The sequence below is a fragment of the Strigops habroptila genome, chromosome 10, assembly GCF_004027225.2.
Source record: "Strigops habroptila isolate Jane chromosome 10, bStrHab1.2.pri, whole genome shotgun sequence".
Taxonomy (NCBI): Eukaryota; Metazoa; Chordata; class Aves; order Psittaciformes; family Psittacidae; genus Strigops; species Strigops habroptila.
This window is the reverse complement of record NC_046359.1, coordinates 36,519,821-36,591,909: the sequence shown is the minus strand read 5'-3', so window position 1 is coordinate 36,591,909 and position 72,089 is coordinate 36,519,821.

Genomic DNA, 72,089 nt, shown 5'->3' with positions numbered 1-72,089 from the left:
CATACATTGAAACTGAACCAAAAGTAGTAGTTTCCCATGCTTGGGAGGGGAACTTGATGTTTTTTATATATGTACATATAAAAAATAAATTTATAGCTAGATTAATTAAAATAATAGTGTAAGTTATTAATAATTTTATATGAATATATTTTTATAGGTGCATTTACATATACATAAATATGGAATTAAAATTAGCTACTCATCAACAGCAATATTTGCCCAGCCTGAACATTTAACTAAGAGCCTGAAAAAGGCCCTGATGTGTTCTTATATCACATCAGAGACCTCATCAGATATGAGGCAGACAGTGGAAAATTCATCTCCAAGAAACTACAGGAAGAAACATCCATCATCTTCCACGCTGGAGCCAGGCAAAGCCCCAGCATAAGTCAGGGATGTCAAAGCTTTTCTCATTTTCCTTTGTCAAACATTAGATTGTACAAATCATCTCTGAACCAAGATCCCTACAGTTTTTACTCATGCAAAATAAGGCATTTTGGTGGAAGAGCCAGTAAAAAAAAAAAACAAACCTTAAGGAAAGACCCAACTTACACTACTCTTGACCTAAGATATCATTGCTCTCGCCAACCCCTCCCTGCTCCTCACACTTGGCTCCATCATTTCTCTCCATCCCTACCAGACCTTTTTCCCTTTTACATGTGTAATTTGCAATTAGTTCAACTCCTGAACAAAAGCCATTGAGAAACAGAAGAGTTTTGCTTTGGAGTCTGAAATAAAACACTTGAACTTTCCCAAGAGAAACTTCACTCAAACAGCTTGCCACATTTGACTAGCAAAGTCATCTGCCTGACCTGAAATTGCTTCTCACTCCCCCCAGTTTGCTTGGGTTGGGGCTTTTTTACCTCTTGCTCTCCCAGCCCCTTGTTGGTCTTGTTTGTTTGGTTTCTTCTTTCTTTTTATAACTGTTCACACTAAAATGCCACCCAGCCATATTTCAGTCTCTGTCTCTGGAAGGACAGCAACACTCGGCTCAGGGCAAGTGTATAGTCACTATAGATGTATTTCCATAGTGGGGGAAACCCATTCCAGTTATGGAAAACCTCATCCCAGTTCACACACCCACTGCTGAAGCCTGTCAGATACAAGACGTGTCAGTGCTGATGCCTGTTTCTGACAGTTTTCGTCTGAACTGCACTAGAAGTGGAGCTGAGGAACCAGGCATGGAGCCTAAACATATCCCTATGGGCCTGCGAGAGCGATCACCCCATCCCCAGGCTCACCTGGCCTCAGCCAGCCCCTTATACATACAGGCAAAATACATAAACAGCTTGAAAATAGAAAGAGGAGACACCTTTCTTCCTACCTGATCTATGAACTGCATCTGAAAGGAGGACATGGATGACTCCACCTGGCATCTTTAACACCTTCCCCATCACCTCTTTATCCTAGCTTTTACAACATGAGCCCTGTTGAAGTGGCAGGACTGGGTGATAATCATTTGGGAAGTGACAGAAAACATTAAAACAGAAAGAGCAAGAAAACAGAATTCAGGAGGTCTAGGTCTACTCTCCACATGCAGCTTTGGCTGCTCTGTGACCATGGAAAAAGCTGGCTCCCTGTGTCCATGCTCCAGCCTCCCCATCTCCCTAAGGGCATGGAAATTATTCTCCACATCTCAGGGGTCTTCTTTCACAATAGCTGAAGAAAAAGACTAGACTGAAGTATTTTTCCATAGCAAAGAGATTTCATATTTAAGAAACTATTATTTTTTTTTTCCCTATTGGATTTGCCAATTAACCAAACCCATGCCTTCCTCCTGTGTGCAGACACAAAGGTAGCACAGACCAGGTTGGTTTTTGTTGTTTTGTTTTTAATGTCTGGGGGGGGGGGGTGGGGTGGTTAAAGCACCTTATCTTTGAGGCTTTGCAGGAGCCCAGACACTAGATCACACCTTGCTGCTTCTGCAGTTCTGTGTAACCCCAACCCTAAATGTTAAACCAGAATGGAAACCAGCCCGCATGTTCTCACATGGGGCTGCAGGAAACACCTACACTAATGTCATACAACGCTGTTGTCAGCAGAATGAGCATCGATAATAGCAGCTGCTAATTTCATGCCTCGCTTTCTAATTTCAGAGGCCAAACATGGTATGGGTGCAGCACAGCCATAATTCCCAGCACAGCAGCCAGCTTATTCTCTAGCTGCCTGGGCCAGTGACTAAGGTGGGTGCTGGTTTATCTGGGCAGAGCATTTGGCTCCACAGCACAAGGCTGAACAAAAAGGAATAAATATTGTGGACTAAATTAGCACTGGTTTATCTCCACTGACAGCAAAAGGCAACAAATGAATTTGGCAACATGCAACAGATGAAAGATATGAATGCCAAGGCAGACAGTAAAGACTCATGTACTTTGTCTGAGAGCTCTTATGTTTATGGATCTAAAAAGCATGCCAAGTTCTTTCTCTAGAAGTACATATCTTTAACATAAAATATGCCTTAAAGCATAAAACTGCATCACAAGGTCATAAGCATTTTGTGTGTAGAAATATCTTGGAGCATTGTCATATGGCATTACTATACTTCTATCAATAGCACCTTTTACACCTTGCTCCAGGCACCAGATATGGTTTTGTTGGAGGTGAGATACTGTATGTGCACATCACAGCTCCAACATCTGGAAAGCTATGCTACAAAATGAAGCTGCCAGGTTGGTGCTTCTCCTTCACATGCAGTCTGCAGATAGTTCTCCAGCAGCTGCAGCTATGATGGCTGGTTTTTCCTTTAGCATTTTGCTTGGAGAAGGGATGGTGTTCCTCCTGGTATCCTGAAGCTGTGATCCTCAAACACAAGCAACAATGCTGCTGTAGTACAGTTGCATGCATGGGGCCCAAGCTCACAGTTGTTCTGCTACTTCTACAGAAATCAAAGTTAACTCAGTGAAGTCAAAGCACCCTCCACTCTTGTAAAGCAAACCAGTGTTGGCCAGAATAATGCTTTGAAGAGAATCCCTATGCAAAGGGTGGATTCGGTTTTTACTCCCAAGCCCTGACAAACTCAACTACCTCAGCAAGCCATTTCTTTCAACCCCTTGGTTATTTCTCTCCTGGAGGGCATCATTCTCTTCCTGACCAGCCTCACACAGCAGCAGTTTGTCACTCCCAGGTGCTTGCAGGGGTGCTGTGAGGCTGCCGTGGTGGAAGGATGTGAAAGGCCAAAAGAGGAGTTTGCTCGAGAAGCCCTCCTTTCAAGGGCTTGAAAAGATCTGTGGAGGCGATGATGGGTGGCAGGAGGAGAGGGGCAATACTTCTGCACCTAAGGAATTCATTTGGAGCAGAAGGGATGGGTGCATATGATGGCCTACTGCTGGACCATCATACTTTTGCAATAGAGACACCCCTTCCCAAATCACTGCCACTCACCCAGCTTACCAAGACAGACAGAAGAGCTACTCTTCCCAGGGAGTGACACCAGCCAACAAAGATTTCTCCTCTTTTTGGCACCTTCCTCAGGAAAACACTTAAGACAACCAATACACATGGTCTTGTCACACAGAACTCTGCAGCTCCTAGCTCTGCCCTGGTGCCCTTCTCACCACCAAATTCTTCTTGTCACCATTTGGAGAGAGGCAGGAGGGTGTGAAGCAGCTAAGGAGGGGGCAGAGCGCAGACAACAGCATTCAAACGGCTATGTCAGCAGAAGAGGCTGTGAACAGACCGGGTTAAAACTGTGACGGTGGCCTTTAGAACAAAGCACTTGTGGTTAGACAAAACATGCGTCACAAGCACAGCCAAGAGTCGGGCACATCCTTTTTCACCTCCAGTCTGTCACACACTGCTCTCTGCTCAGCGGCACCCAGATCAATTCCTTTCTATGGGGATTGACAGGCAGGTTGGGAAACGCCATGCCAGGTAAGTGCTGTTTGGCTGGATCCTGCCTCCTCCCAGTGCTGCTCCGGACAAGCACAGCTTTGTCCTGCCACACTGGTGGGGTTTTGGCTTCTGGTTCTCCCCCTGCATCCCACTGCAGAGGAGTAAGTGGCTGTGTGGTGCTGAGCTCCAGCCAGGGTTAAAGCACAACAAACTGTGAGCAAAACAGTTACCTACCAGCGAGGGCAAGAGTGCTCATCCTTCCTCCTATGTCCTGTATCACACTGGGATGCACAAAATACTCTGCGCCCAACTAGTGTTGGAGCTGCTTCAAAAGCTTTTTTGAGCTGATGCATTCATACTGGCCAGCATGGAAGGCAATCTCTCCCACTGTCATGAGCGAGGGGGTCTCCTAAGCAATAACACATAGAGCCACCCTTCCTTGCCTCAAAATATGCCTTTAAGACAATGTAAACACATATTTTAAAGCAATGAGATAAACCTGGAACTGTGTATTTAAAGCCCTGCAAGACTCAGAGGAAGGACACACCTTTCCTTTCTCTGGTCAACAGGCCTCTCCAAGAAAGCCTTGCCTGCAGCAGGCTGCCCCGGCATCGAGCCCCAGCATCCCTTCACTGACTGCAGACACTATGGAGGGGGAATAACTGGGAAAAGCAGCCTCACAGCATAGACATTGTGCTTGGGCCATCACTATTAATGTCCTGTAAGAAGGGAAGGGGATGAAGGGGTGATGTACCAGCAGAGGGAAATGCATTTGGTGATCCATTTCTTGTAGCTGATATCAAAGCCAGGAAGAGGACAGTGAGTCCAGTTTTGCTGCAGCCCTGAAACACTCTGTGGTTTGCCCAGCCCATGGACAGGGATCTGCACAACTAGATTTGATTAGGTGCTCCTGGCATTGGCCTTGGCTGCTTGTCTGAGCTCCCCTATCATAAGAGCAGTAAAAGAAACAGGAATTGTGCAATGCCAGTGCCAAATGATGGAGTAGCAACTGAAAGGGAAAGAACTCCCCCTAAAACTAATAGTATTCAGACATGCCATACCATTTCCTATCATTTCACTGAAACCTTTCTCCATGAGGAGAAACAATATTGTGAGACAGGGGTTATATCTGTGGTGTAGAGCTAAAGGCTCCTACAAGGAATTGACTGCTGCCTACAAGGTATTTTCACAGCCAAACCCCATGAAATAAGAGGCCCTCCTACCAGTTCAAAGTCACCACTGGATACAAATGTTTCAATTCCTTCTAAGCCACCGTGGGATTTTTCAGCCTGAGAGCAGAAAAATCAAGTCCTTTTGGGCTTTCTTTTCACCAGTAATAAATATCCCCTTGAATCCACATCGAGTCTCACAAAGCAGCAGTGCCTTTTGCTGATGCAGAAGTTGCTTGTTTCTCCCCACTCCACACACCTCTTGGTCTGATTTTCTTCACCCCTCAACTTGGTCTCCAAATATCTGGAGGGATCAGGGAAGGCAAATGCACTTCCCCAAGGAACCTCCCCATGTGCTGCCTCAGCCAACAAACTGCCTGGGGAAACATTAACCTGAAGTTTGCTATCTGCATTGCAGAAGATAAACACCTTGGCAAAGCAGGTCAAGCAATATCCAAGGACAAATCTCTGCTTCAAGGGAGGTGACTGAAAGCAGGACCAAGGGGAGTGTAAGTGGATTAAAGAAACCCCACAAAGGCACTGGAAGCAGAAATAAAGATGCTAACTGTATTAGGATCACACAAAAGAAGCCTGAACCACAAATACAGTCAAATACATCCACACTGCAGGGGGACACCACTGTCAGGGCTGGCTGCTGCCTCCATGAAGTTTTCCATAAGTGTTATGGGGGGACTTTAACCAACCAGGACACATACAGAGGGCAGAACTGCAAGTGTTCAATATAAGTCTCTTCCTTTACAACAGTGATGACTTGTTGCTCACGTGAAGAGCAGCACCCTACCATACCATCAACTAATGCTAAGCAACATGCCACTTTCTAACTTGCTCTTTGGGGTATTTTCAAGAGCCTTCTGGTGGGTGTCACAAGGAAATGCCCCGCTCCATTCACCCTATGCTACAAAGGGACCCCCATAGGGAACTCAGCACATAACAGACTCATCATTCAATAGGTGGTTCAAGACAAATACCATAATGCACATCCTGAAAGAGACATTTCTAACCACCCTCACTGCAGAGTGTTTCAGAGCTGGGCTCTAGCTGTGACAATTATGGGTTTGAGCTTCAAATGTTATAGCCACTGACAGAGCTGCTTCAGTAAGCCTGGAGCTTTTGCCACCTCTGAGTTACCAAAAGCACAGGTTATGAAGGAGCATAACCACAAACAGCTTCCAGAATAGGAGACAAAAGCTGTGACTCAGGAGACAAACCTCACAGGAAGAGAAAAAGCAGGTACAACAATGGGACTGAAGATGTTTTCTCCCAGGTTTATGCTGGGACCTCAAACACAGTTGATAACTATCGCCTTGCTGCAAAAAAACCTGCAATCCCCACTCAAATAAATGAATAGAAAACACCTATTCATTCAATGTATATCTTTGACACCTAATACAGTTAACTAGTAAACCTTAAGGTATTAATTGCATTAAGTTTTACTAGATGTGCATGTTCCTCAGAAACAGAGCTAAGTGGGGAGAGGAAGAGAGAGTAATCATTACCTGCCCTGCACAGTCCCACATGCTCGCTTATTGTTTCCACTGTGGTTTGGGTTTGCTCTCTAGCAGTCTCTGCATGAAGCAGAGTGACAGAAATGACTTACCAGCGAGCAAGACCTTCTTACTCTTTTATGAATGATCTCTCTCCTTCCTCTTAACCTCTTTGCATAGCGGGGAGCGCAGGTTGCTAAACACGCCGCCCGCTGTGGTTTGTCACTGGCTGCTGTCAGCCTTTCCTAATGGCATGTTTTTCCACCCAGCAGAGCTACCACCGCCTTGTCATTTCTAGTAGGGCTTTAGCATCTCATTACACAACACACAGAGGCACTAATTGAAACTCAAAGGACAGAGAGCCCCAGCATTAACTTGGTAGCGGAGGATGGATCCATCACCCAGCCCTTTCCCCTCAAGGCTGGTTTGAAGCTGTGATGAGGCTTTTGGTTGTGATTGAAGGTCAGGCTGTGCTTACAGCTGTTCTTCACTGTACCAGGAAGGACAACCTGAGGCCAGGGATGTCTGGGCAGCTAATGGCCTGTGGAGGAGTGATGGACTGCTGACAGGCACCCAGGTTTATGGCTCAATAGTGCTGATGCCAGGCCTCGATGGAGGGGGCTCCTCAGCAGGTAGATGGGAGGGAGGTCCAGGGACAACAACAATGTATGACAGGAAAGGTTGTTTCACAGAAAGGCTCTATAATCTCTGTTTATTTGCTTCAGTATTTTACAATCTAATTTGATTCCTCTTGGCTGAGGGCTAACTCATCCCCGCCAAGCTATGCCAGGGAACAGCATGGCTATTTCTAACCATGGTCTCCATTAGCACCATCCTTTATTTCACCACCTGCCACCATCTGAAATTGGGATTGCATGAGGTTTATGGTGGCCTGTTTCCTTGCTGATGAAACCCACACTGATGAAACCCACACTGAGAAAACAAACTTCAACGGGAGGAGGAGGATATTTTATCTGAAGCCAGAACTTGACACACACAAACCCTTTTCTCCAGGGCTATCTCTCACCTACATGCCCTGTCTTTTCTCAGAGTCCTGCATGAAGGGTAGCCAGCTTTCCAAAAGGCTACAAGATGCTCATTGTCCAAATCCACCTGTGGGCTTCATATGATCTTGATCAACTCTGCCTCTGCCATAACCCAAAGGGCATCGCCCAAGATTACTACCCTTAAAGAAGAGCAGCAGCCTCCTGAGGCTGGATCATCACATGTGGCACTGAAGCCATTTGAATTCAACACCGCAAACCCTGTGTTCTCTATTTGAATAAGTTTTCCTGCCAAACTACTCTTAAAAAGCCAGGGCTACCAGACCTTAATTGCCCTCTTGTTTATGCTTTTTCCAGACTGTGCAGTATGACAGATTCTGATGTACTTTGAGATGTTCTTTATCATCTCTTTTCTGATTAAATGAGGGGAAAGAAGTTAGAATTCAAGTAAATCCATTCTGAAAACAAAACACATCAGTACTTGGGTATATTTTATTCCAGTTCTGTGAAAATGCAACAAAATCCTGCAAAGTAACTTTTCAGCACTACAGAATCAGAAGTAGCCTATGCCGAGACAGTTTGCTTAGTGGGCCCTTTCCATAAGGGGTATAATAGTATTATCTGGGGGGAAGCCTTGACAAAAACGTGTATAATTTGCCAGCAATTAAAATGACAACTGCAAATAAAGCACTCAGAAAATCTGATTTCTCCATTCTCAAGACCCAGATACACCCCCTAAACCAACAGTCTAACACTTTCCTCAGATAAAGCTACTAAAACAGAAATCCTCATCTCCACTTAAATGAAGGGTTTACAAACTCCAAAGTTTTACTGGAGACGAGTTTATTCTGCTAGATTTCAGTGGACATCTACTTTCAAAGCAGGAAAAACAAGACCAGAAACACTCTGCAAATGTTAACATGTTCTCAGTTCCCCAGTTTCTCTTTTGGGAAGAGAAGCAAGAACTACATGATGAATTGACCTGTTCTGGTCTGCATTTCCCTCTCCTCCAGACATAAGGACTTTAAGATGCAAAACACTCTCAAAACCTGTGTTGTTGCAATTAGAAGTTTGACCATAAGGTCACAAGCTTGTAATTCATAACAACAGATTTTTGGCAGAAATCTACTGAACTGGCTGAAGCCCCATTCAGTGTCAGTACAAACGGTACCACCCTGTCAAAACAAAGGGCAGTCAGATTTAAAAACACAGCAGCATTTTCTCTCCGTGGCCTATAAACATCCTGCTAGCATGAACCAAACTTTGGATGGAAAACCATCCAAAGTAAATGGCAGAAGAGAGGTGATGTTGTTACAGACTAACTGCCTGCAATAATCCAGCTGTGCTGTCAGCTCATGGCATTTACCTCAAGCCTACAAGTTTTCAGCCTTCACTGACAGATTTTGATCTCCAAGGACAGATTAGGCTAAAATTCATCCCCTAGATAGGCAGACAGATTGGAAAACAAGATAAAATGTCCTCAATTTCCACAGCAGCTCATCCAATTACTTTCTTATCTCTTTGTGCCCGGTGTCCACATAGTTAGCCGAATTTGGCTTCCGGGTACTGACCCCTGTTCTACCTTTTCCTCATAGCTTTCTCCCCGGTCACCAGCCATTCCTGCCCTCAGTCTTCCTCTCTACCTCTGCTCCTCTCAGCAGGGCTGAGTCCTGATTTCACCACGAGAAGGCATCCTCTCTAACCCCAACCCTGGGTTTGTGACCCTTATCTGGATTCTTGCAAGTTAGTTTGGTGGGGTTTTTGTTAAACCCACACAGATCCATCAACACATTGCCCGCCTGTAATGTCTCCTCCTCAGCTCTCCAGTCCTTCACCTTTTATGCACAGGGATGATGCACAGCAGCCTTCCCCCTCCCTGGTGAAGGGTTTGGTTCCAGAAACCCACTCATAGACAATTCCCACTAGATGTCTGGAGGGATGGAGTGTTACAAGCACCATTGCATTCGCTTAAAAATAAAGAAATCTAACATATCTAACATGAAGTGTTCCCCCATGTCAAGAGCAAAAATCCCCCCATTAAGGCTTCCTTAGAGCACTCCTCAACGGGGACTAACGGGATCCAAGATCTGACAAGAGCTTCAAGGCACCCTAACATACATTCCAGTTAACTTAAAGCAGATTTCTTGGCAGAGCCTTCCTCCTTTTCACACACACTTCACAGGGGCCAACAGCAGCAGATCCAGCTCCTCGCTACAGAGGCCAATGTATTTCTGCTGGGACTTAAGCAGCGTGTGAGATCTCAAAGGTACGAATGACCCTCAGGTATCACCTCCCATTGGCACTCAATAGCACCTCAATGTCATTTTTATTGTTGTTATTTCCCATATTTTCAATTCCTCTGTATTTGCATTGAGTCAATCTCAAACACATTTTACATTGCCCACAGTCAGCTTTGAATCCATTAAATATTTATAACAAGTGAGATGCTGCCAGAAATACTAGGCCCCTCCAGCTTCCATAGGAAAAGCTACATTGGAGGGAGGAAGCAATACTTAGCCTTCACTGAACCAAAGGCAAAGCAAGCTGAACGCTTACCAGAGCCCAGAAAAGCCACCAATGACAGGACACAGTCCCAGGAAACACTATGTTTAGGCACCAGAGAAAAAGGCCCAAACAGCAGACTTAATCCACTCCACTGACAGCTTGAAGGATTTTCTGAATAATATCATTATCACTTAAATAAGGATTGGATCATGGAGGAACCACAAACTCAGGACCCTCAGAGCAGCCTCACTGCCATCAGGGCCTCTCCAGCTCTTACAGGTAGCAGCAAAAGCCTCTGGTTAGCAAGAACAGCTTTTTAAAGCTATTTTTAGCATCCCTCTCTAACAAACTTCAAAATCAAGTGATGACCCATCCCAGGAAAACCTGGCAGCTTTGTCAATCCAGACACATACTGACTTGTCTATACTGAAAGTGACTTTGGTTTGTTACTAAAAGAAGACAGAAGCATTATAGAGCAAGGAAAGCAAACCAAAATCTGTTTGGCAGAAGTAAGTGACCACAGGTCATACAAAGCACACTAAAACGCATTAGTTTGGCACACTGTTGAAAGAAAACAAAGGTGCAGATTTGGCTGCACCTGCCCCAGTAGTTTACACTAAACATCTGAAATACAGGCTCAGCAGGTGAACTTGACAGATGTAATTTTATGTCCCAGCTTTGCAAGACATTAGCCACGCTCCCAGTTAAACATAACAGCAACAAGCCTTAAGCTTTTAAAGCTTTAAGCCTTTAAAAACAAGTAGAAAATGGTTTGTAATAGGGACTTATACCTCAAAGCCACCACACGCAATAACTGCTTCCGCATTATGCTGCCTGTTCCAGCTTTGCTCACCAGGGCCAAATGGACTACAGGAAAGAAATCCCCCCAACAACACTTACTGATGGCATTTAAGGACCTCTTCAGCTGCAGACACAAGGGTAAAACACGCTCAAAATGAGCAGAGCTTGGGCTGAGATAACCACTGCAGAGGACAAAGGCATTTCATTGGGTTTTCCCTCCCAGGATAAAACAGTCCGGATGCATCAACATGTTTCCAAACTTCAGGATCACAACCAAGCCCACAACATGCAGAATCTTACTTGGTACCAGCAGGAAGCTCTAGCTGGATCAGGCTGCTTGCTGTCCTTAGTCGTAAGACGCAGCACTGAGATGCTGGCAAGAGCCAGGGCTGAGCAACCCAATATTTTCCAGCACTACTGACCTAAACCACCTTGGCTTGTCACAGCTGTGACAGGGATTGGTGACGAGCCTTTATTGCCCTGCAACCCCATGTGGCTAATGATTAGTGGGTTCAGGTGGCTGCCATTAAGCTGTAGATGGTGCCACTGCCTTCCAGCTCTTGCTTGGTTGTATGAACTCAAAACCACTGAGGGAATGACCCACTCTATAATGCTGTCTAATAAATTTTGTTACAGCCTGTCTCACTGCATAAAAGAGATGTGGCCAACACAAGCAGTGGGGTTCTGCTCTACAAGAACTCAGTGTTCGAGCAGAGAAGGGGAAAAAAGGCTTAAAAAAACCAAAAGCCACCACTGCTGGTTAGAGAAGCCTGAACACAAGTATATAAAGCAGGGCCTAGGGGCTTGTACCATGATCACAGAATCATTTAGGGTTGGAAGGGACCTCTGGAGATCATCCAGTCCAAGCCCCTGCCAAGGCAGGGCCACCTACAGCTGATTACACAGGAACATGTCCATGCTGGGTTTGGAATGTCTCCAGAGAGGGAGACTCCACAAGCCCCCTGGGCAGCCTGTTCCAGTGCTCTGCCACCCTCAGTGTAAAGTTCTTCTTCATGTTGAGGTGAAACTTGTTGTGTTTCAGTTTATGGCCATTGCTCCTCATCCTGTCGCTGGGCACCACTGAAAAGAGTCTGGCACCATCCTCCTGGCACTCACCTTTGAGATATTGATCTGCATTGAGGAGATCCCCTCTCAGTCTGCTCTTCTCTAGACTCAACAGGCCCAGCTCCCACAATGTCCCCTTATAAGAGAGATGCTCCTGACCCTTGATCATCCTTGTGGCCTCCACTGGACCACGATGAAATTAGCTGCTCTCCCTGCCCACAGTCTCATTGCTTTTCATGTATGGCTACCTCCAGATAGCCAACACTCTGCCCTAGAAAGTAAAAGTAAGATTACCTGTCATGCTACCAGTGTAGAAAGCACAACTCGATGACATTTCTGCAGTTAGCACTATTCCTGCCTAGCAAGGCTGGCCAGCATCTTGCCCTGCACTGGCACAGCCAGCAGTGACCCTGCTCTAACACTGGCTGGTGCATGGTGAGTCCCTGCAGCCTCTCATGCTGATTACTCTGCTTCGCAAAGCTGCTTTCACGCTGTTTCACAGGGGAAAGCAAGCAGTTGGGCAGCCTGGACAAGCCACTGCAGTACTAGAGGCAGGCGAGGGGGGAATGCTGCAGGTGCCTCTCGAGATTCCACCCAATCCCTCACCGGGGACCCTTAATCGTGTCAGAGGCAATTTGTTGTCAATTTTCCACAGCGCTTAAGTACCACGAGAGAATTGGTTTATCACGGGAAACACTTCCTCTCCAAAGCCAGTTAATTACTGCCGTATGTGTTGGGTAGGAGTAAAATGTGTGCAGCGGTGATTTATACAGGGAGGGAAGCTAGAGAAAGGGATAAACCATTCAGGGACCAGTCCAGCTCATCTCCATCACAACATGCAACTGCTCCTTATAGATCCTGGTAATGGTACATTCCATTTGGTTTCTCCCACTATAAGGGACTATAGACCATAAAACTGCACTTGAGCGTAACATTAATGTTCATTCCTCTTCCCATTCTTCCATTAAGGAGCAGCACATGTGCAGAGAGGAAGCTCAGCCCCATTGCCACATCTCAGACCACAGGGATTAACTTTCTCTCTCTGCACTGTGGATTCACTGCATGAATTCGGACATCTTGCAGGTGGCTTGATTTCCAGAATCAACTGTTTCCAATAAACAGGTCACTAACATCTGGCAGCAAATATACTGATCTATAATCACTAAACAAGAACATTTACACACTGTCTCTTGCAGCACAGTTACGATGCTTCAACTACTGTTGGCAAGACTTTTGCAATCCCTGCAGAAAAAGCAACACCATCATTACAACCTGAGATGCCCCTTCTTCATGTCAATGTTGGGTATACAATGCTGCTTGTCACAATAGAATGTGATCAAATCTTTCCAGCTTCAGGCTCAATTTCTTCTCCAAACCAGAAAGAGAGAAAAACATTCACACCAGAAGAACCAGATGAGTTTCCTAACCACCAGGCTAGTGGATATTCTGGGTGGTCTCTTGCACTCTTTCATGAAAAGTACTTAAAACCGAGCGTTAAAAGCAGATGTTATAACTTTGGAATATGTTGAGAAAAGAGCACCTCATTTCCCAACATGCTCTGCCTGGGCTTCAAGTCCAACAGGAGCCCTTGAGAGCTGCTGAGGCTCAGCATTTGTACAATCAAGCTTCAGCCTGGATACCTAAGAAAAGCCCCAAACTGGACATGACATGAAAATCAGGGCTAGATAGGCATCCTCTCACAGCACAAGAGACATCTGGTACAACTTGTTTTCTTGTATTGCTCTTAGTTTTCTTACATAGCCCATTCTAACAAATGATTTTGTACTGACTTAGGGGGGTTCATCAGCCACTGCAGAGTCGCGCTGGTACAACTTCTTCTCGTACAGCATCACTTCAAACCTGAACAAATAACTTGAGAATTAGTGTCATTTCTGTAAAGAGCCAGTTGTAGAATTGTCTGCAGAAGAATGAACTTTCTACATGCTAGTATGGTAAAATTTACCCTCTGGTAAATAATAAAGTGATTGAAAATGACACAGCCATGGGTGGTCTGGCTGCCCCACGGTCTCATGTGGTCAACAGATCCAGCCTTTAGTAAGAACGACACTGGCTACGACATCCTAGAGGAATTCAAATGTGCACAAAGTGTTTTATAAAGGCCCAAACAGTGTTAGAAATGAGTGCAAGGCTTGTCTTCACTCTCCAGCTTCTCCATTAATATCCCCAGTACATTGTTAATCTGGCATTTTATCCTGCCTGGAGGCTGAGGGATATCTGGAATATTCTTGACTCCTCCCTGTTCAAAATAGACATCAGAGGCTCTCAGTTACCACCCTGAAATCTGCAGAGGAATTTCTTTAATGAGCTTAAGTAAATAATAACTTAAGTAAATGAAATACTAATTTCAGTAAATGAAAATTTAATGTATGGCAAATCTAGAGCACTCTGCCATGAAAAGAAAGAAGGAAATGAAACAAAACTTAACCATTCAGTATCAAAATAAGAAAAACCAAGAACATTGTCAGTAATCGATGATTTGGAAGGTTTCTAAGTAAGAGATTCCAGGGCTGGGCATGGATTTGCTTCCATCGTTACAGAAATCACACGGAGAAACAGTGCCTCTTTCGACATCAGTATCTTGAACCAGTTATTGTGTCCACTGCAGATTCTTTCAATCACGTTTTTCCTTCACACAGGCTAAAAAACACCATGTTTTTCATATCCTACTTCACGATCCTTCCTCCTTCTTGGAGCAGCTCGCCATTCCTTGCTCTTGAAGCTAAGCAAGCAGTTGCTCTGCAATGTCCTGTCTCTCAGTAATGGTGTTATAAATAAGGAAAAAAAACCCTGAGGCAAAAGATGGTATTAGTTGCTCTCATATCTTTACTGGCACAATAATAGGCTGCACTGGAAGCCTGACTCTACTTGATTTTGCTATCTGTCACTGCTGTGGCAGGTTACAATTATGTTCTCCCTTTCCTTCTCTGTCCCTTTGCCCTACGTATTCCTTCCACCTGTGCTCCTGTCATCACACCCTCCTACTGAAGTCTGGTATAATGCTGACTTTAAATTCACTCTTTTCTTCACCTTGTCTTCTCTCTTACTGTATCATATAATAAAATACCATGTGATAAGGGACTTAGAGAGAGGAGATGGCCAGAAGAAAGGGAGCTGTCTGGGCAAGTCTGGCAGGATGAGGCCGAGCAGATGTGTGGTAGAAGGGAAAGATGGGCAAAGCGGCCCCATTTCGACATCTACAGAGCCCTTTTCCCTCTGTCAGAGCATCACAAAGACACCCACTGGCCAAAGGTCTGAACAGAAAGCAAGCCTCTGCAGCATGCCTTGGGTAAGCAAGGATGTATGAGGAAATCTGGTGTGACCTGACAAGTGAAACCCACCTAGAAGATTTTATGATGGCAAATGAAGCAGCAATGGCATGATGTGGCAAGGGGAGAGGAAGGAAGGACAGCACCACTGAAGGATGAGACAGGAGCCATGGGGAAGCTGAACACACTGAGGTGACTTAACATAGTGACTTAACATAATGGCTTAACATAACAGTGCTTCCAGAGGGCAGTTAAGCATTGTAAGAAGAAATAGCCTATTAGGAAATAGCCTGCTTCGAAACCTCTCATATCCTCCACTTATGGGTTATACCCATCTGCACTCCTTATGCAGCTTCTATTGTTTTAACTTGGAGATAGGTGATAAAGAGGCTTTTAGAGCTGGAGATGAGCAGCAGCCAAGTTCAGGGTGCTGTTTGCCTGCTGGACCCTGATAACAGCACACTAAGCCTCTGAGGCACAGCTGCAGCCATCAGCTTGGCTGACATGGCAGTCAAGGTCTGTGTGTGCAGCAGGACTCGTGGCATTGAGCTCCTTGGTTGTTTTTAGTGTCATTGGGACTTTCAGGGCAAGGAAGGTGGGTGTTTTGTGCACACGGGTTTGTTCCCCACAGCTGAAAACAGGGATCTGTGGGAGGAAACAAAGGAGGAGGCTTCAGTTCTGCTTCTGAGGAGGGTCTCAGCTTTCAGAGCTGCCAAGCGGCAAACCAAACTCCCACATCCCTACAACCTGAACGCATGCAAAACTGGTTTTGAAATGGAAGGCTGGAGAGGAAGGAGAAAGAGGCTGGATTAACATCACTCCACTGAGCCCAGCGGAGAAGAGCAGGAGCGGGTACTGCTATACTCTGTGACCTGTATTTTCAATGTCCTTTTATTTATTAACAGCCTGCCAAAAATAAACCCTCAGATGGCTTTGCTGCAGAGCAGCAACATGGGCCCTTTGAAATTTGCCTGCATTTTGGATGCACCAGTACAGCGCTCAGGACACAGACACATGGACAGGAGGTGGGCAAGTCAGTAACCACCATGGTGTGATCCATGCCTGCAATCTCCACATGAGATAACTGGGGGAAGAGGAGATACTGTGGGCACGGATTTTAACCCACAGAAGAGAGTAATTGTGTGGATTAAACACAGCCTCTGCAAGACTGATGTTCCTTGCATGTACATCTTTTATTTCTCTCAAGGTAGACTCACTCAACCCTCCTCCCTAAGACACATCAGCCAACACCCCTCTATTTAATTTCTGAAGTACAGAATGGCAGTATAGCAAGGCTCCTGAAATGGATAACAGCAGCCTGCACTCATCCGGATTTGCTCTGAATACAGAGCGAAAAGAAGTGGATAACCAGAGCAATTCATGGAGTACCAGAGCTTTAGGTTCACCTTTGTGAAGAGGCTGAGCTTCTGGCCCTGCAGACAACAGGAGTGCCATCAGTGAAGCTGTATAAAGACTGAGGCACTGTGCATGCTGTAAATAGGTACCATTTACTCCATTTTCCTTGTCAGTATATCTCAGTAGTGGCCTGCTGTCAAGCAGGAATATTCAATATCTTTAATTAAGATCAGCATCTTTCAGAATAACAGGATTGATACCTGGCCCAGCTGTTGGGAGAAGGCAAAAGACCAAGCCCCAACCATGGCAGCAAGTCAGTCACTCAAGACTGGCCTTTGCAGAGACACTGAAGAAGTCAGACAAGGCCCAGGAGCAATGAACCAAAACTGAGTGATTATCTAAAGCAATAAAGGGAGGCAGAAAGAAAGGTCGGGATGGCAAGTCTCTCAGTTTCTCTCTAATCACTTTCTGCCTTTCAGGTGGTATGATCATCTCTCATCTATGGGAAAGGGGAAAGAAACATTGCCTTTCCCAGCAGCTCTGCACCTGTCCACATTAGATGAAAAATCTTGTCAAGCTGGAACAACACGTTACTCGCTATCCACAGCTCTCATTCCTGTGCTTGAAGACCTCAGCCACCCCTTGACACGTATTATGCCCTTGGGTGGGTGATGCAGTCTGGGTTGCCTTAGGTTGAAACACAAAAGTATATTTTTAGTACATTGCAAACGATCTGTTGACATTTAGTCCTTTCCGTGGTGCTCAGACCCACTCAGGCAGGGAACAGAGTCACCAGCAGACTCTGCTGTAGCAGTGAGTGGAACACAGTTAAAGCCTCTTTTAGTCCCAAGGAGAGAGCAGTGCTCAAGTACCCCCCAGGTCATTACGATAGCCTGATTTCTTTGGACGTTTCTCATCAGTGAGGTCACAGTGTTATTCTCTTCTGGTGTTATCTGGCTCTGGAACTGAGGAAGGAAATTACACAACAAAATTGGGGGGTTTTTTTTTAAGAACTTGACATAGCACATAATAAAAATACTAACGACATGCTGCAATCCAGTTCTCTTACAGTTAGATGGGTTTGCACCAAGAGGAAGACGTGGCAGATGCCCTGCAACCTGGTTACTGTAATATCTGGGCAAGAAAGGACATCCCAGAACAAACTGTTCTGCTCCAACTTCCCTAGAGACCAATTAACACTGACAGCTCCTTTCTTTTGGGCTGAGGTGATTTAATAATTCAGTGTTATTACATTTTCATCCGTTTCAGGTTTTCACTTTACTAATCCTTGGTGATGTGAGGTGTAGGAATCAGGGTGAAGAACAAACCCAGACTGGTGGACGGATCTGATCCCACTTCTTTAAGCAACATCCCATCCTCGATACCTTGTTCCCTACTGCAGGAGCTGTGATGAGAGACTGGTGACTGGTACGAGTGACCTTCAAGAGGATTAGCCAGAGATGTGTGACTGCCAGTGAATAACTCCATTTACCATGCACGACGAACAGTAAATCATTCTAGTAAGATACTTTCCCATTCATTCCTTGCTTGAAAGTGATTAGCAGCAAACAGCTCTTAGAAGCTTTTCCAATGGAGCTGAGCAAAATGCACACGAGGAGAGCCAAATACTTTGTCCCATTCACTTGTGGTCAGCTCACATCAATAGAGTTGGCCAAATGCTGGGGAAAATGGTGTGCGAGCACGTATCCGTGTGATACACAGATGTCCTTTCATCCTAACTCTTCTATCTTCCGGTCTCCATGACATGCTCATGGCCACAACATTTGCCAGTTTTTTGTTCTGATGGAGCAATGGTTACTCTGTGAACAACAGAGCTCCTGTGTAAACTAACATCATTATGACTAAAAGAGAGCTTTTCCCTTATTCAGATGGATAGCAGCATGGATATCATTGCTAGGATTACTTCCGCATCTATCTGTCACTGTGGACACTAATGATTTATCAAAAGTAACAGGCTTAAGCTGCTGCTTAACACAAGGAGCTGCCATTTCTACCTGCTCACAGGTGTAAATACCAGAGTTACAAAGAAAGAAGCCGGGGACTCTGAATCAAGGTGTTAATCAACACTCCATGTCATGTCCTTGTGTGTTCCCTTCTCCCCCACATATGAGAGATACCCCTGTGTTATGCTCACCAGTGTGGTATACGTGCACCAAGTGGCTGGAGCTTGGCTAAACTGGATGCTACTTGGCTAAGGGGATCAAGGACCACTGTGTCCCAAGGGCAGCTCCATGGGATGCTGTCCTTGTATGTGTGAGACCCCTGCTCAAGTCCTCGCCATCCTATTTGGAGCTTATCTTCACAGACTAAGAGAGCTTATGACTTGGCTGCACAAAAGGTGACTCACATTAAGGAGGCATGATGGCCTAGCGGCTATTATAACTCAGGAGACCTTGCTTATCTTACCTCTTTCCTATGACTTTTAGCAACTCCATCTATCTACCTGTTCCCACTCAACTTCACCATTACTTCTATTTTATGTTTTAGGTAGTGACCGCTTACAGGTTCATCCCAAAGGGACTCTTCTCTTTCTCTGTAGGCATGGCTGAAATTCAAATAGCAGCAAATTAATTTCTCTGTTCAACTACACTTGAAAGCCAAAAGAGATCACGTGTATATGGACACAAGTAGCAAACAAAATAGTGGGGTTATTTGCTTCAGATGATAACGCTGTCTTTCATAGCCCTATTCTCCAGCAGCAAAACTGCTCACATTTTGCTCAACATCAAATGACCCTTGAGCTGTAGGGACTCAATGCATCTCCACTTGGATTTAACAAAATCATTAACTGTTATATGGCACAAAGAGAAAGTCACAAGACTGCAAAGAGCAGTGCTAAGAATGCAGCTACATGGAAGAAAAGCAGCTCTCTCTGAGCTCATGATTGACTACCCCTATAGCTGGGGTACTGGCTGCAGCACTGCATCATTTTCTGTCTATTCACAGCTGCTCTTGGCCAGTAAGAATTGGTGTAAAGCACAGGCTCCAGATCAGCTCATGTTCATGCAGAGCTAACAATTACCTTTGGATTTGGCTGTTGCAGGGAGCTCCACAGCTTCCTTCCTGATCCACACTCCTATTTTCCAACCCTCAAAACAGCCATGTGCCCAGAGAAATAAATTCACGGGGGGAAGGAGCAGGTAGAAATATCACGTCTTTCATGGGTCAGAGGGATTTCTTGGAGTAATTTTCCTCTTTTACGTCTTTTCTCCACAAATGCTTATGATTCCTCCCTCTTTCCTCCTGAAATCGAGGCCACACATTTCTTTTCCCAACAGCCATACCACTGATAAATCATAGAATCACAGACTGGTTTGGGTTGGAAAGGACCTTAAGATCATCTAGTTCCAACCCCCTGCCATGGGCAGGGACACCTCACACCAGACCATGTCACCCAAGGCTCTGTCCAGCCTGGCCTTGAACACTGCCAGGGATGGAGCATTTACCACTTCTCTGGGCAACCCATTCCAGTGCCTCAGCACCCTCACAGTAAAGAACTTCTTCCTTATATCCAACCTGAACTTACCCTGTTTAAGTTTGAACCCACTGCACCTTGTCCTATCACTACAGTCCCTGCTGAAGAGTCCCTCTCCAGTACCCTTGAGAAATCATTCACAAGTAGCAGCTATAAGGAATGATTTACCCTTCATCTGTAAAAAAGGGCTTACAGTGCTATCCCTCCAATGTTATTTGGGGCTCCGAAAGCTTCACCAGCATCATCGACAGGGCTCCAAACCGCACTGCCCCCTTCCCACATGGCAGCCCTCAAGGCCACTCAATCTCCACGAAGACTATTCCTTGACAAAAGTAACCAAAGATAACCACAGGGTTTTCTGCTGGGTCCTCCTGCACAGCACTAACTAGTAATTTCCCCTGACGACAATCAGACTTCTCATGTGAGTAATAACATATTAATCTGAGAGAAAAAGGATATTTAGTCATTCAAATCAGGAGGAGCCACAGCCTTCTAATTAAGGAGGCCATTTGTTTCCTTCACACAGTTTCCTGAGCAGGCAGATATCTCAGAGACTAACAACTGGTCTTATCTATGGTTCAGTGCTGGAAAAGTACAAGAAAAATACATACCAGGCACTAAAACAAAGAAATCTGGCTTCATGTGCAGAATAACCACAAATGGCACATGATTGACTGATTACACGTCATCATATGACAAGCCCTCAGCTAATGAAGCATAATGCCGAATAGACAAACATGAAATGAACTCCATTATATAGCCTATAATATATATTTTGTTCCAAAGAAGTTTTCTAGACTCCTTTAAAAGCCAAAAAAATCACACCAATATTTAATACCTGGGCTGCTATTCTCAAAAGCCTTAATAACAACTGTTGCAATAAAAAGAAGTAGTTGGGCCAAGCGAGTCTCATAGTCTGGAGACGCCCTTTGAGCCAGGGCTCCCTTGTCTTAAAACAACCCCACGCTCTTCCTGCTTTGCAAGATGAACTATGAAAAGCCGTACTAGACCATCCCACACTCTGGCTATGTCAGCAGCGCTCTCCTGGGGCAGTGAGAGCGGTGCCAGCAGCCGCTGAGGTGGTGGCTCTAGCTCCAGGCTTTTCTCATCTGGTTTCCATCTTGCTGGGGACAACACAAATAGTCACTTCCAAGCAGATGAAGTAAGTGGTTCAGCTGGCCAACTGATCCACTGCAAAACCTATCAAAGATTTAGTACAGAACACAGTGTATGGAGGAACGCAGGAGACAGTACAGAACACGGTGTATGGAGGAGATGGGCAGCACTGAACATGGGGCGTTAAACAGTCCTCAGAAGATGGGTCATCACACCGTAGACTTCAGGAGTACCTGGTTGTTGTGGTTTAAGCCCAGACGGTAGCTCAGAACCAAGCCATGCAGCTTTACCTTAGCTGGAAACCCAAGCACCAGCTTTCTGTCCTCACTTTTATCTCTACGATTTTCACAGATCATTTTCCCTCTTTGGATAAAAGTACCATTTTCTCAGTATCAGTCAAATGCTTTTCAATCCCGAGACAAGCAGTCACAAATTTCTGAAGGCAGGCAAACCATCAAGTCTGAAAGAAACACTACCTTGTTTTAAGCTCTGACAGACTCGAAGAAATGTACTTACACAGAAGCAAGAATGCTTGTGGGTATATTACACAAATGAGAAAGAAAAATCAAAGCATTTTGTTCTGCAGCATCTCACATCCTGATGTATCAAAGCACTTTACAACCCAGTGATCTTTCTGATGCACCTACAGGGTTTGCAAATATTATGCCCATCTGAGAGATGGAAAAGCTGAGAAATGCAGAGAGGGTGTTTCTACCTATTACTTCTCTCAACCACTATGAGAGAACATGTTATTCTGAGTCTTGAAATGGAAAGTGTGAAGAAATATTCACCAGAACTCTCATTTTCAACAGATAAGGTGAACTGAGCTTTATGATACCTTTAAGAACTGATGGCACTTCCACAAAACATATTTGCAGGATTAGGCATTTCAGGCAGAGGCACCTTCTTTGTTTTCCTTTTAGAAATGTTCCCTGTGATGTTTTTTCTTGTTATTTATGTTGGAGTTGGAGTGTTTTTGCAGGTGCTCAAACAGTAAATATCTCCCTTGACTCTCCCAACTTTTGAAAATCTCAGTAAGAATCACACAGGACAGAATGAAAGAAGTGAGCTATTTCTCTTTCTTTAGGCAGTGAGAAGCTCTAAGACACCGATATGCCTGACATATGGGCCCAGCTGCAAATGGGCAGATGGACCTTTAAAGACCCCAGTTTGCCAGCCTCATGCTGTACCTCCACCTTGCTGCCACATCACCAGCGCCCTCTTTTGCCCTCAGAAGACAAATACCCACCTTCATCCCTTTGAAATGAGCGAGGGTAGAAGGAAATACAATAAAACATGAAAACTTGGACATGTGATTGACACAAACCCATTCATCTGCCTCTAGTAGCTGCTCTTAGAAAACACAGTGGTGTCAAAGAAATAACTGCTTTCAGAGGATCTCTGTTCATACCAGATTACATGGACCGTGCTGAGGTAAACACCTACATATCAGCATGTCACCATCAGACCTGATAAAACTCATTCCTATGGAAAGTCTTCTCTATCATAAAATTGTGGAGGTTAGTAAAATAGTTCTGGGTTTTGGGAGTTTCTCTACATTGCAGTTTTGATAAGTCAGGTCTGCCAGTGTGTTCTTCCTGTTATTACCATTAATAAAAGAGCACAAGATCATTATCTTCCAGTAACTGTGTTGACCCTGTAATAGTAGATTGTGGTGGCTCAATGTGATGGGAAGTCACTCTGTAAATCTTGTGTGACCCTTCATGTTTGTCTTATAAAGAACATCATCACTGTCCGTCTCCATTTATGCTCATCACTTCACACAGCACCAGAGAGGACAGTTAGAGGGAAAGAAGGAATCTTCTATTCACCCCAAAAAGACAATGCTGAGGATCAGAAACAGAGTTGAAAAGTAAATTTCTCCTAAAATTCACAATATCTGTTTACCACCTGAAATAATTTCAGCTACATTTTTAACTGCAGGAGCCAAGTTAAAGGATTTTGCCTGGACTGGCTTTATTAGGAGCTTATGAATTAAATTGAGAATGAATGCTTTAGTAGAGGTTTTCTGGCATCAAAGCACTAGCTGCAATAAGCTTTCCTGGGCTAAGCTGAATTATTAATGTTGATTATATAAGAGTACCATTCACCTTTCAAATGCTGAGGGTAATTAGGAACTGCTCAATAGAATAGCTGGGGAGAAATCACCCCAACAACTTTGTTAGGCAGCTCCTTTGAAAGAAAAAGACTTAAAGCCCTGCAAGAAAGGCTGCTCTGCTAATGTGCACACTTTGAGCAGATTTCAAAAAGACCAAAAAACCAAAGAGAGAATTATTTTCTCACAAATTACATTCGTAGTTAAACATTTGCTTTTGAAATGGGATGTGTTTTCAGCACCACGGCATTAGAAAAGAAATGGAAATGTTGCTGTGAATGCTGAACAATACACTGAGCTGCTGGCTTTTAATAAAATCCCATTTCACTAACGTCATTCTGCTGAGGAAGATGTGTTGAATAACGCTGGAGAGTCACCGAACCAATGCCTCAGTGTTACATCACTGATACTATTCTCCTTTGTGCATTCACGGCATGTTTACACGCATTTGATGCGTGAGAAGCGAGCTAAAGCACCTCAGTTTTCCCTTCAGTGTTAATCAAGCTTCGAGCATGTTAAATGCCTGCAGAGTTACATCCCTGACCCAGCCAAAACACTGCCACCAAACTCTACCTTATGCAGCCAGGAGGTATCACTGAGCACCTGATGCAGGAACCTGCACAGCACAGTCACACAGGGGGCAATGAAAGCCTGATTTTAGTTATGCTCATTTTCCAGACTACATTTTTCTTAGTCTCTTGAGAGATGAAAAAAGGACAACAATAAAATTTATGAATTAAAGAACCACTTGCCTTTAAAACTGCTCCAAACAATCAGTGCCACAAATAAAATTGAAGATGGGGCCGGACTCTGCGCCTTCTGCTCATGCTGAGCATGATGCTGTGCTCGTCACTGGGATGGATTTAGGGACCCAAAAAGCACTCACAAAAGCCAGCCCTGCACCTCCTTACATCTCCCTGGTTTTTCCCCTGTCCCTTTCTCCCTCCACCACCCAACTCCCCTTTTCCTTCTGCTTAATCTCAGCAAGCTGAGCTCTGCACTCACAGCCTCACCTTGCTCTCTCCCTCTGCCTCCCTATGTCTCTCTCCTTTTCCACCCCAGTCCCTTTGTGCCCATTTTGAACACCAGAACACATTCTCCATCTGCATGCCAACACCACCAAAGTCACCCCAGGTATGAAGACAAACCGAAAGCAGTAAAACCTTTGAAGCACTTGGGGACAACATACAATGTCCTGCTTCCCCATGCACCAGAGCGAATCTGCTGCCAAAAGCTACTTTTAGGCTTTTTCTTGGTTTCTTACCATCAGTGTTTCATAGCTGTTTCTGCATTCTATCCTTACTTCTCTCTCTCCTTCAAGCATAGAGAATAAAGCCCAGCAAAGCCTTCTTCCTGAAGGGCATCACCTTTGCTTTTGTTTCTGCCACCATCCTTTGCATCTTTTTGCTTGGAGGTCTCTGCATCTGCCTCCTGCTATAGAGTTTGCATAGGTGCTTGCAACCACCTTCACCACAGGTCAGATGCTGCCTTGCTGTGGTGGGCAATGTTCAACCCAACTGACTGCAGTGGGCCTGGAGCAAAAGCAACCTCTCTCCATTTCAGAAGGGAGGAAAATAAATCAAAGTCTTGTGAGACATTTATTTTATATATATTTTTGGGTTTTGACTGCATTTGGGTTTGGGTTGTTTTTTTAACAAAGAGCCTTGCCCATGGCAGGGGAATAGAACTAGATGATCTTAAGGTCCTTTCCAACCCACACCATTCCATGATTCTACAGAGTAGAGATCAGTTTGCAGTTAGCGTAGGGAAGCCTGAGCTGGTCAGCTCCATTTCCTTCATCCAACTCTTCCAAGGTGCAGGGAAAGAGAAAAAACTCCCAAATCCCTCCAGAACAAGGGCACAGGAATTAGACAGCTGGTGGGAGGCAGCAGGGGGAGGAAGGCCTTGTTTTAATCTTGCTAATTTTGAATTCTTTAAGAAAAAAGAATATATTTGGACACTCTCCTGTTTCACCTGCCTTTAGAAAATTCTGCTTCTCCAGGCAATTGTTTGTGCCAGGAAAATCAGCCCCCTTGAGCACAGGGTCTTTGGATGGGGTAAAGTCTGAATGTGGCTCCTGTTGCTGCCAGTCATGGCTTGGCAGAAGGGTTACACATACAGTAACTGATCCCTCAGGACTTCATCTTCTGGCTCCTTCACCAGCAGAACAGCGAGACACATAATACACATTTGCCATGTGATACTTTAACAAATCTTTTGCCATCTACATCTTCATAGGCTTCACCTCAGCCACCTGGGCTCATGTGTGTGAGTGACAAGTTAGAGGCTCTACTGCATCAAATGCACAACTTCCCTGCCAGTCAGTGGGATGTGAACAACACAACATTGTCCCTTTCCCTCCAATACAGAGCAATTCCTGCTTCCTTTACAGAATTTACCATTTCCACTTACCAGGTCGATACCACCCTGGAGGGACAGACCAGGACTTAGGACTAAACTCTAGAACTAAACTTCAGTCACACTGAAGAAACGGAGACCTTATTCCAGTCCTGATCTGAGGATTCTTCCATGTCTGTAATGGGCCAGCCTGAAATCCCCATTCAAACTACTCTGAATCCCAAGGCAGTTCATTCTCCCTCTGGTTTGAAAGGAGGGAGTTTAGGGGTGGATTTGGGGTTACAGGAGAAGCAGCCTATTTGCTGGATTTGGGGCAGGAGAAGGGTACTGTTTGTCTGCAGAAAAAGCAAGCAAACAAATGAACACAGTCTTTCTTTCAGAAGATCATACAGACTATGAGGTTAATAAAGGAAAGCACGAAAGCAGGGACACTCAGGGTGGCTGGCAGTGCTGAAACAGGCCTGGAAAGGCTGTCTGTCTTTTCTACAGCAGCAGCCCTGAGCAGACTTGAAGCACACAGAAAGCAGCAGCCTGGTTATTAGGCAGTTAAACCAGCCACACATAGAAAGCCAGAATATGCAGCTCAGCCTGAGCTCCTTGTTAACTTGAACTTGGTTGCAGGACCAAGGACACATAATCTAGCTGATGATGCTGCTGCTTTCATAGTGATGTCCTTGTAATTTGACTAGCTTACCCTAGCAGATAATAAATTAGGGGCCATGCTAACCGAGTACATGCATACGGAGAATAACTTCACGCTTGCTAACATCAGTGATGGCTCTGCCAGGTTAGCAATTCCCTCACTGTGGAAAATGACTGCAGTATATCATTTACCGCAGGGCAGGAAAAGCATTCAAGTTCCCCCAGTTTTTACAGAGGTTGCCTGCAGGGAGCAAGTTTCGCTTTCCTCAGTATGTCATACAAGTGTATTGCCTTCCTCAGGCGAACACTCAGGCTGATGTCACCCAATAAAAGTCATAAGGAAGGGCACAGCTCCAGGTGTGTGCTCTACCAGGGCAGCTGGGGAATGCCCTGCCGCTCTTATAAAACCAGCCTTGGAGACTTTCCCTGTGGAAATGAGAACAGGATGATTTGGGCCCTTAATTTATCAGTTTATTGTGTAAGCATTTGTCACTGGTTCATTTATTAGTGTATTGTTCTCTATAGAAGAAGAAATACAGATGGGAACATAGTGTCTCTGGTCCTACCTCCTCTCAAAACACTACTGAAAACCCCTTTTGGCCCCGGATGCTATGATACAGGGGAGACACATGCATGGTGCAGCTCTGGGTACCCACCAGGCTCCATGGGTAGAGGGAAGGCAGCAAGCCCTTGTGCCAGTTCCAGATGGCCGATGCAGGACTGCCTGAGACTGGGATCTCAGCTTCTTTTAAAAGGAGATGAGGTAATCAAAGTGCCCACAGTCATATTGCCTAAGCACTGAAGATAAGCCAGTTTGGGGAATGGAATATCCAAGTTCTTGTTTCTTTGCAAACATTTTGAATATGTTAGAGGTGCTACACAACCCAGCAATCATTTGGAAACTGAAGCACGGGACAATTACACAACCAAGCAGCTAAACAGCCAGCAACATCTCCAAGCTTCCACCAAGCAACTTGGGAGAACAGTCAAAACTGGCATTACCCAGAGCCAAACACCAAACAGCCCTAAGAAGCAAAGAAAAAAGAAAGAACAAAGCATGCCACAAGCAGCAGGCAACCTTGTTCCATTTACAAATCTCTTACAAATGACATTAACAGGGGAAATCACAAGCCAAACCAAAACATCCTTGTGAATGATTCCACTGGCAGTAAAGGCCAAATACAAAGGAAAGCACGCAGGCTAGAAAACTAGGGATCAGCTGTATTAGTGCTATTATCCCCCTTACTTCACTATGGCACAGCAAAGAATATTCTCTTCATGTTCACACAGTGAGTGGCATATGCCAAGTGCTTGCTGAATGCCAGGCGTGCTCCACGATGCCTCAAAGGCAGCAGTGAGCTCCAGGCTTCCTCTCCATCACAGCCCTTGGAGTGCTGCTCCCTCGGCCCGTCCCTGCAGCACCAGAGGAAGAAATCATGCCTGTGAATGACAGATTGTGTTTCTCAACGGATTGGGATCCTAAGGAGGTTCCTTGTTGCACCCCACAGCCACTGCATGGCCTGAAGAAAACCACTCTTTGCACCTCTACCTTCCCACTTGGTCTGCTCAGATTGCAGGTTCTGTGGCCTAAGGTCTTCCTCTTCGGACTTGGCATTGAAGTAAGAGTGTCTACATGAAGCAGGACTTATATTTGTGTAACCTGCACAGCATAATTGGAGAGCTTTGCCAGTAACTCTTCCTTTGCTGGCCAGGGCTGGGAGAGGACTCCCAGCATGGGACACACACACGACTGATCTTCATAGGCACGCATGTATAACTAGAGCTGGTTCAAACTTGTCTGAGCAGGCAAGGATTTACTGTGCATTTGTACCAAGATTGTAGAAAAATATGGTTGCAATGTGAAAAATGTATGTTACTCTATTCCTTTTCACCTTGGGCAGGCCAGTGATACATGCTTCATCTTGATAAAGGAAACCTTGATCTCATTTGGGAGGTTGCTTTTCTAATGTAGTGCTAATCATAATGATGGTGACAAATCTGCTCCTTAACAAATAACTGGCATTATTGGGTGAGTGTAGCATTTAACGTCCCCAGATCTTCCCATAGATAGACATAAATGTTGTAGATGAATCAGACTGCACTGACCATTCACAGTTCATTATTACCCTGTTCAGGGTCAGTACTTTTCCTGTCTCCAGCTCCTCCCTGTGTACAAGCACCACATGTTACAAAAACCAAACGCAGGCTCTGAAACTTCTGAGTTGAAACTGTTTTCTCTGCCTCCTTTGCTAAAAAAAGAACCCAGTACTTTAACAGTTTGTTGAGAACTCTTTGCAAATCCTAAGAAATGAATGGTACCCAGATTTATGGGGTTTCATTTTCCTGCTCCAAGTTCAGACACAGGTTTGCCAGAGCACTCATTCCCACACAAGGTAAATCCAAAGTGTGAGTTGTGTGCTCCCCAGTGGTTGTTAATAAATTTAATCAGCAATAATCATCCAAAACAGATGCTTGCAAAGATCAAATTACTTCTGGCTTCATCTCTCTGCCTGTGAATACTCTTTTATAACAGGCGATTGCAGTGCAAATGACAGCAGTTGTCTATAGTTGTTGTCTAAATTAACGTATAAAGACACACTTGATAAGTCAATGCTATTGGTTAGGTGAGGAGATGCTCACCTGCTTCTCACTGATGTGCAATCTAATCAATGCATAATTGCCTTGCTACACAAATCTGCATTTGAGTAACTAACAGTATGAATGCCAATAAGCTCCCTTCTCTCATGCACTTACTCAGAATGGCTTTTGAGAAATAGATTAGATTCTGCTACATTTGCAAGAAAGAATGGATTTAGGTGAAGTCTTGTCCTCAAAATAGTTTAAGAAGGTAAATAAACGCCAACCTTCTCTCTGTTTTCCTGCCTGAGTTTGGGGAACAGAAGATTTCAAGCTTTTCTTCTGGAGCACAGCATTCCTCCACTCCCACCTTAGCCCTTTTGCTGAGTGCACCCTGGTATGCTGCAGCTTGGTTTGGGCACTCATCTGAGGTCTGAGATGGCTGTACCTATTTCCATTCACCAACTTTCTTCTCCCTTGTCTCCCAGTGGGGATCTACCCCCTTTAACCCGAACAGCATGAGAGGGAGAAAGCAAAGCCTCTCCCTTCACAGCACCTGGGAGTCAGTGGCAGGCTGACCGCATTTGCTGCATCACTCCATCTTCCAGAAGGTTTTGGGGCCTTTTCTCCTCCCACAGGAGGAAAGAATTGGATTAACAGGGTCTGATGGTGAAAGAGGTTTCCCACTTTCAGTCACAGTCCCTGATGGCAAAAGCACCTCAGCAAACATGAGGCAGGTAAGCAGCCAGGAAAATGACCTCCAGAGCTCCTGCAATGCCTGCCTCTGCTTGCATTTGATTCAAGGGATGGACACCCCTGAATCTGAGACAACCCCTTTCAGACCTGAGGATTCAAATATTACTATGGTTTTTGCTCACACCTGGCATAGGCTGCAGGAAGTGATGAGCCACAAGAAGAAAGGAGTCTGGGGATCACCTCTGGGCTATGATCTCCAGCACAGCAGTAACAAACCCAAACCAGCAAATTAAGGCTGAACTCAAATCATTAAAGCAGAATATGAGTAAAGGGCCTGGATTGACTTGGCCACCCACATGGTAAAGCTCACACAGCTTCAGGGGGCAGCTCTCCTCCCCTTCTGCATGGCATTTAGCTCCTTAAAAAGATAATGAGAAAGTTGATCCTGGAAGCATTAAACAAGTTCTCTACAAAAGGAAATAGTTGCACTTGTCAGTGGAGCTTTGCAAGCGAGGTGAAACAAATGCTAGTACTTGTTGAAAACCCAGATGGAACATGTATCATTGGCCGGTCCAAGGTAAAGGGAACAGAGTAACATACTCTTTTCAAAACACAACCACATCTTTCCACAATGCAGGATGTATTGTTTGATTACTGCTTTCAGCATCTAAGGCCCCCCTGCAACCAAGAATTCGATCAGCCTGGAAGGAGAGCATTAAATGAATATCTACCTTCAACCACCATCACAGATGCAAGGTGGACAGATGCCAAGTCACGTTTCCCATGGAAGAATAAAGTGTTTTCTAAGATTTATTCCTACCTAGGTTTCAGATCCTAAATAATTATGGGAATTTCCTGGAGTTCCAAAACTCTTCCTGTGACAATTTAGGGCAGCTCAGATATTTGAAATTCTTCTTTAACACACTAATCTACCTATTGGTTCAAATTCATGTCTCTGCATTAATTTACTCCTAAGATGGTAGTGCCTTCCCCAGCACCTTTCCCCATCCTAAAACTTCCAATGCTGCCCTCAAACTGTTCTTGTCAAAGTATCTCATGGTGGAGAAGCATAAACCACTAAAGCGAAGCCTCCCTGACTTCCTCTCATCACCCTACTGACACAGCATCATCCTCAACACCTCAGCACACAGGTAATGAAGCATTTGACAATTTGGCATATTTGCAAGGCTGATCCAGTGAGTAGGTGCTTCTGCTTACTGACATACTGAGATCATCTAGTTTCCCATGTTGTAATGAAAATCAGGTGTTGGATTACCTTTGGAATATGCCTCTGATTTCAAAATGAGGTTATTACCCCTTTACCTAGGTGAGACATCATTTGAAATCATTGGTAGTCTGTGTCAGTATGGTGACCTACCAGGAGCAGCTGGCAAAATGAAAGCCTCCGAACACGGAATATTAAACCACCATTAGATTATGTGGGTACTAGGAAGTTTCTCAAGTTAAAGGAAAACCCTGTTATCCTTTAAAACCTGTCACTTGAGTGGGATCTGGAGCCCACAAGACAATCTCTGTGGAAAAGCACCTATCACTTGTCATTAGTGTTGCTCACAGCTTAACAGACACAGAAGTGACAGGCACTGAATAAAAGCATTTTAAAATACTTATCTTCTGCTTTAGTCAAGATTTATTGCAGAGATTATACATGATTGCTCCAGTTTTCCTTTAGAGAACCATCACTATGAATCAGCATCCAAGGGCCCCCTTCATACCAAATGTTTAGTTGGCAAGAGTTAATAATTGAATGAAATCAGTTCTATATTTAAGAAGGGAGCAGAATATAGATCTTCAGATAGTGGACAGGCTGACTCACTGTGCTATTTCTCCTCCTTCCCTAACCCCTCTCCCTTCCTTTTCTTGGTTCACATACTAGGTTACTCACAGCCTATAGCTGGCTGAAAGGAAAAAAGCCATGGAAAATAAGAGGATTTGCTCCTGTTTATCTTTCCCCATTGCAGTAGTGACTGCCTAAGTAGAAGCCAAAGCAGAGGACTGAAAGGAGACTGAATCTGAGTCTCTTTGGAGGGCAGGGCCCAGCTGAATCTTACAATCTCTCTGCTGGAAGATGACTGCTGATGTACACAAGAAACAGGAGGAGGATGACCTTGTACTTCACATTCTGCTTTCTCCCATGCCACAGGAGAAAGCAATTACCAATATTGTTTTAAATAGAAGAACCTATTGGTCTTACACCTTTTTCTTTCTGGTTACAGAGCCTTTCACAGATGTCACATCTCCTTTCCTGCTAAATTATGTCTGTTGTTTTATTTAGACCATAGTATGCTACAGAAACCTGTAAACACAGACACTCTTAACAGAACAAACACCTTAACATGTCTTCATTCCTTTGTTCTTCTCCCTATATAAAGCTCAGATAACTCTGCCCAAAACATTTAAGAGGGCCCATTAAGAATTCCATTTACTTCAGTGAATTTTCCATAAGGCCTGGCCAATGGAAGGCCATATTATCCTTAAATAAAATACATTTTTCAATATTATTATAGCCCACTGCCTCCATGGTCACAACTGTGTATCACCTGATCCTGTATTTTAGGATAAATCTTTCACTGGCCTTTTCTTTTGGGGTTCCAAGCCTGTGCCATACTGAAGACAGAGGAATTTTATCCTTGAAATGTAAAACTAACTGATGTTCTTGCTCAGATCTGTTCAAAACAATAGAACAATCAGTTTCATACACCAGTTGCGCTCCCTGGCCATAGCTCACCTTCACACTTCAGTTCAACAACTTTTCCTTCAATTTCTCCTAAAATACAGAAACTCACTTTTTATAGGATGCTTATTAAATTAGCTGTGCTGTCTGAAATTGGTATAATAACTCTTCTCCTCACTGAAGTCTCCATCACAGTAAAAGCAGGAGCAGTCCTGATTTTGGACTGTCATTGCCCAAACATATATTGGCAGAAAGGTTAAATGGATCATGAAGAACCATGTGTTAATTGCTTCAGAAATCAATATGCTCAACTTGAATATCCCCAAGCAAAGACTGTCCTTTGCTATGTCAAACCACAGATATTTTGTGCTCGCTTGGTTTTATCCCAGCTCTGAATTCAACACAGACTTATTCCTCTTCTATTCCATCTGTGGTTATGATCATCGTGTCCTAAAAGCTTAGACACAATGAATGGGGTAAATGGATCCACTGGCACTGGATGAGTTTGTGGATCACTCTGACAATCAGCTACTTTAGCTCCAGACATGGGAGTTAATTTTGTTCTTTAATGGTGCTTTCTTAACTGCTGGAAATGGGAAGCCTCACTTCTACACACAACTGTTCAGTGTTAACCAGGCAGCACTGCACACAATACCTACTCTGGGGGTTTTATTCCTGTTGGACCATTCTTCCCTGCTGCAAAGACGCTTGCCATTTGAAGTTCAGATGGAGCAGAACCAAATGTTAACATTTGGAGGCAGCCTGTGAAATAGTACATCCCTTGTACCCTCACCAGAAGAGTTTATTTCCACCATAATCACAGTTCCTAAATGTAGCCTGGTTTAAGACTCAGCCAGGCACTGAATTAAATTGACTTATTTTAAGTCACAGCATACTTAGGTTATTTCTTGCTCCTCCACAAAGGCCAGATGCCTTTTCCTTCCGAAGTCTGTGATTTCACTTACTTTTCCAAGTGTATCTTCATAGCACAACGTGACACAAACTCTTCATGGAAATAATCCCAGAAAAGTCAGTCTGTGGTCACAGATGGTACATCTTTCATCAGGTCCAAGCACTAGCTTTGGAGGACATGCTGTAAGACAGCTTCTGAGGCATTACTCCCCGTCTCCTGGCTTTTGGATAACTTTCACTTTGTTGTTCTTGCAATGGAATAATCAGGGTCATCTCCTGGAAGCGATACACCTGCCCATGGCCACTGGGGGACATGAAGCTCATATGGTTTCCTGTGCTTGCCAGCTGGCCAGAAGGAGATCATCTCTCCATTCAAAGAAACCAAAAAGCCCCATGCTTCCCGCAGGGCACATGGATCCTTGCTCTGCCCTGCTGCGTCCATAGCTACGCCCAAGCATTTCACTACAGCTGAGCAAATGACACCAACTTCAGGGGCTTTGGTTCACTCCTGCGCTCCACCAAATGACTACGACTTCCTTGGCCATTACTGGGGTGAGCAAAAACGAGACCTCGTATCAAATTATTTTAATCTCTATGGACAGGAATAAAAACTATGTGATCCGCTGCGAAGCGCAGGAGAACATTTATCATGCCATAACTGTAAATGCCATGTTGGTTTTGTATCACTGCGCGCCTCATTATTGGAGCAAAGGAGGCTCGGGTGACATCGGCTGCCACATTCCAGCTGCTTTTTGAAGCCCCTCCACCTGTTGTTTTGCCCTTCTTGGACCCCAAGAATTGCATTGAATGGATCCTTGTCGTACCAGAGGAAGATCATTGTTGAATAGCTCCTGTCACACACACGGTGTTCCCGGGATTTACATAAGTTTCACTCAGCAGCTCCCAGGGCTGGGCTGTGGGAAGCCTGCCCTCCCCAGAGCTCCTATGTGGCAACCAAAATCAGTGCATAAATAAGAGGAAGAGAAACACGGCTTTCTCAAGGTCCAAAATAACATCAAGAATGCATCCTGAAGAATGCACACTTTCTCCCCCCTCCCTTACCCCTAATTGTTGAACATTTGCTTCTCTCTTCTTGGCTGTAGCGCTCAGGAAAGTGTTTTCTGTCCTTGGAAGACCATCAGTGCCCACAGGCACTGACCCATGGGGTGCTACACACTGGCACACAAGCTAGCCTGCGCTTCGAGTCACCACCCTCTGCTGCAAAGCAGGATTCCACCTCCTTGGAGCTGGTCTATGGGGGTACAGCAAAGGGGATTTGCCTTTATGTCAATTGTACAGCAAGGTTTCAAGGGCTCCTTAGGCGAAATGATTTGCCTTCAAAGGTCTTTGAAGGCAAGATATTGCTTTTGGAAAACAGCTATTAAAAAACAAGCTTTACAATCTTCACATTGTGCTTCACCCATTTCATCCTTCAACAGCCCCAGCTATAACACATTTCTGTTCCTCCTTCACCTCTCTGGCTATTGTTTTACTAACATGTCTGTCATTGCAGTTCTTGACAGATGCTTCTGTAATCTTCTTGCTGTAAAGTCCCATTAACTTCAACATTAACTTCAATAAACAACTTATTTCCCTTAAGATGCTTAAAGGCCTGTCTTTGGTCTCTTTCTTTTCTGCTTAAAGCTGTCATTAGAATTTATGGCAAAACATCTGTACATTCCCCCATCCCATTTCTTCCTTCATGGTTCTGTTTTACTTCACAGCTTTTCTGTTCTATTTGCAACACTGATTGTCTGCCTGGTTTTCAAACAAAACAAATGTCATACATTCATAGAAATGTCAGTTGGAGGGCACTTTTGGTGGTCTCTATTCCAGTTCCACAAATGGAGTGATACTATCACCAATGCTAGACCAGGTCACCCACAGCTTTGTCCAGCCACGCCATGAACACCTCCCCAGATGCTTCCCACACCCAGGGTACCCTGCCCACTTCGTGCACAGGCATCCTGGTGTTAATCTCAACAGAAGACCTCTACCAAAAGGGCCGAGACTTTCCAGTGTCTGACTGCTGTCTGTTATCCAAACCACTGCCAGTTCATTCCCACAGTTACTTCCCCTGGGAACAGACAAAAGATATTCCCCAGCAAGAATGGGGCTGGTACAAACAAGGTCATCGCTAGAAACCAGGGAATTTTGTGTTCATTCATCTCGCTGCTTTGACTTCGACTGGTCACAGGTCTGCCAGGAGCCAAAGGAAAGGAAAGAGAAGACTGAAAAGCCCCAAGCAGCCTCTAGACCGGAGCATGCACCCCAAAACCACTGCACTCCTTAGAAACCATGAGGATTAAAAAAGGACAACGGCAGAGACAGGCAAGCCAAAGCCTGCAGTGTGACAGGGCTAAGGAAGGGCTCTGAAAACCAAGAGTGCTGTCTATTTTTCCATATAGCCAGGAGAAGAACAACAACTCTGCATATGTATTAGCGGAAAGTACGGAAATGCTTATACATATTGCTACACCAAGTGGTGATCCACAGAACACACCTACAAGGCCAACAGAAACACTGCGTGGGCCACTGGCCCCACACAGCCTATAAAAGCATTCATGTGAAGGGCCCAGAGCAAAGCAGTGAAGCTCATGAGTGAAAGAAGTGTTAGAGAAGTTTAACGGTGTTATATATACATTTCTGAGGGATGCTTTGCAAGCCATTTGCTTTGTTAAAGTGAGTGAGCTCTAATAGCAGGGTAACAACTGTATACAATGTGTGAAAGCCAGCAAAATCATTTCAAAAGTGAAGCCAATAACACATTGTGTAACAGCAGGCAAGAAAATCATTTTACCTATGAGAAAAATTAAGCAAGGCTCTGTGGGGATTGTATTCATGATCCCAGAAATAAGTGGAAACAAACAATGAAACAAGTTCATTCCTGACAGTGTTCCAAAGGAGGCAGTGAGATAAAAATGCACTGGGGAAAAACTCAGAGTGTTTACATGGATGGTGCAAGTATTTTGATCAATAGGTAAGAGAAATATGTTGAAAAGGAAGGTGCAAATTAATTCCCAAAGCTGGAATGTCTCTTGGTGAAGGAGATGCACATTAATAACTTTAAGGAACCAACCATTTTGGAATCCCCAATAAGCAATACATCTCAGCCTCTCTGTTTTAAACCATTATCACGTCACTGAAAATATTAGCTTAATGTGAATCACAATCTACACTGATGCAAATAAGAGTTGTTCAGATATAAAGGATAAAGAACCAAGCTCTCTGTGAACTGTACACTGAGAAGGCTGGAAGAAGTCAGCTTCTAAAAGCTTCTGAAAAGCTGAGACAGGTTGATTAACGTCCCTTTATGAAAAAAAACATTTCTGCCTGCTGGAACAACCCAGGTCAGCTTAACCTTATAGACGCAAACTGCCTGCTGAGACACAGTCCAAATGAAAGCTGTTCTTCATATATTTCTTTCTGTTTCTGGCCTAAAACTCAGAGGCTGTCAAACAGGTTTCATAAAAGTGAGTTGTACTGCAAAAAATAAGAAGGAAAAGGCTGTTTGGAAGCTTCCAAAAAATGGGCAAATTGATAAAGAGGTTTTGCCTCGTGGTGATCCACAAATGAATTGTTTCAAAGGTACTTTATGGAGTTCATAAATTTGTTATACAGCCACAAGCACGGTTAATATTACGGATAGTGGGATCTGCAAATGGACCTAAAGGAAACTGGCCACTTGAATCCCACGGCATTCATCTGGGTTTGAAGCCTTTTGCTCCTTAGGATTCCCCAGCCATTTCTACCAGGTAAAACTAGAAACACTTCCTACATCTACAACTAAGCCCACACGATTGCCATCATCTCTTTCCTCTGCTACATCTTAAAACATCACTGAAGAGGTGGATTTTTACCGCCTTTTGGTGTGAGTAACAAAGCACAGTGGATTGCTGACTTCAAAATAATAGGATGTGATTTACTATGAAATGCAGACAACTTCAGTTAACACTTACAAATTGCTTTCAAAGGGTTGGATTTCCAAGGATGGGGAAATTGATGCCAGGAGGCACAGAGCAGAGCTTCTGCTTGTGTTTCCTCTCATAAGACTCTTGTTTGCACACACCAAAAGTGCTCTGTGAACCAAACCAACACAGCAGCGAGTGGAGGATTCCCTTCCCCACCGCACCACTGCTCTGAAGCAACTTGCTACTGTCAACTTAGCTGATGAACGGCTCTCGCATAGGGCTGTGGTGAAACACACTGTCCAGGGTTGAGCACTGTCAATGAAGAAGGGTATTGTGTTACTGATAAATCAAAGCTGGAGAAGCCTCTGCCTCATCATCCACATCTTTCACTTGACAATTGTCTTTGGACTGCTGGAAGACAATTCATAAGAATTTTTCAGGAGGTGGTTCATTCCAAAGGCTGCTTCCCCAAAACCATGAGGGATGAGGTGACATCAGAAGTCCTCTTCTTCCTTACACTGTACCCCAAACCACCCCAGAAGCCCCTAGACACCCCAGGGTCTACATCCACCTCCCATTTGCTGCTGTAAGCACATCACTCTGGGTCGTGTGGTTACAGCACACACTGCTTCAGACTATTTGACCTGAAGCTCCCATAGATGCACACATAAAATGATAATTGCATTGCAGGGTCACAGGGGCACATATTAACCTCAGAGACTGCACAGTCTCCACCCAGCATTTTCTCCTTCTATCAGCCTGCAGCTCTGAGCAGAAACAGGAGACATCCACTTGGATGTCCCAGAACCATTTTCTGTGATGGACCATTCTGTAGGAAGTTTTTATTTTAATGAATTCCCTTTCCTGATGTGAACAAAAAGCAAACGTTATGTCAGAACCTTCTGGGCCAACTCCAGTGATGAAATAAATTGCAAGTCTCAAACTGTTTGTCTTTAAACAGTTAGTATTGCCACTGAAAAACAAGCAAACCAACCAACAAAGCACCCTACTGATAGGCTTACCTTGTTAGAGCACGAGGGATATTGCCCCATGTTCTGTACGGGGTTTATAATGCAGAACAGGTAGAGCCTCTGCCTAACTGTATAGTTAGAAATGCCTGTTACTCATTGTGCCACTACCAAGAGATCAGACTGGGGAGAAAGATCCAGTCCACTTAAAAATCTGCTTCAGCAAGTTCTTATGATCAGTTTTCTTTAGAATTCCTTCCACTGTTTTACTGCTGTTTCCATTATTTTTTATGAACAACACTAATTGCAAAATGCCCATTTCTCGAAACCACACAGAGCATCTTCCCTTTCACAGCATCACAAATTCACTTATTCCCACAACTCCCTCCCCCTGTCAAGCAGCTAAATGTCCCAATTCTGCCAAAAGCCAGGAGTGGGCCAAGCAAAACATGGCAGAGATGCCGAGGAGGAGGAATTTGCCCCGAGTGCCCGCAGGAAACACAAGGCAGGTGGACACAGCATGCCCAAATGATGAAGGAGCAACGTGGAGATGTGGCAGTGGCACAGGTGGTGCTGGAAGTCAGGCCAAAGCACTGTCCCGTTTAATCCCAAAGGGGAAAGAAGTGTCCCTCTGAAAAAGTCCTTAGTACTCTGTCCTTACAGTCAAAGTACAAAGTCCTTAGTCTCCTTTGCAAGTGGTAAAGGACAATTGTAAGCCTATGAAGTTAGGCACAGCTTAAAAGAGCCCAAGATGACAGAGGATATATCAGTGTAAAGGTCGGTTTAGATGGAAAAATATTAATCTCAATTTAGCCACAAAGTTTTCCACTCAAGCAGCACAATACAAAGCCTCCCACCTAATGTTTCGCTATTAAAAAAATGGGTTTGGAGTCTTTCTGTCTGCATGCCAAGCAAAACAAACTCCAGGAGCTGATTCTTTTCATAAATCATGATAGCATCACTCTGCAGAAAAGCAAAGCTTGTGAATCTCAGGGTTTATCAAAACCAACTGTGGCCAGAGCTCAGCCCTGGGGAGAGACACGAAAGCCAAACCCAGCTCCACAAACAGAGTTGGTGAGAGATTCCCTGGTCATTAATCATTCACAACAAAGCATCGTATTTTAAGTGAGAGGCAACTGCAGCCACAATCTCAGGTTTACCTCACCTCTTCAACTGTAGATTGCGCAGATCAATCTTAGGAGGCATCCAGAGGGTGAAGTGTCTGATTTCAGTTGTACACGTGCTTTGCACAGGGTTGACCAGATAAATCGAAGTGGCCAGTTTCTACAGTGAATTTAATATTGGTTTTGTACAGCAAGTGTATATTTCCAGTGAGTTTATTCCTTGAATTTTTACAAAAGTTTTTATTCCAAACCCAAGAACTTAGAAACTGCGCATAGCTGAGATTATTGCATCTGCTAGCTTTAACCCTAAGAACTTTAAGGCTTTGACTCCCGTGACATCCAAGCGCCTCACTACACACAATGCTCAGCATCCCTCTCTTTTACAGGAGGAGGAAATGAAAAAGGAGGCCCAGTTACATGGAAGTAATTTGCCCAAGATCAGCCAACAAAAGGAAAACAGACCATAGCACCTAGTCTGGCCCATGTTGAGAAGCATGACCAAAAGGCTTTGCCTTATAGTATGCAAAAACTTTATGAAAGTCTTTATCTTTTCTTTTTTCATATGTTATAAACCTCATGTCATAGGTGCCAGTGGAGACGAGGGAGACGGGCTGGGATCTGTATACTGGACATCTTTGTGGCTAAGGATTTCCAGAGGATCCTACAACCAAAGCAAGTCTAAAAAATAAAGAGAAGATCTGGACACCCAGATTTATTTCTTTCCTAGAGCTTTCCCACAAGTGTGCAGAGCAGGCTCCAAACTCTTGACAAACAGCACAGTGAAGATGTGCGGATTGGAGGTGTTTTGAGGCAGCTTAATCATGTCCATGGGCTTCAAGCAGGAGCTTGAAAACATAATCACAAGGATCTTCCTGCAATTACCTGTCCCATTGGAGTGAAATCTGGGGACTCTGGGCACAAGAAATAATCACACGCTGCAAATGATGTTTACAATTGCTTTCCTCTCACTGCTTTTGACTTGCTTTTATGATGTAGCTATTAAAAGAGTGTTTCAGCACTTCAAAGGTCTGTGGCACAGTTCACATGGGATTCGTTCGGTTCCCCCATGGTTCAGCTGCAATTCTTAGGAGCAGTTTCGTGGGGTGAGCCCAGACTTATGGGCAGAGCTTGCTCACAAGCCTCCCAAGCACAGCAAGCCCCGGCACAATGCAGGGCTGATGTGAAGCACCAGGCAGCAAGCAGAGCTGGGAGCTGCCAGCTGAAGTTGCTAGAACAGTCATGGAACAGGAACAAGCCATGATGCAAACAGCTGAACTCATTTTGTTTTATTTGAGCCCATTTTCAGGCTGCTTAAAAAAACCCCAACTATTCCCTGCTCATTTCATTACAAAGCAGCCAAGTTTACTCCAAAATGACTCACTCTGTCACTGAGGGAGAAGGTACGATCTGCTACATGTGTCAGAGAAGGCCTATGAGGTAATTTCGTTCTCTCTCCATACGAAAACTATTATTTCCCCATCTAGTGAAAAAGCAAGGATGTAGGCGGCAATCCCCACATGGACACAAAAATGAGAGCAGCTCTGGTGCATTGCTAATCATGTTTTGAAAACACAAATGCATTTCAATCACAGTGAATATTTCTTTGTATGGAAAGTAGGTTTTTTTCTCCTCTGCAGCATCCACATAACATTTGGCAATAACAGCATCAGCCAGAATTCATATGTGAGTGTATCTCATTTCCATGCTGACATTTCATGATGAGTTGAGTTACCCAGGAAATTCAGGTGCCATAAAGGGTAAGCAGCCACATATAGCATATCTTTCGCTTCCTATGTAGTTCCATTACTCTTTGGTACACTTCCAAATCATGTGAAATATAATCTTGCTCACCAGGTTTTCTGGACCCTCAGCATTTGAATTAAGCACTCACAGATGTTCCTTTTGCTCTCTACTCCTTTATGCATGATGGATCCCCTCACTGCAGGCTCTCTGCTGAGGTACAGTTGCTTTCTCACTTTGAAAGGAATTTCAGAAACCATTTCAGTTTGTCTGTGGAATTTTCCATCTGAGTGTTGTTATTTATTTGCATTGTCACCATGCACCAGGGGCCAGCCGTTAGCAAGGGCCCTGCTATAAAGGTACTGATGAAATTTACACGGTCCCCTCAAGCTAAAAAGAGGAAGTCTAAAGGGAGAAGAACCAGAACTGAGGTCTTGTCTGGTGAATCAGTAGGGTCAATGCTGTAGCTTTGCTGCCTGTGACAGTGCCACTGAGACAGACGGCTGAGGACCCGTGCAGCTGAGCTCCCAAACCAGTGAAATCTTCAAACAGCATTTGACAACATCACTTTAGGAGCACGTCTTTCCCAAGAGATACTTCAAGCTCCTAATTTTAGGTTTTGGAAACACACACAATTGAACAAAACAACGTGAATGTTTCACTAGCACTGAGACTTGCACTGAGAGGGAGGCTTTATATCCATAAGGGCTGGGAGGGCAGGGGTAGACCTCATCTCCCTTTCCTTACTGAGGGGGAACACCCACACTGACAATCAGTTGCTATTTGCAGTCCAGCACTAAAGGTCTATTTGTTCTTTAGAGAGCTACTGGAGTGCCAATGGGTCCCAAAACCTCTCAGGGCACAGCTCAGAGTAGCCCCTGGTGAAACAGGAGAAATACCCCTATTTCACCAGCTTGCATTCTATGAGGGTTACACAGATCACAAGGCTCAGTGGCCACCGTGAGAGCTGTATGTTGAGAATTCTTGCCATTGCACAGAAACCTCATGGAGAAATAAGCTCATACATCAGTGTGCTCCAGCCTGCATTAGAGAGTAACTGCCCACCCAGGACAAAGCGGTGCCACAACTCCTTCACTGCCCTGAATCCAAATCTGATTCTGTGCTCAAAAAGCAGCAGAGAACAACACAAGAAGCCAAAGCTACAAATCAAAACTCCCTTATTCCCTCTGGGGCCAATGACATACCCCTCCAGCTACTCGCCTCAGTATAAACTATCTGCAGAGCCTGCGATGCTACCAACCAGAGCCTGCTCCACCAGCTGGGACCTTGCACATCAAGTGCCAGGGACACAGAAGAGGCTGCCCTTTGGCATTTCTCATCAACAGCAGCAGCGATGTCCACACAGCTATGGGAAACAGTGGAGCAGTAGACTCCTGGTTTTGATACACATTCCCCCTGTTTCTGGCAGCTGGATTTGAACTTTGGCTTCACATCTTCAGGTGCTTTGGAGGGTGAAAGCACACGGAGCACCATCAAGGAGCAGGAACGGCTGGAGTATGGTCAGCATGGAACAGCAGAGTCCCAACGAGATGTACTATATATATCAGTGGGGATTTGGAGATGCAGGTAATCACCCAGACTTAAGAAAGTTTTGCAGTGGGGCTTTTTTTGATCAGGGTTTTTGGGGTGTTTGTTTGGTTTTGATTTGTTTGGAGGGTTTTTTTAGGCACCTGTTCCAAATGGGAAAGTGTTCCTAGAGGGAATATGTTTCAGAAGAGATTAAGAAGACTCTGACAACCCAAACTATTTTCTTCCAGCTCTTGGATCCTTGCTAGTTTACTAACATTTTCCCCACCCCTGAGAATTTGCACAGCCAAGGCAGGAAGCCAACACAAATAATCCATCTGACTCTTCCAACTGAAAAGTGTAACGAAAAGAGGAACTTTTGGGGGGTAAACTCAGCTCATCTGCAATGGTGGCTTTTATTCAAGACGGGCCTAAGCCAAGTTTCCTTGCTTTCTCCCCTCTCCTTTCAGGACCGTGCTGTCATGGGAGCAGAGCCTCCACACAAAGCCCCAGTGTTTCTGCCCATGGTCTATTTTAGGAGGTGAAGCACCTCACAGGTACAGCTCCCCCTTGCCTGAGGTAGTGATCAAATGAAACCTCATGGGCCCGATTGCCCTTGTACTCGTGCCTGTTCTCTGTGGACTGACGTCAAATATGCGTTGGCATAAACAGCAAGAGAGAGGAGAATCAATCCATGTTCAGCCAAACCCAGGTCACTTCCAACCCCTGGCCAAAAGCACTCTCAGGATCGCGAACAATTTGGTCCATTGATTTTAATATATTGGCATGTCCTCCCTCTTACTGTATGAACATTCTGTTTACAATTTCAGTAAGCCATTTTGGAAAATACTGTTATAAATCAGGATAAATGAAAGCTTGTCCTGTTTGCCTCCAGTGTTCAGATTGCTAGTGGGGGAGGTAGGGCAAGCAGGGATACAAAACCAAAACCAAACCCAAGCTTTCTTCACTAATTCCTTAGTGTTTCAGGTAGGTCTGGACTGTAAATCTATTGAGTGATTCAACAGTCACTCAACAGGAGCCTAGTTCAGTGGAGGCATTTGATTCTCTTTACCAATTAATTTACAGTAGCCATTAGTGTTCCTTTAAAGTGGCCATGGCTTACACACTAAATCTCTCACCAGGCAAGCAAGGCTTGTCCATTTGCTCTATTTGTGTGTTACTTTAAACCAAGGAGTAAAGGGATAGTCTAGATCAAATGTGTATTCTGGATAGGCTTGGCCCTGTTGAAGCATGGAGCTTCTCTTCAATTAGTAGACCCAAAGGCAAAGCTGAAATTGCTCTATGAATTGCCTACAGCATTTGAGGAGACAGCAGAGGATACGGCTGCACTTTCCAAAGCAAAATGAGTCACCTGTTGTCTGCAGGAGCCCGTGCCAAGAATGGTCAGATTTGAGCCCAAGGGAGTGCTTTCCAGAGAACTTCAGCCAACAGCTGTTTCCCTTCAGCTGGATCGTGCTGAGAATCCAGCCTCAAGTTAAAGCATGAAAAGAAGAAGTGGTACGAGATGCCAGAAGCAGCGTGAAGGCCAAATTTCCCAATGAAATGGAAACATGGATTGTTGGAATTCTCTACCCTACTTTTCTGCTCACGGACTATCCCCGGCTTATGGGGGGCCCTGGAGAGCCCTGGAAAGTTCCTGCTCCTTCCTGAACAGATCAGAGGATCGGTGTCATTAATACATGTGTTCAATGTGATCCAGAAGTTCAAGCAGACAATTGTTCAAGCAGTGGTAAAGTCCAGGGATGGTTTGGGGAAGGCAATTTCCGTAGTGGCAAGTGAAGAGACAAAAGTGAAGATGAGGCTGAGGATGTGTTAGATCAGCATCCTGCTCCAGCACAGGCTACCTCTAGGCATATTGCTTATCACTGACCTCCCAAAGGTATTATGAATGCCTGACCAGCCACACAAGCTAGGTGCTCCACGTCCTCACACATCTGGAGCTTGGTCTGTTTAGTCACCTTCCTGTGAAAAGGGGTTAATGCTTTTCTCCTCCATACAGGAATTATTGCGGGAATAGTTAAGGAGCACAAACCTCCTCCCTCTTAAGGCCTCAGCAGTGAACTATCTTCTGCAGCAATTTTAGCACTCATGATAAAATACCAACCAGAGGCCACGTTGTGCTCTCTAAAGGGCAAGTCACTGCAGAGGAACAGTGAAGCCATTTCCCTCACCACTTTGCAAACACGAGCTGGTTTTAAGGAGGATCTTAAGGGGAAAAAGTAACCTTTTCCACTGCAGTTATCACTGGGGAACTTCAGATGGTCAGTGCAGGATGCAAGAATAATTCTGCCTGCCTAGCAGCTGCACCACTTGGCCAAATCCTTCAGAGATTACAGCAAACAAGTGCTCAGAATGGCAGCTTGCTCTTGCTCTCTGACCCTTCTCTTTCCAGGGGTGCTATGACTATCACAGCTATCATGGGGGTTTTATATCTTCACCCCTCTGCAAGGGAATCAGGGTGGTTTATATCTCATTTCAAAAGTATGCCTTCTGGAGACAGATGACTCCCAACATAGAAAGCAGGAAAGGACTATAAACATCTTCATTTCTGTGTTAACATTGAAAACAATTTGCTGAGCCTCAATTCTTAAAACCAGAAGTTACCACTGATTCACGAGAGACACCTTTTTAATAAACTTCACAACCAGAAAGGATCATTGATCAAGTCCAATTCCCAGTAAAACATAGGTCAATAAATTCATCCAGTATCCTGCCCATGCATGCAAACTGAGCTTCCCAATTAGCACTGGTTAGAGTTTTCCAGTGCAGCATCAGGAAACACTATTTCATTGGAAGTGAAATGTGTCAGCTTGAATCACCATTTCATTTGGAATAAAAAGCATCAGCCTACGGATTTCCAGGACAGACCAAACGTAACATTTTGCTTTTCCCTTCTGTAATGGCTGTTCGTATAATTTCTTGGAGAAACGGGTACACAAACACATCCAAAATTACATGTTTTTATGAATATTCAACTTTCACATGAAAATTAAACAAATATGTTTTCTCTTTGGGCAAACTGAAAAACCTCATTCCCACAGTGCCATAAAGTAACCAAACACAAGATCACACACAGTAAGGGGAAGGCAAACAGGATTAGCAGATACATGGAAACATTCATATGATGTTGTTCACTGTTATGCAGGAACACCATGTTCACACCCACAGGAGGAAAGGCAGTAAAGACAAAAGCGAGTTGTGAGTCCCTCAAAATCTCTTAGGAAGAAACCCTTTGGCTAAAACACATGTGTGATGCTCAGCCAGCAAAACACTTTCTTCCCTGTGTTCATACTGGTGAGATGATGGGAAAGAAATGTCATTCTCAAGACTCAAAAAGGACTATTTAATCATTGCAAATTCCAATGACTTTTCACACCCTATGTCCCAAAGCCTTGCTTACAAGCATCAAACACCCTTCTAATTGTTGAAACCTTCTTTAATCCCAGCTGCTTTGAGGGTCTCCCAGAGCACTGAGGCTTTTCCTTCCAAAGAAATTCCACATTACAACACTAAATGGCTAAAAGAACTTCCATTTGCTACCCTTGCTTTTGACTGTCTGGGACACTAGTTAAGCAGCTTCAGGTGCAGTGCATTTTCCAGGCACGTGTCTTGTCATACACCTACCAAAGTTTTTCTCCTTTGTGATGGTCTTCCCCACCCCTCAAATATAAGTGAATATAATGGAGCTTAGACATTAGGACTAGATAAGAAGGGGGGAAAACGCAAGATTTCAACCTGGGTTCCAATTTTGAAACCAGCATCATGCATTAGACATGCATTAGATTTTAACGCTTTTCTGCTATACATTAATTCAGCTCTCATTTTCTCACTTTCAGCCATAGTAAGTCCCTGCAAGAGCTTCACGTTGCTTTCCCTCCTGAGCACACTTTGTGGGATGCTGAGCTCAAGTGTAAGGAAGGCCCAGTGCTCTATGACAGCTACACCACACTGGGGAAGGTGCTGCTGATGGTCCCAAGGAGAAAGCACATGTTAGACTGAAGGGACTCATGCATTACTGAGGGTAACACGCTTCCTCTTGATATGAAAACATTTCCATCACTACAGCATCCTTCAATCATGGAATCATAGAATAGAATCATAGAATGGTTTGGGTTGGAAAGGACCTTAAGTTATCCAGTTCCAACCCCCTGCATGGGCAGGGACACCTCACACTAGACCATGTTGCCCAAAGCATGACACAAGGACCTGTTCAAATCAATGCAAAGATCTGGACCAGCCCTCAGTTGGGAGAAGCAACTTGTAGGGCATACAGGGTCCTGCTGCAACAAACCAGATCGACACTGACACCCAACAAGGGAGAAATCGCACTGTAGGCATCTGCCTTTGTTAGAGGCACTGCCCAGAGATGACTGTGTACCACACTATGGAAATAGCAGTGGACTGGATGCCTTTTAGACACCCAGAAAGCCTCAGCATGGAAGAGATTACAGACTACAGACATAAAAAAAAGCCCAAAGCTTCTTTGTCTGAAAGAGTAATTATCTGTCTGACTTCAGAATTTATGGTGTTACTCATTACTGGAGTATCTGAGCACATTCCAGTTAAAACCAGTGGGAACAGGAAAATCTCTGGTGGTGGCACTTTCTGAAGCTCCCTATTTAATAGCTGAACAAATGCGTAACTTGCATCCATGAAGACTTATTTCATCTGAGAGCAGGTGACTACCCTTTGTTAATGTTCACAAGGACATGAAGGTCCAGTTCAAAATCTGTGCCTGTATTAAGCTGAAGTAGCAACAATATAACATCAATTAATTTGACAGGAGAGGGAATGAGCCACAGAGGGCCTACAAATACACAATGCATGGGTTTTAAATACTCATTTCTGGTGCCACATTCGCAGCTGCCAGGCACACACTAAGTTCACCTTGATGTAAGCAAGTAAAGCAGAAACCCTTTACAAATACCTTACAGCAGTAAGAAAGGGCAAACAATGAACTACCTGAGAAAAAGGCAGTATTGCTGTATCCGAACTCAGTGGTAACTGATGGAAACCACTATGGGCTACTTGTGGCCACTCATGAATACCTAGGAAAGGAGGCAACTATAAAGAAGGGGACAGGCTGACACCTTTAACTGGTATGGGAACCCCTGCAATTTGTTTGGGAACCTCTCTGACATTTAAGCCACCTACATCTTTATTTCCACTCAGCTACAAGGAGATGTCCAAGCATCCCTGATACAGAGAGCTTAGGAATTAGGTGCAATACCCTACTGCACCAAATACAGCTCTTATCACCTCCAAGAGTCAAACTACTAGCTGTCCCACACTCCATCTTCATTAAGCATGTCCACCTAAGGGAGAGGCACAGAAGGAAGACTGCAGCAAACTGAAAGTGTCAAGCACTTACCATGAGGAGACATGACTGCAAGCTTTAGTGGCCCCTCATGGGCCTTGCAGAGGGCTGCTTTGTCGTGGTGGTCCTTGGAAACTCAGAGTGGAATGGGAAGGTTTTCCTTCCTGCTTGAATAGCCCCACGACTTGCTTTGCTGTGGAACCACCTCTCATCCAGGAAAACCTGTTCCAAGCAGTGCAAAATACGTAACTTGCATTTTGTTATTTTGTTAACTGGATGTTTTCTGCTTTCCTGGCCTCTTGCCATGGTGGCAAACACAGTGAGATAGGAACATCTGCAGACTCGTGGGAAGGACACCTCAAAAGTTAACTCAGTGACTTCTCTAGAAAAGAGAGGGCCTAGTTCTGCTCTCAGTTCCATCTGTGTGACTCATTTGACATTGAACTGCTGGACCCTGATTTGTCACAACAAATTAGTAAATGAGTTGAATGTTAGACAGTCTACTACATTGAGACAAGATCTGGCCTGCACACAGGCTTTAAGAAGAGAAGGGAAATTTCCTCAAGTTCTTTGGTAAAAAAACCTTTGCATATTCTCACGTAGGCTGATCTTCTACCACATGGCCATGTTGTACTCCAGAGAGGCTGCATTCACATAGAGATAAATGGATGAACTAGCTAAAATAATTCAGTCTTTTCACAACGGAGGTGTGAGCTGACTGCAAATGTCAGGGAGCAGAAAGAACAATGCTGATCCCTGAAGGAAGGTGAGCCAGGAGAGACCTCACAGCCAGGGCCCATCGTCTCACAATACCAAAGACAGACCTGAGGATCCAGCCAGGTCCAGCCACAAGTCCAGACCATAAGGCAATCTCAGGGTGATGAGGCAGGTCCAAGGTGAAGCTGGAAAATCAATCCATAAATCAGGGTTAAGGATCAGGTCCAATGACAGCCAGGGAGATCCACGGTGACAAGGGAGAGCTTAGGACAAGCCAGGAAGTCAGTCTGTGGGTTGAAGTCTACAGCAACCTATAGCTCTGGCACCAAAAGAGCAAAGCATCAGGGCTGAGCTTAAATAGAGCCCTAGGGCCCATGGATGTGGTTGGAAGCCCCAGGTGAGGTTGGTCAAGGACATTAAGGCTCCTTAGTGCATTCAGGAACCTGACAGCAAAAAATACAGGGTGAGGGTTTGTGTTTGTTATATGTTTGTGATGTTACTTCAGGCACGACACAAGGGCCTGTTCAAATCAATGCAAAGATCTGGGCCAGTCCTCAAGGAAGCCCAACAGAGAAAATGAGCATGAAGATGCAATAAAGGATACAAGTGCTCCTTAAGTCAGCCCTACCTGGTTGGGGTTGAGATGCTGTGGGTGATCATGTGGGAAGCTGATGTCATCTCCACATCTGAATGACAGATTAAAGATTTCTGAGAACTGACTCAAGTCTTTTTGCACGGAATCACCGAGCCTCTTCCTTGTAACATATGTACTACTACACATACACCCTATCGATGTGGGTAGTAAAACATGCCAACTCTACTGGAGTCACTTATAAACAGAATGAGTGTGTTGGCTCATCCTTGCTTGAAAGTGAGAATAAACAAGTATCATTGTTTTTGTGAGTATTACTGTCATCAGTGATTAACTGGAATGACTGTGAGCTAACAGAAAGGTGAAAGGTATATCATACCACAATGAGATAATCACTGGCCCTCCCAAAAGACATTCACTGTCTCGAGGGGGGAAAGGTAGCACAATTAGAGGAGTACAGCAGACATTATCCCCTCCTAGAACATGATTGTGGAGTATGACACAGTGGTATTTCACCCTGAGATTGTGAAACATTCAGTTCTGATGCAGAATGGGAGATAATTTTCAGCAGTCCTGATCTGGTACTGCATTTGACATGATGTAGGGGCTTCAGAGCACTTAAAGCCTATCTGTGGGGAACACAAACATAAGCTTAGCTATATTCACACAGGCAAGGGGACATAAACACACGACCCCTTGTTTGCAATTGCATGGCTCTGCTTCCTCCTGTCCAAAGAGCAAACAATAGAAGCACGTGCCTGCTGCACAAGTTTCTTTCTGGGCTCCATTCTTTATAAGTGATGTTATATTCATATCTGATCATTACAACCAAAAGAATAAATAAAACATCTAAAATATACATGAATGGTCTTATTCTCCAGACAGCATGTGATGTTCAGAAGGACAGAGAAACTCAGACATCAAACCCGTGACTTTACAGCTGGCTGCATAATTTCTGTAAGGTCCAACCTTAAAATTCCCCTCCCTCCCTGAACCCCGCTGAATTACTGTGTTTCACAGGGGAATTATGTCTTTTGTGGAAGAAAGTATTTCCTTCTACTTCTACATGTGCAGCTTTCAAATCTCAGAGTGTTTGAGGAGAGATAAATAAGAGCATGTGATTTATTTTCCCTAGTTAGACAGACAGCGTGGCCTGAATGAATGATTAGGGCTCCAGATGTGCTTAACAACCATCAGTCACTGCTTTCAACGGACATGCAGCTCTTTTTAAAAGGGATTGTTTCCACATAGCCCTTTAGGTCAGGGCCAAACCCTTGAAAACTTAACCCTAAATGTGAGCATCTTCCCAGAACTTCCCCCTACCCATTTGAATGGGTCTGACACCCTCCACCATCCTCTCCTCCTTCTGCTGCTGGGTGTCTCAGCAATGCCTGATGCTGGAGGTGGTGAGAATACACGGACTCTGTTGGCACTCGTTGGGGAAGGCTTGCAAGGACAGAAGTGAGTGGCTCAGTCACTCCACATGAATGCTGATAGCACTTATACATCAACCCACACCTTTGTGTATCTGCCAGTACTATCTGCATCTATCAATTAAAACTGCTGAGGTTTGTGCCAGGAGTCTGGGCCTTGGAGAAAGACCATGAGAGCTACCAAAGATAAACAACTCTTGAAAGCTGAGTGCTACCTACATTCTCTTTATCTAATTGTATCAAGAAAGGTTTCATAGAGAGAGCCTGACTCACTTCTCACACTTGCTAATTAAACCTTGTTTCAGCAGTAATTCGTTGTTCATACTCCTCCCTCACAATGTTGCCCAAAGAACCAGGAAAGGCCTCTGTAAGAAAACTGAGAAACTCACCCAGGAGTGACAAATAAAAGAAGAATGGTCAAACCCAAGTGTTGTTTCTTCTGAGAATAACCCAAAACCAGGCCAATGTAACACTCACCTGGTCCTGAGAAACCCAGGTCAAATGCTTAGCTCGAGGACATGGACTGCAGACTATGTCTTCTCCACCTGCAGCAACTGCCACCACCACTGTCTGTTGGGCTTGTTAAGACTGGCCTCATGTTTGCTGTCTGGAGTTAAAAATCACAAAACAAAGGTCTCAGGTTAGCCCAGGAACGAAACAAGAATTATCATCCAAAATATAGGTACGAGATGGAGAACCATTTTCTGTAAGGCCCTAGGAAAGACTAGGGAGCCAAGCGTTGAGGAGACAGACATGACACAATCACTGTGCCCTTTAAAGGTTGCTCATCTGCTGTCCCTGGGGCCAGGAGGTTTTGATGGCCTAGGAGCACACAGAATACGCCGTGTCCTTCTTCCCTCACACCCCTTCAGCAGCCCAGCCTTGCCTCAGCCCCCATGGCATCCCATGATATCATGGTTTTGCTTCTTGCAGAGACTCCTGCCTTCTGCTTTGCTTTGTGGAAAACACAGACACGTATTCATGCAATTGCAGCGAGTGGTGGATCCTGGAGGTGTTGTACATCAGCATGATCTGCCCCTGAATGAAGCTGAATAACTGATGTGATGTCAGGTACACTGCAGCCATCATTAATCACATACATTCATGTCTCAATAGGCCATCATCACCAAAAGCATGCAAGGACTCCCCTAGCACACAGTCAGCATTATTTTATTGTTATGGATGAAATAAAGCATAATAAAGCAAGGCAGTATTTGCAGAGAAGAGCCTGAGACTTGGAGAGGATTAGAGTTTTGTTCCCAGCTTTACCACAGACCTTGTCTGTGACTTGGAGTAAATCACTTCATTTTTACCCTGTACAATAGGGATTCTCCCTTCACTTTGTTACTCTTATCAGTTTAGGGAAGAGCCTCTGACAATGTGCAGGCATCTAACAGCCAGCACAAAGGTGCCTTAAACCAGTTAAGGGCTTCTACAATTGTAAGAAGAAAATCTGCTTTGATAGATGAATTATATTGTTCTGTCTCATAAACACATTTGCTTGTGTAACACTAAACAAGATGTTTTTTCCTTAGATATTTTATTCAGAAAACTATCATGTTAGCATACTGGGAACCAGAAAGATTTATGGGTGGGCACGCACATTTGTGAACCGAGTAGAGATGGGCTAAGAATGTTCTTCTGAAGAACTTCAATCCCTCTTTTAGCTACTCACCTACCTTAGTCGGCAATGGGAATCATTTGTGTAGTGTGGGAAAACCTGAGGCACTCTCTCGTTAAAGAACAGCAGGTATCACTCAAATATCTCATCAGTGTTAAACCCAAGAAGGCCCTACTGCTTCAGCTGGATGAGAGGGTTGGTCCCATACAAAGGCTGCCTTTACCCGCATGCTCCACAACTAAGTGAGAGCTAAAACCCAACTGAGCTCTTGCTGATTTTTCCAGCAGCAAACTCCCATTGCCTGTCCCTAATTACCAAGACCATCTTCTTGGAGACAGAGACAAAGTGGTGTGCATTAACTGTGTGCTGTTACAGCCCACCGCCACTCCAGCGCTGCTGCATGTGCAGGTTCTGACTCAGGAGAACGTTTTTGCTTGAGCGATGCACAGGGGTTCTCTGTGAAATAACCCCCTGTAACTCCAAATAACTCCAAATAACTCTTTGTTAACTTCAAAGCCCTGGCAAGAGCTTTGGAGCTGGCAAGACACACTGCAAGCTGGCAGCTGGGACTACTGGGCTGACAAAGAAACCTCCTGGACACACTTACCGTATAAACACGAAAGGTCAGATCATTCGCTTGTGGAACATGATACTGATACCCCTTACCCATGGGGTAACTATTGGGTTACATGGACTGGCATGACCCAGTGTCTGTGTGGGAGTGTGAGGAGAGCTGTACACACCAGGCTCTTCTTTTGTAGACCTTGCCTGATTGATGGTGTGGCTTTCTAGTGACAGAGCACAGAAAATACCCTCAGCCATGCCCTTCACCCTCCTCAAAGAGCAATCAACACCCTGGCTCAGCCAAACCACCAGCCAGCAAAAGCTGCAGGAGAGGAGAAGAGCAACAGTGAGCTGCTTCTCCAAGGCTGATGTCTCTCAGGGCCCTATCAAAAGAGAATGAGAACGAGCAGAAAGACTCTTCCTCATCCACTGCCATTCCCATGGGCTGGCAGCATGCCGCTCTCCCCTATCCCTCTCTGTAATGAGGTAAGACCCACCTCAACTATCAGCTCCTGAAGGCAGGGGTCATGTTTGCTATACATTTAAGCAAAGGCAAGCACACTGCTTTGGTACAACTCACTGGGAGAGCTCAGAGTGGGATTCTTGGGCACGTTGAGTCCCGCAAAAGCAAGGTGAGCCGGCAGACCTGTAACACCACCGGGTCTCCACATTATCAGAGGGGGAAAATATGTGAAGCCCAGATTGCAAAACATGCCTCCCACAGACAGCCACGGAGCCACTGATAAACAATCTCCAAACAGCGCTGTTCAAATAACACTTGAATCATTCTGTGACTCAGTGATCAATGAGCGACGGGTGACAGGAAGAACGACAGGAGAAAATGCTGAAGAAAGCAGTCAGCAAGGTGTGGTGTTCACAGCTTGGCTTTCAGTCAGCCAGGTTAGAAAACTACCCCAAAAGTCACTGTTCTGGATAAATCCTCCATAGAAGTATAATAGTGGAGCTTACACTGGAAATTGTTCATCGGCTGCTTTGCAGTCAATGGTAATTCTTAAAATGGGATAGCATTTATGCCGTGCTCTGTCTGGTTTCTCCTAATCTTCATGTGCTTCTCTGGCACTTTTCCATTTTCGTGCTCCTGATTAAAGAGCACTGAGAATCCCTCTCAAAATAGCAGTGAGAATCAAATTACGTGTGCTCCAAAGGCAGGAAAGATAATAAGAAAATGAGGGCAAAACTGAGTTAAACATCTCTTAGGTGTGTCATTTAGGGCTTTGCTAGAGGAACTTTCTCTTCAGTGAGTTAAAAGTGACATAAAAATTGCTCTCCCATGGGGAGATCCACACAAGCTCTGGCTCAGATCAGTGGCTTCCCAGTTGCCTGATAGGAGAAACCACAGTTTTTAACTAAATGACATTTTACACCATTTTGCCAAATGCAAGCAAATCTGCAAGATTTTTCCTTTTAAAAGCCCAACATAAGCAGTCACCAGCCAAACACCCCTCCTGATGGACTTAGCTGTATATCTCTGCAGCAAAACAAAAGCTGCCAATCCTTGGCAGCTGAATAGAGCCACTCCCAATTACATCGTAAGACATGCTTTGAGGATTAAGGATGACTTGTGTGATTAAAAGGACTGCAAGACCGTGTTTTGCATGGTTTGGTCAAAGTAGCACCAGAAGCCAGTGGCAAAGCAGGAATTTAACCTCTGGCAACCTCACCTCCCTGCCTGATGAAGCCAAGACAAAGTCCAGAAGATACAAGAGGAATCGTAACGTATAGGTTAGACCAGACACACCACCAGCCACTGCTGACATGTGGTCCATGGTGACGGGCAGGAGAACACCATGCACACACCTCAAGTGCCTCCCAAACAGGGGCATTTGGAAGTATCTCCAAGGCATCTGCAGAGAGCGTAAAGCTTCCAGCAAGGCCTTCAACCAGGCAGCCCAGGGAAACAACAAACTCCACTTTACAATGAAAGGTTTTTATTTGTCCTGGTGCTATTGTGAGCTGATAGAGAAGCTTGTCACTCTTCAGGACGCCAGCCTGATGAAACACAATAGAGCTCCTGCAACATGGTGCCAGCCTTTCAGAAAAGGCTTTGTCCTATGTTTGCTTGGGACAGCAAAGGGGAAACCAGGAGCCTTTGAGGCTTTAGAAACCACCTAGCTTGCAAAGTCTTGGTGAGGAAGGTGGTCTCAGGTGTGAAGCCCCACGCCAGGGCTCTGCAGCAGCAGCCTGCAGGCTGGGCAATCACTCCATGTCTCCGTGTGAGATGGGAGGAGTGGGAGGTGAGCTCATCTCCCCCTCTCTCAGTTTCCCCCATGCACCCCACACACGGTGCCATGAGGATAAGCTGATGACCACACGTGGGGTGCTTCGATCCTGCAGCGATAAGCACCAGAAAGGCCCCACAGACACAAGAGAAGCAGGATGCCAGTGGCAGCTGCCAGACTTGAGCACGCATCCAGAGCCCTGCAAAGAGCTCGCCATGGCTTTTAAAGGACCTGTTCTCTTGGGGCCCATTTGTTTATTCCCATCCCCTCCCCGTCCAATATGTTATCTTTACATCGCACGGTTTATTTCTGAACATGTCAACACACTTCTGAAAAGGTCAGACACATGAGGGCATGCACCCGTGATGGTGCACGGGGAGGCACAGCTGCATTCCTGGAAATCACCATCTGAAGGGCTTTCACAGGAAAGCAGCAGCAATACGGCACTATTCAGACACCCGTAGGTGAGCCACCGCCTTCCGCCTTTTGTTATCACTCCCGTTTCGTTCCTGTGCTTCGCATGAAAAGCTGAAGGTTGCTTCTAAGTATAGGTTTTTGCTGGCTTTGTTTGAAAGCTTGCCATAGCTCTCAGACATGATAACACCAGCAGGGTGCTGGCTGAACTATATTTATCGATGTATTTCATAAAGGAAAAACTTAAGTGGTTTTAAGAAATCGAGCTCTTTTCTTCCCTTTCTTTTCCTTGCAGCAGACAGCTTAGTTGTGTTATTTACCACATGTCACGCTGACAAGTCACGTAGTATTGATAGAGGACACCCAAGATCTGTTTACAGGTGACAATGGATAAGAAGCTTGTGGTTAAATGAGACTCGAGAAACACCCGGGTTATTCAGGTTTTTTTCTCCCTTTCTTTTTTTTCTCCCCCCCTTTTTCTTTCTTTTTCCTTATTTCTTTCAAAATTAAGAAAGAAGAAATTCCTTTGCTTCACCTCATCCCTCAGCCTGAGCCTGGCCTGCAGCTCCCAGGGTATCTATTGACTGCGACACCCCAAAGCTGACTGACGGCTCGGGATTGCTGTCTGCTCCCACCAGGAGCAGCGACAGTGCCCAACCTTTAAACTAGGTTTTTAAACTAGCAAATAGAGCTGTTTAAAATAGGGAGCCAGTGAAAACAGTCTTTAAAACACTAAAACAAGTGGTCTGCTTTTCCCCATGGCAAACACATCCGAGGCAGGTCACAGGTCCTTTTAAATACCTGGAGATGGCCCGGAGCCACATGTCTGCTCCCTGCTCCAGGTCTTCAGGCACAGAAGCATGAGTCCCTACACACTGAAAAGCAGGGCAATATTAACATCAGAGGTCTCCACTACCATACCTCTGCTTGGCAGCCATGTCCCACCAGGAGGCTAGGGCTGGAAAAGCCAGGGAAAATGCTCCTCAGGAGAAGTGACAGATAAGAGAGTGCTGAAATGCAGGTATTCAACTTGTCTGGTCCGTCAGCACGTCAGTGCTACGGCACTGATGAAATGTCTGCAGAGGGGCTGGGGAGAGGAGCTGTGTTTGGCACTGTGGTCCGTGTTCCTTTCCCACTGCTCCCAAACGCTTCCTGGCAGGAGAGCCTGGAGCACCCCGGGCCAGCCACTGAGTTCCCCCATGAACTGCTCTGCTTCAAGCAGCTCTTTGCATTGCCCATTCCTCACCAGGGATTCTGATGCATGTTCAATGTTAGACCCAGCAAACATCCAAGGTAATAAATCCCAACAGGTTGAAGGCAACAAACAGCAAGCCTAAACATTTGTTTCATCAGCCTTGGGATTTCTCTGCTCCAAATGATAACAAAATCAACTCCATTGAAAGGAATAAGGTAGAAATGCCAGCAAGTTCCCAACAACATTCTGATTTGCTGTGTAGGAAAAGATCCCTCGAAAGTTCAACTATTTAATAAACTTCAGCCTAACCACTGAACCATCTGTGGAAAACGTTACAGACATACCTATGAAAACGTTCAGGGTTATTCAGGAACATACTACTCGCAATTGCAAACCATTTACGAGCTGTACATAGTGCGATTAACTTGGCGGGAGGGAAGGGTCTGGATGAAACCCAGCACTGTGTGGGCAGGAAATGTACCATGGCGCTTCATCTAGAGGCTAATGTTAGTGCATTAACCCGTATGCTTTCTCCTTCCCATCCCTCATTCGTGAGGGCAGGATGTGCTGGCTGCCTCTGCCATCCCAGCCACGCTGGCAGCACTGAATGCTGTGTTGGGACAGAAGATGCTTCTGGGCTGATGCTCACTGAGTTGGTGCTGTAGGTGAGGATGAAGGAGGGGTCCATGGACCCACAGCGACACACATGATAACAACAGCAAGAGTATAAACTGCTCCCAAATCAGTCTGTCAGATTATGTTCCTCTCAATCAGGTCTTCAAGTTGCAACATGGAAAGTTAGGGAATCACAAGGAAAGACGCTCTATCTTCAACCTGATGAATCTCCACTTAATCAAAGTCAAGCAACTCACTGCATAGACAAAAACATACCTACAGGCTTTTCCTTACATACAGCTGAAAATACAGTTGACTTGAATGCAACTCTTCACCTTTCATAACATCATCAGGCAGGCCACGGATTTATACTGCTGAATGCTGTTTAACACTCATTATGTTCTACCTCCCAAACGAGCACCTTTAAAAATGGGAGAAAATGATTTCTGTATAATTTTATCCCTCTAAAGTAGAGACATTTGATAAATACATCTCGTCTTTCTGCTGTCAATGACAGCTCACCCCCTTTTAAAGCAATCCCTATCCCCAGCCCCCAGTTTCTATGTATAGCACATACCCTTAGATGTTTAAAGAGTGAGACTCGATGTTTGCCATCATTTCAGACTTATCTTTGGCAAACAAGGAATTGACTCCAATATAATCCCCAAAAGGAATATATCTGTCCTTCCAAAAATCACATTCAGCCTGGCTGCCATTGTACTAAAAAATTCAGGTCCAAATCACATGCTAGAGATCTTAAAAACTGCAATTTAACCTTGAGTTCACTCTGTCTGTTAGAGGATCCTCTAGACTTAGTACCGAAAGAGCTTTTACACCAAAAAGAAAACAGAAGTAACCATAGGGTAAATTGCTCTTCTTCACAATTAGAAAAATCCATAACTTACAGCATTATAAGAGCTGGAAGGATGGGAAGGGGAATGAATGTGTATAAATCTACCTATATAACTGTATCTATTTCAATATAAAATCCCTTTTCTACTACCCCATCCCTGGCAGTGTTCAAGGCCAGGTTGAACACAGGGGCTTGGAGCAACCTGCTCTAGTGGAAGGTGTCCCTGCCTGTGGCAGAGGGTTGGAACTGGATGAGCTTTAAGGTCCCTTCCAACCCAAACCATTTAATGCTTCTATGATTCCAGTACTCAATTGCATGACTACACACAAATAATTTTACCTTTGACCACAGGAAATGGGGAGAACAAAGTTTCCTTACAACTAAATTGCTGTCCTCCAGGATTAATTCAGCAGCACACTTGAGATTGTTTAAAATACAGTGTAAACAAAGAGAGCTCCTGCTCAAAAGAGCTCACCACGTCCATACCCCCGGGGACAGCAGGTAGGTGGGCAAAACAAAAGGGGCATAGGAGAGATGGATGAAACCACAATGAAATGACAAAGCTGCAGCAACTGTTCCAGTGCTTCATTAAAATTAGATGATGAACAGATCTTATCCTCAGAGAGTGTCACTGAGCTCCACCCAGCTGTTTCCATTGCAACCAATTAGTTTCAATAAAAAGTTAAAAACACCAACCTAATAAAGCCAGGCAGAGATGTGACACGTACAGAATATGGCACGGGGCTGTGAAAGTGTTGTCAGCGCTTGTTTTTGGCATAACCCACATAATACACCAGTGCTTTTTGCCACTCGTGTATTGTGGTCATGGCTGTAAAAGTTTAAAGCCTCTTCACAGCTTGGCAAACTCTCTGTTGGTTTGTCTCTTGCAAACACACCAGGGGGAAAACATGCAAGTGCTAAATCACAGAGGCACTGCCTCTCCCTGCACAACATGTTGCTGTGTGGAAGAACGACCTTAAATTAAACAAGATCATGGTACGTGCCTCCTTTTGCTATCACTTTGTACTGGATCCATGTCTACACTTGTTGGTCTTGGCCAAAACAGAACAAATGGTCACTAACAGAAAGCTTTAATCCCAGTATTTTGTTCACCCACATAAGGACAATGTGTGTGCTCCTGGGTGCTTCCAAGCAGGACTCTCACCAGGTATCTCTCATGAAAGGATCATGTTTGCTCCCCAGCACCCGTTTCAGAAAGGGAAGGCGAAGCACAGCTCTCAGAATAGCAGAGTAATAGGACTTCACTGCAGCCCAACCCAACGCTACCATCATCCTCAGCTGTCCCACAGTGTGGGGCTTAAAGCCACCATGATTCCCCAAGTTCAGAAAATGTCTAGATGCAGCACTCTCATTTCAAGCATGTTAGTGCTGGAGCCAGTAGGATACTGAAGATACATCACCTCTAGTGACAGCAGGATGGTGGACTTGGAGCATATTCAGTGCTACGCAGGATTAATCCTTGGTGCATTGGTGTTGTGGGCAATAAAAATGATAAAGCCTACAAGAGCAAATGGCTCAGTGCCTAGAAGCAGTCTGGGGAAGTGGAACATAACTGCTTAAGCTGTTAAAATATTCCCCGTTACGCTTTCAGCCTCTGCAACCAGCTCTCTCAAACACAATCTCTGAGTCAAAACAGACTCAGGAACACCCCCAAAGGGCAGTTTATAAACAGCCTCCCCGCCCTGGGTGTTAAAAACTCTCACAACAGGGGCATGGGCTTTGCCCTGGGTAGTCCCCTCACCAGCCAGTGCTGTTCCTGAATGCCACCCGCTCACAAGAGTGTCCTGAGATCTTCTAGAGTCATCTACTGGAAAAGCTGACACCCTTCTTGAGCTCAGGCAGCAAAACACTCCATATGACATAAATCTGGGCTCCAAATACAATTACAGTCAGACAAATAATGGATAATTTGGGAAAACTGGGGAAAAAAACAGAAAACTGAAGGAAAAAGAAACTAAAACCAACCTGAAACTTGTCAGGTTTTTCCTTATATTTAAAATACTCTGTTTGACAGGACCTTGGTTTGTTCTCTGGCTATGGAAACCCACTGTTTAAGGGTTTATTGTGGTGTCCCTCTCCATCTTCAACAGGAGGAACAATGTTCGCTTTCTAGAAATGACCCTGGTCTCTGCTGATACTGTCCTGTGATCACGCACATGGGGAATGATAGTTGTATGTCCCAGTTTTCTTGGATAGAAAACTCACTGCGGGCTTCAGGAAGGAAATGTAATTTTTTTAATGACCTGATTTAATAGATAAATGTTTCTTGAGAACCTCATTAAAAAACTAGGAACAGCAGCAGGCCAAAGAAGCCATCTGCAAAATAAATATAACAGGTCAGAGCCTTCAAATGCCATCAAATAGAGGCAACTTCTGTAATTTCAGAAGACCAACCCCACACTTGCAGGAGCCCCGGGGCAGACTCCTGCCTGCCTCTCATGTGAGCCATACAAGCTCCCTGCTGATTTCCCTGTGACCGCAAAATACCAAGCCAGGTGGAATGTGGGCCTTCTGTATTTGCCTAGAAGGGAGAGTAGTCCTTGTAAACCTGCCTAGTGAGAGACAGCTGCTGGGTTGTGATCATCTTGTCATCACCCAAAGATAAATCTGTTACTCTCTGAAGATCGGACAAACTCTTCTCGCTTGTTGGGAGGATAAAAGGAGCTTCCCTTTCACTGGATGAGTCTGTCACCCAACAAAACGTGTGTTGTTTCAGTCCTTGTGTCTGGTCTGGCCACTACTGGGTCTTGAGACACGTTGAGCTCATGAGCAGCTCAAGTGAGGCTCCTCTTCATCCCGTGAGCACTGGGGGCTGTGCTGGAGCTCTCTAGGTGCTGAGCCACGATATAGAGACCTGGGAAATAGACCATGCCAGGAAAGGATGAGACAAAGGAAGTACTGAGCCCCTTAGTCTTTCCAGTGTCCTTCATCACTGTACCACCATTCAGCAATAGCCCTTCTGCTGCTGCTGATGTAGCTGAAGGAATGCCCTTGTTGCCCCTCATACCACTCACAAGTTCTAACTCCAGATGAGGCTGGGACTGCCTTTTTCCATCCCTTCAAGCCCAGGAGATGCTTCTATACTCCTCCTCAACGTCCTGTTTCCTTTCCCACCTCTTCTTAGTGCTTGTTCTGTTCACTAAACTCATTGAGGGGTTCCCCGTTCAGCCAAGGTGACCTCTTGCCACACCAACTCATCTTCTTGCACATAAGGGATGGACCATGCTTCCTTGGGCAGCCCAGACGGGACTGCAGTACTGGTGGCTTTGCTGGGAATGCTTTTTCCACTGGTTAAAAGCCCTCAATGTGTCTGTGTTAAGGAGCAGGCACTGGTGGTGTTTGCTCTCACAGGGGAAGAAAGGCTCTCTCTCCAGGCAGGGACAGTTTGAGCTGCTCTGCAAACAATGCTCCCCTAAAAAAACATACTAACATAGCAGTCACACAGAAAGAATGTAGCCCCTGCTTTGAGACACCCTCCATGCCTAAGTGGGGAAAATCTCTGCTTCCTTCCTTGCCAGAGGACTGCTAAAATCTGCTCTTAATTCATCTACAGGAAAGGAAACACAGTTGTATTTTGATGAGCAACAGAGACACCTGTGAGTTGGCAGCTTTGCCACAGCTGAGCTGATGGATCACAGCATTTGTAGCAGGCAAAGATGCGCATAGTTACAGCTAAATCCTCCCTGATCCTATTCATTGTGCTTCTAAAAGTGCTTCCAAATTATGTCGAACAAAAACCCAGATGCCCAAGGGCCAAATAAGTGGCCTTGGCTTGTTGCTGTACACAGGGGGTTGATATAAACCCCATGTAAGAGATCAAATGCGCAGAGCTGGCTGGAGTCAGGGCTTCTGCAGTGCAACAGACCTCAGAGATACTGCACAGAGGTGACCTGCAAGGAAGGGAACAGCTATCAGCTGGTTTTGTCTTGGCCTGGTCTGATCTCGTCAGAGCCATGAGCATAATTTAGACTGAAATATGTATCAGCAAACTTAGAGGATGGAAAATGCAGTCAAGGACCAGGAGGGGTGATTTTTCTTTAGTCCCTCTGTATATGATCCATGTGAGTATTATTCTAAGTGTTTGAAAAAGTATATGTTACATGTATTTCCATATGGATGAATGATTAACACGGAGCATTGTAACTGCCTTAAGCTGTAAACAGAGCTCTAGCACAAACAGTGGAAAATATAGTGGTCATCATTAAAACGTGAGCATTTGCCAGAAGAATTACCACTGTGGTATATGAAAAGACCACAGTTACTTCCTGCCCTGAGTGTAAATGGAAAATGTGGTGTCTCAGATACCAATAGGCTGGTAACTGCTAGCAAATGTTGACTTTTCTATGGTATCCCAAACTGAATCTAAGCCTTTTCTGAGGTCCAGCCATAGCTATTTTCCAACCTACAGCAGATTGCATTTCACTGGTGCATGAAACGATCCTTCTGCCATGTATAATATGTTGTGCAACCCTTTGATACAGCACAGAGTGGGACACTGTGTGCACCACTGCCCTCCGATGAGTGTAACCAGAACTGCTCTGAGCATCAATTCATCCCCTACCCTACCCTGCATCCGGGGATGCTACGCTCCCAAGGCCAGCAGAGCTGTGCTCTTTCCCATCTGTGCCATCAGCTTCCAAGCAGCCTCTATGTGAGACAATGAGAGCTGCTTGGAAAAACTGGGCTGGAAAGCTTTTTGATGGAAAACGGAAATTGTTTTCCAATGAAATCTTTGTAACAAAATGTCCTATTTCCTCGTTAGCTATAGAAGTGGTTGGAGACTTCCATTTTAAAATATTTCCAATGGAAACCAGATTTCCCCCTTTTCCTTTTCTTTCCACCCACCCTGCCGAGTAAAGATTATGTGTGTGGAGAACAAACGTCATTTTTCAGTCAGGTCTTCTGAAGATCATAACATTTTTCAGTGGCTGAGGATTAGATGCAATCCTTAAGATAGCTCCCTACATTCTGAGGCTTGGTTGATTCAGTTCTTTCTAGTTCCATTAAAAGATACTGTTGTTTGATTCAGTGAGAAAGACAGAAAGCAAGACATTACTTCCCAATTGTGGCCGTTGATGTCCACTTCTGGTTACATGGAATTTTCTTTCAAGTGTTGCCTGCAATGCAGTACATCAGGTTCACGCCTCTGATCCCATGTAAATTTGTCTTTACTATTTGTATTACTGTTAATTTGTTCCTAAATGCACTGATTTTTCACCAATTAAACTGGAACCCTCGACATCATATCAAATGAAGCTCTCTAAAGCCACTCCACTACCTTAACTCTCCTTCCAAATGCAGGTTGTTAAAAACATAAACACATTTGGATGTATGCACTCACATTTCTCTTTCCCAAATGTATTTTATGCCCAGCCTTTCCAAGAAGCGAAAGGGCCAGACACCATGACATCTCCCTTTCTCTAAACACCCCGGTGAGCCATGTTAAAACCAATCACTTTTGAAGAGGTACATACACACTCTTGAGGATAGGCTTGTGACTGGATTTTCTCATCAGCACAATGGCAAATGCAGAACTGACTCTATGCTCTTGCGAGGAGGGGGAAGAGGGAGACACAGTTTTATACTTACTCAGAGGATATGAGAGGTGCCAAGAGCAACATAACAGGAATACAACCTATTATACCACATATGGTCTCACTTATCTGTTATTCATATAAGAATTCCACATCTTTCCCAAAGAGCAAATAAGAGATGAGTATGTATAACACTTGAGCAACTGAAGACTCCACTGTTTAAGCGAGCCAGTGTTGAATATGGAAATAAGACCTGACATAACCTTCTAAGAGTTAAAACAGAATTCTAATTTAAAACTTTCCTAATGCCCTTCTCTTACTGTTTCTGCTTCTATCAATATCTTCGTGCAGAGAACAGAATAGAGAATGACACCCTCTTTGAAGAATTTTTGAGCCACGAGGGTAATATCACAGAATAAAGCCCTGCTTAGAAAACAACTGTGTGATTTCAGCATCCTCTTGAAAGACTGTCAATTACCTTCTGGATTAACACGCACATTTTCCATTTGCTAGGATCAGAAACCTCTATTATACATTATATAAATTTGCCAAAATGACCTTTAAAGGGACAACTGTCTCCAAGAGAGACAGCAAAATGCTGATCCTGCTCCACTGCTGTACCTAGCCCCCAGTCCTTCATACTATGACCCACAATCAATTTATCATGACTTTACACAGTCCTGCCCACCACCCAGCCCACGCACTGTCCATGTGCTGGCTTTAACCTGGGAGAAATAACAGGCAACATGAGTAAAACCCTGGCTAGTTTGCACATTGGGCAACTTAAACCTAATCTCAGTTCCTCACTCCTTTCCATAGGCCTGTAGCTGTGCTCAATGGAACTAGCCACAAAAGCTAAATCTCATGTGTCCTTCAGGGATGGACTTATTGAGAACCTTCTCCCACTCCCCCACAAGGTTCTGGACATGTAACTCCATAAAGAGTTCCACCAAGCTCTGATTTAAGAGCAAGCTGCGATTCAGGATGAATGAGGGTGGTGGCTTTCACCTCTGCACAATCTTGGAAAGGTCGTTCCTCCCTTTGAGCCATGGAAGTACAAAGCATTACTTTGGTCTGATTTGACTAACTTGCTTTCTTGTTGCTCTTTAAATACAGGAGACAGCTTGTTTAGTTTCTGCGCTCACTTGGCACTATTGCTTTGTCTAACAGTACTTAATACTAAAATACATAAAGAACTTAATACTTAAATGTAATGAAAATGTATCTGTTCATGTCTGCGATTTTTCCACATATTTCAGACTTGTTTTGCTTGTGTTTCATTTAAGTAATACATGAGAAAGCAAAAAACCCATTCATTTACAAAATAACTGGAAATAATGGGTGTTTGCAGTCTGCTACTGAAGAGATCCATTTCTAAGTGTCCTGCTGTGACCCATTCCCTTTTAATAGAAGAAGTTGGTTTTGGATGGCTGCCTAATGCAAACCTATTCCTGCACTGAATAAACAAATGAGTAGATAGTTGCTTCCAGATCTTCAATTTTTGATACTTTCAGTTATAATCCTCAAGGAATAAAGTGGGTGGAACATGGTCCAAGAAATACAGGCTGCTCTGATCTTTAGTACTCCAGTTAATAGAAGCTTATTTACATCCCCAGCTATGGCTGTGTATTTGTTTCCTTGGCATTCATATCTGCTGTAATACTCATTGATCAACACAATATAACATTCCTTAACTTCCCACTTCTTTTTGTTTCCTATAAAGAAAAAAATCAAGCAATTAATGTATTTTAAATAGATAGACATTTATGTAAGCTTATTTAATCAGTTTTTCTGTGCAGTCTATGTAATGGAGTTAATGAGCTCCTGTCTAGACTAAGGAGCGGGTACAGCCTGCAGGCCACATCACCGTTGAGATGGAGAGCACCACTCTGGGCTTTCTTCAGAAGAAAACATGCCCCAGCACAGAGGAAGGACCAAAGCCCCTGTGACATTTAAAGAGTTCAGACAGATTGACTGTCTCAAGAAGTCGGGATAATTTGAACAAAGGAGGAATAATCCTATGGGATTGTATTTTGGCTTCACTGAAGTTAACCGTCAAACTTTCACAGCTTCACAGGAGCTATGGTTTCACCCCTGAACTGTTGGGAGCTAGCGTGGACCAGGATGTTGAGTAACACCCAGCTCCTGGGTTGCAGGTCTTGCTTCCAGCTCTTCCCAGTAATGAATTTTGTTACCCTCGGCAAGTTTCTTAATGCTGCCACTTCTTTGTTTGTAATTGGGATGGCAGCAATTAGCTTTTGTGAAATGCTTTTAATTCCATGGATGGATAAAGCCATGTGCAACGTGATGCTGTAACTCGTTCTGAGCTTTGCAGCCCTTTGCCGTAAGCCTAGCAAATAATCTAACCTGAAACATTTGAATCTTAATGACATTTTAGCTATCTTGCAAGGGGTTTGGCTGATGATTCTCTTCTGGACTTGGCAGGGGCTGATAGTGTTGAAACGCGATAGAACAGCTGCATCTTACCAAAAGATGATATTCCTAGACCAAAAAGTGTCAGTTCCCAAGATTGTAAGTGAACTTCACCATCTTTTCATGATCCCTTCATCACTTTATAAAAATCCATTCAGCAACACTGCTGTTCAAGCCTCCCCTGTCGCCAATAGGATTGCTCATAGGAGACACGGTGGCTATAACACGCCATTCCTCAGCATTGCATTTGGGTGCTAAATGCTCTCATCTAACAGGCAGCTAAGGACAATTAGAAGACAATATCACTGCTGGGAAAGGGGAGGGAATCGAGGCAGTCTTTTCAAGGTGATGTGGAGAATAAAATCTGCCCGACCTGGGTGACCACAGGTCCCAGACAGCTTGCCACTTGTGGAAGCCCTCTTTCACCTCAGTCTTTCCGTCTGCCAAATAAGCCATTTTATATGGAATTGTGTTTACTATGGAAGTGTTTCTTGTGGGAAAAGCCATTAAAACACTTTTGCTTCTGTTCAGTAACCAGATGTTTCACATGGAAACAAAACCACATCTGCTAACTCACAACTAACGTTGGGGAGCTAAGCTGCATGACTCTAAACTAAAGAAATGGTTGTACAATTACTACCTCCTCATGTACTGTTTAAGTTCATTTGTTTGGCCCTTTTTCCCCTAGCCAGAATAGACTTTATAATTAATAGAACTGCTGGGCACCAGCCTGGCAGAAGAGAGCACAGCTTGAGCTTGGCTGGCTTGTTTCTACACAGCTTGGTCTTTCATGATGAAAGATGTGCAAACAAGAAGAAACATTTCTAGCACAATGTCCAGAAAACTGGTGGGGCTTGACAATGTGGCATCTCAGAACACCCCAGTCTATCTGCTGTCCTGTGTGCAAATCAATTAAGGTTAGCAGATGCTAAAAAACTTCAATATGATATGCCAGATCCCATGGAGGCTTTGATTATGCCCCCAACATTGACCTTATCATGCTCTTACTAAAGCCAGATATAACAGTTGGTCGGTTTCATTCTTAGCAACAAAAGCCCCCATTGACTTTGCTATAATGTCCCACAATACTACAAGGAGAATATAATTTGTGCCCATTTGCTACAGTTGTTCATTACAAAAAAAGGCCAAGCCACCTGACTCAGTAAAACAGGTCTTCCTTTAGAGGGTAAGTGAAGTGAGAGGTGTCCAGGTACAAAGTGCTAGGACTTGGCTGGATATTATGCTGTATGAACCTCTGTATTGGGAAGGTTGGTGAGAATTGGCCTGAACACAGCTCACACTCAGCACATGCAATAATTCAATACCACACCTATGTGCTAGCAGGTAAAACTAATGACTGTCAAGCCACGTTTTCTCTGACCTCTGGAAGAGAATTCTTTTGCCTACGGCAACCTTCTGGGTGCCTCCATTTCCCTGTCTTGGGTATGACAGCAAAACACAGCCTTGATTAGTCATTGATATTTGAGGTACCTCGCTTAAGTAAATGGGGATCTTTAGCCTCTGCTCTAGCATAGATCCAAATGTGCTTTTACATGCATATTACCCTGTTATTCTTCAGCTCTCATCTCTTGCCTAAGGACTCCAGGCCATTTCCCCAGCATCTCAGGCTTTCATTCTGAACAGGGTTCAAAGGGCTCCAACCCAGAGGCTTCAAGTAATTAAAATCTGTGGTATTTTCATTTTTCAAAGACACAGGAGCCAAAGTTCAGCAAGATTCAATGAAACATCTGCCCTTCTTGATGCATTTTCCACACAGCTGGAAGCAGGGTCAGTTCACAGCAGAGGATAGGAAAATATCCTATCATATTCAGGGAGGAATTATCCTCACTAGAGAATCAGGTTTTACCCAGACAGGCCATGTTTCAGGGTGCTTATTAAGTAAGTTCCCCTCTAAACTGTTCTTGCCAAGGTGCTGTGAAGTTTTGAACAGCCCTCCCCATCCTATGGTCTCCTCCAGAGCATGGCCACAATCATGGCAAAAACACAGCTCCACAGATGGGGGCTCAGGCTAGTGCTGGCTAGATTTAGGCCCAGACAGATCTAACAAGTCTAAACACAACAGAGTACAATTCACAAGGAGGTACAATAAAGCCTCCCAAAGAGAAAGTCAGGCTGCCTTCATATACCCCAGCAATCATTCGTGGTCTTTGTATGTGCTTATTGATGAGCCTCCATCCCAAGATCATTTGCCACAGACACAAAAGGTCAGGGCTCCCACACACTGCCATGATGCAACTCGAGCTCCACATCCCTCACTCACCTTCAAACCAGGTTCCCTGAGCGAAGCTCAGCAAGACAGTCTCCAGGTTAAGAGGAGCATGGTGTATGAGCCAAGCAGGGCTGTGCTACAACCATCTACAGCGAGGAGCTTAGTGGAAAGTTATATTGATTTCTGGCAGTGTTCTCAGCCCCTGAATGAAGGCCATGATAATCTGGTGTTCGCTAAAGAAAAAGGGTCCCAAATCTATACCTCATCTGAAGGTATAACTGAAAAACCACAGCAGGCATTAAGACAGGGCACTGCTGTTGCACAGGCCCTGTGATGCCAGGGTATTTGCCAGGGTATTTGCCAGCCTAAACAAAAATCACAATGGCAATTGCTTAGTGAATGAACAGTGGCAAGAATGAGCAAATATTGGATAACTCTTTGAAACAGCTTCTTGCTTTGAACAGATTTCAGTAGCTTTGGAAATAACCACTCTTGCATGAATGGAACCTCAATCTCCCTCTGTATCTTGTTACTATCCTTCAAGATGTTTTCATGCAACAGGGGTATGGCAGCTCCCACAGAAGTGTGACCTGGACATAAACAGGGAACTTCCACATTTTTATAGCAAATTTTAGATGTCTCCAAAAGTAGCTAGAACATTCAGAATGGAGAACAAGGCAAAACATGACACCAAAGTAGAGCTGCTTCTGTCCGGCTGTCCCTAATTCACTGTATTCTTCATTGGCATGTAATCATGTGTCTGCAGCCCAAGGGTTGTTCATTAACTCCCAGGATTGCTGCCATTTTCCATTCTGCCAGCCAAATGAGTGCTGTGTGAACTCTGTCTCAGCAAGTGAACTCAATAAGTCCTTTTATTCTTCTCTGACCTTGCTAAAACGGTTGTTAAAGCCACCCACCATTTGTTCCCTGTGAGTATTTCACGCTTTGGTTTCTCATGACTCCTGCAGCTTTCCCTTCTTTCTTCCCCATGAAGCCAAAGCAAGAGAGTTCCCTTCTGCAACCTATTTGTTTCCTACTGAAGATCTTTCCCTTTTGATCACTTACGTTATTGACATCCACAGAGCCTGCTCTAGAGCAACAGATTTGGGGGCAGTGGATTCCCTCCCCTTCCACTGCAGAGATCACTGCCTGCCTAATTGAAGGGGATGATCTCATGCTGGCTGCTCTTTTTAAGGCAAATAAAAATACATCCTGTCTCTTTAGATGCTGCTTTTGAAGGCTGAAACCTAGCTGGAATAAAAACCCTCACAGTTTAAAATCCAGCAATGTGCCCGTACTGTACCAAATCTACTGATAAATCTTATTTACAATTACACAAACCTACCGACCTGACCTACAGGCCACACTTAGGACCCCGTGGAAATGAGCTCATCCGCTTGACAAGCTGTTACAGGTTAGCCAAGGCACAGGGTCCGATGTTTGCTTAGTGGATTTGCTCTGGCTCACCCTCTGTGTGACCTTCAGCTATTCTCTGTCTTGGCTTAATCAGTAAACTGAAGACAGTACATATCTGCTTCACAAGAGAGGAGCTCATCTGCAAAACTCAGATGAAATTGCAGCATTAACAAGAGCAAAGTAACTTATTAGGGCTGAAAACCGCAAATAAATGGTCATGAGAAAAAGGAGCCAAATCGTAACTCAGAGGTAATTTCACAACCAAGAGGTAATGTGATTCAGCTGATTTAAGCCTTATTTCTTGTTTAATTCACCTGAGTCTTTTAACTACAAGGCTTTGGGTTTTTTTAATTCTCTCTCTTATCATCTGTGCTGTGGAATCAAAGGAAATTTATCTCAACTCGGCATATTAAAAAATACACCATTAAAAGATGGGAATGAAAATAAATGGTTTCATTTCAGTGAAAGAGAGCAAAGTCACTTCCTCATTGTATAAAATCACAGGATTCAGATCACATTATTCATGCAGAGCAACTGTTACTGATGTGCTTTTCCTCACCTGCTCAGAAGTAAGGCTTTACTCACAGACACCGTCACCTTACTTCACTTAATGCAGGACCTTGCTTTCCTTGTGCCAGCAAGGGTTCCTTGTTCCAAGCACTGTGCTGCTGCTCACATGAATTGCCTTTCTTAACCCAAATACCACCTATTATCTGATGTGTTTGCTCAACACTTTACCTCCTGTACAATTTGTATCATCAGAGAAAGAAAGACGTAAAATACTTGGTGTGAAATCCTCCACAACTGCTCTGGTTTACCTCCACTGAAGTTGATAACACCTTAGAAGAGAGCCAAACCCTCAGAGACCAAGACAGAAACCATGCACCATTACTTCAGGAGACCAGAAATCATGGCTGTCTGCAGACCCCATTGGAGCTGGACCTTTTATACCCAAATGGTGAGAAGAAGTTTCATCAGTGCTCCCTCAAAGGCATTTGAGGCAGGGAACTGAGGAAATCAACAGAACCACTCTGAGAACACCACACCTAGAATTATTACAGGCTATCACAGCTAGCCCAGATGTGTTACTGAGGACACTGAAATACTCAGAGAACAAAAAGGTGGAAAGAGTAAAGTGACTCTTTAAATTCATAATGCAGCAGAGGCTGGAAAACAATCCCTACATTCCATGAAGTCACCTCTCAAAATCATGTATCCTGAGCAACCTGGAGACTCTTTTGTATGATGTGGCCAACGTGCGAATGTACTGCAAGCATCTAGGACTAAAGATGACTTCATTCACATAAAGCACCTCATACAATCAAGCCCCATGACTCCAGATAAGGGGTTCAGAGCACAGCATGTTAAAGTGAAGAAGTTCACAGTCCCCTTTTCCCCCTCTCCCCCAGATGATTTACTATTGTAGAGATCAAGAAAGAGATAGGGAGAGAGATGGAAAAAAAACAAGAGCTGGAAGCTGTGCAGTACTTACCTTGGAAGCAAGTTCAACCCATTAACTGTGAAACTGGGCAATGTCTGACATCTTCCACCACTCAGTTGCTAAAGAAAGAGTGGCTGATAAATTAGATACAGTCAGAGTCCGCTATGGGTTCTGAGGCATTTACATGTAACTGAGCCCTTACTCTTGCTCACCGGGGGCATATCATCTTCTCAGAAGGAAGCAAAGCCACTCTTCCTGAAGGTGCTTACAACAGATAGGAAGAAACTTTTGTCTCCATTTCAGGTAAGTTTTCCAGTGGCATGCATAATAAGGCAGCGTCTATGCACAAACTGGTCCTCCTCTTCCTCATCTCCAGGTTGTGTGATGCCTGCTTTATAAGTAGTGTACATGTGTGCAGTGTGGATGGTACAGGTCTGGTACTTCCCCAATATCATACTTAAAAGGGTCTCCTCACTTTTCCACTCTTCTTCATGAGCTGTTGTTCAACTATCATTACTCAGGTACAGAGGAAAGCACTTGAAAAATAGGCATCAAACTACAAGTAAACTACTGCCTTTCTCCATAGCCAACAGTGGACACTTTGCCATTGCAGTGCAGTCCTGGCAGCTGGTACGCTCATACTGAGGTGGCTGGGAGAGAAGCGCACAAGTATATACCTAGGACCTTGCCCATTTAGAACAAGAAGTTGCAGTCAAGTTGTTTTCAGGTCTTCCCACTTTTCTTAACCCACAAGAGGTGGAGAAAAAGAAGCAGCAAGGGAGAAAGACAAAATTTAGCCTGAAAGTGGGTATTACCTCACATTTAAAAGTAACAGAATAACGAATTTAGACATGTAACTACCATGAAGCTATACTTGGAATAAAGTATAACTTGCTGCTGAACAAGAAGACAAAAAAGCTGTTGTAGCAATAAAGGGTGCAAAGTGTCAACCAGCCAGTTGCAGGCAAAGAAAGGGACGGGACCACTCATGTCCGTGTTAGGCAGCAATGTTCAGCACTGTAGCTATGAAACTG